At 50.0% G+C, this 61,533-nt stretch overlaps 2 protein-coding genes across 2 annotated transcripts; one reads left to right on the top strand and one right to left on the bottom strand.

The window, feature by feature from the left end:
• Positions 1–12,287: 12,287 nt before the first annotated feature.
• On the top strand, positions 12,288–50,708 carry LOC116969365 (zinc finger protein 615-like). The gene is made up of 5 exons (XM_033016227.1): positions 12,288–12,417; positions 31,167–31,236; positions 31,492–31,494; positions 48,783–50,185; positions 50,421–50,708. Exons 4-5 carry the CDS (start codon positions 48,908–48,910, stop codon positions 50,682–50,684), a joined length of 1,542 nt encoding a protein of 513 aa, XP_032872118.1. The 5' UTR covers positions 12,288–12,417; positions 31,167–31,236; positions 31,492–31,494; positions 48,783–48,907; the 3' UTR covers positions 50,685–50,708.
• An 8,500-nt stretch (positions 50,709–59,208) lies between these two features.
• LOC116969374 (zinc finger protein 436-like) lies at positions 59,209–60,067 on the bottom strand (the record flags this gene model as incomplete). Its single annotated transcript, XM_033016238.1, has 1 exon — positions 59,209–60,067. A coding segment is annotated over one exon (859 nt), but the record flags the coding sequence as incomplete, so codon positions are not given.
• Positions 60,068–61,533: the final 1,466 nt, after the last annotated feature.

Genomic DNA, 61,533 nt, shown 5'->3' on the forward strand with positions numbered 1-61,533 from the left:
GCATCAGCTCCGGGTTGCCCCACGTGGGCAGCGTTGTAGTAGGAATCATATAGTGAGGCAGGGACGACCACCTTGTGACCCTTGATGACGATGCCGTCCCGGAGCACAAGCTCATCGCGGAGCAGAAAGAAAGGGTGGGCGCCCGCAGGTAGCGAGGTGCGTCTGCTGGGCCACCCGCACTGGATGACAGCTGCAAGTTGTTGCAGGTCAGGGTCGTTGGCGGTGTGCTCAACCAGGCACTCCAGCTGATTAGAGGGAATGAATTTGACATTGAGTACCTGCAGATCCTCCTACTCGTAGGGGTGCCTGTCACTGGAGGTCCGGGTGGCCTGGGACAGCGCGTCGGCCACATGCATCTCGGTGCCCCTCTTGTACACAACCAGAAAGTCGAACCGCTGGAGCTGTAACATCATGCGCTGGAGTCTCGCACGAGCGACATGGATGGGCTTATTGAGGATGGTCACCAAGGGCTGATGATCTGTCTCGATGTTGAATCTGGTACCGAAAAGGAAGTCCTTGAATTTGGAGCAGGCGAAGACAACCGCAAGAAGCTCCTTCTCAATCTGTGCATAGTGCTGCTCAGTGTCTGTCATGGTACGCGAGGCATAAGAAACGGGCTGTAGCGAGCCGTCATCATGGAGTTGCAGGCAGGCAGCGCCGAGTCCGAAACGAGAGGCATCACATGTAACCACAATGGGACGTTGCAGATCGAAAAACTTGAGAGTGGGTGTGTTAATCAGCCTTGTCTTTAGAAGGTCGAAAGCCTGCTGGTGTTCAGGGAACCAGGACCAGGCAATGTCTTTTTTCGTCAGTTGCCTCAGGGGCGCGCTTAGTTCGCTGAGGTCATGGATGAACTTTCCCAGGTAGTTGACCATGCCCAGGAAACGCTACAGGCTGGGTATGTCGGTGGGGGCAGGCATTTCGGTGATAGCGTTAGTTTTCTGCGGATCAGGTTTCAGCCCGTGGGCTGTGAAGATGTGGGCAACATAGGGTACTTCAGCCACACGGAACTTGCACTTTGACGGGTTAAGTTTAAGGTTAATCTGGCGAGCGCGGTCTAGAATCCGTCGGAGGTTGCGGTCGTGCTCAGTAGCATTCTTACCGTAGACCAGGATGTCATCCACAATAATGGCACACGGCAGGCCGGCAAACAGTTGCTCCATGGAGCGTTGAAACACTTCACTGATGCCGAACGGCATCCGCAAACATTTGAAACTTCCGAAGGGGGTGTCAAAAGTGGTTAAATCTGACGAGTGTTTGTCTAGAGGTATTTGCCAGAATGAGCTCCTGGCATCGAGGACGGAGAACACCGTGGCCTGGCCGACCTGGGCAGCCACATCTTCTACAGTCCTCAAAGGGTAGTGAGGACGTCTTATTGTCAGATTTAAGTCTTTGGGGTTAATGCACACCCGTATCTCGCTCTTACCCTTCTTCATGGTTGCGCCCATTGTGGAAACCCACTCGGTGGGGTCGCTAACAGCTGCAAGCACTCCCATGTCAACCATTTTCTTTAGCATGGCTTCGACCTTGCCTTTCATGGCAAACGACACCCTGTGTCACTGGTGTGACCGACGGGTCAGTTGCGATCTCGTATACCAGGGGCAGCTTGCCCAGTTCATCGTTGAATAGGTCAGGGTACTCAGAGAGTGGATCTAGCATCGCCCGCACTTCATGGACAGTACGGTCAAAAGACACCAACCCGAGATCCTGACACGCCTGATTGCTCAGCAGGGTCACACAGTCACAGTCAAGGGTGAAGAAAGATAGGTCACGTGAAGATTTCTTCAGCACACAGTGGAAGGTAGCCCTCCCCACAGGTTTTAGCACTTCTCCCCCATAAGCACGTAACATGGAGGGATCAGCAGTTAACAGCTCATTATTTCTTATCTTCCTGAACAAGGATGTTGACATAACATTGACCTTGGCACCAGTATCTAGCTTGGCAGTAAAGGATTTGTTGTTGACAGTAACAAGCACAGAAGGATCGGTGAGGCGAGATTGGTTATGGAGGAGAGTGTAAACACTGGCATCTCCCATGGAGATGCTGGATTCAAAGTCAATGACAGTGTCGACAGAAGTCTGTGAAGCGAATTCGTTATCAGCTTGTTGAAGGTTGTTTAAAATTTGTCTCGGAGCTGGGGGAACGTTCCCACGGGAGCGACAAGCAGCTGAAAAATGGTTCATCTTTTTTGCAGAAGTTACAAGCTTTTCCAAATGCAGGGCATTGGGACTGCATAGAGTGGACATAATTGCAGTTGGGGCACTTCCTGACCAACGGAACCCGAGCGGCATAAGACAACCGCGGTTCAGGGCGAGCATTGTTTTGTTTGCGACGAGGCATAGCAACACCGGTCAGATTAACAGTCCAATTATCAGATCCCCTCTGCCCATGTGGCGGTTCCACCACCTCAGGTATACGACATGCTTGCATAGCCTCAGTTAGGTTGAGATCTGGTCTGCGCAGCAGCTCTGCGCGTAACATCTGGTCGAGCATGCCGGTGACCAAAATGTCTCTGGTGAGCTGATCTCGCATATTCTCAAAACGGCAGCGCTGAGCAAGATAGCGCAGGTCAGCGATAAAACATTCCACAGGTTCATCAGGTTGCTGTTTTCTTGTAAATAATCTAGCCCGCTCCAATATACGGTTGGAGGGCAAGTCACAAATCTCCGCAAACTTGCGTAAAAGACATACCGGGTCGTTGGCAGATTCTGCTGGTTCGACGACTTGGCCGTTGTCATCCAGGACCGCTGGATTGTAGGCGAAGCCCCACGTTTCATAGCATCAGGACCGGCAAGGTTCAGCAGGAGAGAGGCTTTGACCGCGTCAGGGTCATTCCGGTGAGCAATGTTGATAAAGTAGTTGTAAACCAACACGAAAGTAGCCCATCGCTCCGCGATGTCAGCATCGAAGACAAGGGGAGAGGTCTTGCGGCATGAGAATGCCATGTTAAACAGGGAGTAGTCACTGAGGAACTAGGGGCAAATAAAACCCGATAAACAGGAGGCGCGCGTTTTACTCACTGACACCATGTAAAGGTGACAGTCTGACATACCGTGATCTTCACTAACTCTTTATTACAAAGCATGTTAAACACGTTCCAGTACTGACTGCACATAGTCTTCAGGCATACTGGAACCAAGGGAGGAGCAAAGGGAAGACACCACAGTTATACTGAAATGACTGGGCGTGGTTAGTGGCATTGAGGTAGCTACGTTATACGTTGCATGCATAAACCATCTACAGTCAGGCTAGATGCAGGAAGATTATTTCCGATGTTTGGGAAGTCCTGAACTAGGGGTCACAGTTTAAGGATAAGAGGGAAGTCTTCTAGGACCGAGATGAGAAAATCATTTTTTACACTGAGAGTGGTGAATCTGTGGAATTCTCTACCACAAAGGTAGTTGAGGCCAGTTCATTGGCTATATTTAAGAGGGAGTTATATGTGGCCCTTGTGGCTAAAGGGATCAGGGGGTATGGAGAGAAGGCAGGGATGGGATACTGAGTTGGATAACCAGCCATGATCATATCGAATGGCGGTGCAGGCTCGAAGGGCCGAAAGGCCTCTACTCATGCACCTATTTTCTATGTTTCTATGTTTCTATGACAGTCTCGCCATCCCAGGGATCAATCTCGTGAACCTACGCTGCACTGCCTCAATCACAATTGTTGGTCCTTCCTCTAATTCGGAGACCAAAACTGTACACTATACTCCAGATGTGGTCTCTCCAGAGCCCTATACAACTGCAGAAGAAACTCTTTACTCCTATACTGAAATCCTCTTGTTATGAAGGCCAAGATTCCATCAGCTTTCTTCACTGCCTGCTGTACCTGCACGCCAACTTCCAGTGACTGGTGTACAAGGACACCCAGGTCTCGCTGCACCTCCCCCTTACCTAACCTAACCCCATTGAGATAATAATCTGCCCCCTTGTTTTTTGCCGCCAAAGTGGATAACCTCACATTTATCTACATTAAACTGCATCTGCCACGCACCTGCCCACTCACTCAACCTGTCCAGGTCACCCTTTTATTGTCATATGTCCCGGATGGGACAATTAAATTATTGCTTAGTGCAGCACAAACAGAACATGTGAACATGTAAATATAGTACATAAACACTACAACCCCATAAGCTCTGAACTACAATAGACTATTGTTATTATTATTGCACTGTTATCGTTTGTTCTTTTTTCTCTAAGTTTCTGTTATATTATTTATTATGTTTACAGATTCTGTTGTGCTGCAGCAAGTAAGAATTTCATTGTTCTGTCTGGGACAAATTACAGTAAACTCTCTTGACTCTTCTCGCCTCCTCGCTCCGCTCTCTCCCCCTCCTCTCACTCTCTCTCCACACCCTCCACACCCTCTTTCTCTGTCCCTCTCCCCTTATTCATGTCCCTCCCTCAGCTCTCTGCCTCCCCGTTCCACACTCTCCCTCTCTCCTTCTCCCCCTCTCTCCCCTGTGTGTGCGTGTGTATCTCTCTCTCTCCACTTCTGTGTGTGTGTGCGTCTCTCTCTCTCTCTCTCTCTCTCTCTCTCTCTCTCTCTCTCTCTCTCTCTCTCTCTCTCTCTCTCTCTCTCTCTCTCTCTCTCTCTCTCTCTCTCTCTCTCTCTCTCTCTCTCTCTCTCTCTCTCTCTCTCTCTCTCTCTCTGTCTCTCTCCCTTTTCCTCTCTCTGCCTCTGTCTCTCTTATCTCTCTCCCCTCTCCCTCTGCTTCTCTCGGTCTCCCTCTCTCTGCCTCTCTGTGTGTGTCTCTCTCTGTGTATCTCTCTCTCCCTCTGTCTCTCTCTCCCTCTCTCTGTCCCGCTCTCTGTCTCCCTCTCTCTCTATCTCTCACTCACTCCTTCCCTCTGTGTGTGTGTCTCTCTCTGTGTGTCTCTCTCTCCCTCTCTCTGTCCCGCTCTCTGTCTCCCTCTCTCTCTATCTCTCACTCACTCATTCCCTCTGTGTGTGTGTGTCTCTTTCTCTCCCTGTCTCTCTCCCCGCTCCCTCTCTGTATCTGTCTCTCTCTCCCTCCCTCTCTCTCCGTGTCTCTCTCTCTGTCTCTCTCTCCCTCTCTCTCCTCCCTCCCTCCCTCTCCCTGTCTCTCTCCCTGTCTCTCTCTCTCTCTCCCTCTCTGTCTCGTTCTCTCTATCCCTCTCTTTTTCGGTCTCCCTCTCTCTCGCCTTCTCTCCCTGTCTGTGTGTGTGTGTGTGTCTCTCTCTCTCTCTCATTATCTCTCTCTCTCCCTCCCTCTCTCTCTCTCTGCCTCTCTCTCCCTCCGTCCCTCTCTCCCCTTTTTTCTCCCTCTCTGTCTCTCCCTCTGTTTGTGTGTGTATCTCTCTCTCTCCCCTCTCTCTCTATGCCTCTCTCTCTCTCTCTGCCTCCCTCTTCCTCTCTCTCCCCTTCGCTCTGTCTCTTTGTGTGTCTGTCTCTCTCCCCTTGTCTCCCTCTCCTTCCCTCCCTCTCCCCTTTGCTCTCTGACTCTCTCTCCCTGTCAGTGTGTGTGTGTGTGTCTCTCTCTCCTTATCTCTCTCTCTCCCTCCCTCTGTGTGTGTCTCTCTCTCTATCCCTGACTCTCTTTTTCTGCCTCCCTCTCTCCCCTTCTCCCTGTCTCTTCGTGTGTCTGTGTGTGTGTCTCTCTCTCTCCCCCCTCTCTCTGTGTCTCTCTGTCTGTGTGTGTGTCTCTCTCTCCCTCCCTCTCTGTCTTTTTCTGTCTCCCTCTCCCTCCCTCTCTGTCCATTTCTCTCTCTGTCTCTTTGTGTCCTGTCTCTCTCTCTACCCCCTTCTCTCTCTCTCTCTGTCCATCAATTCAATTTCAATTCAATTCAATTTAAACACGTTATTGGCATGATAAAAAAACATTGTTATATTGTCCGCGTCACCGAACCCCGCCCCCAGCCACCGAACCCCCGCCCCCCGTAGACGTCACCGAACCCCGCCCCCCGACGCGTCACCGACCTCCGCCCCCCGTATGCGTCACCGTACCCCGCCCCCCGATCGCGTCACCGAACTCCGTCCCCCGCTCGCGTCACAGAACCCCGCCCCCGCCAGACCGCAAAGGGCCTGTCCCAAAGATCCTCTCGCGGAGCTAGATAGCTTACTCCTGCGAAATGCAATGGACTGACGCTACGGAGGGGGGAGGGATCCTGGGCATTTTACCCCGCCCATTTTAGTAACCGGAGCCGACCTGACCCTACCCGACTCGCAGTGTAATCAGCGTTGCGGGGCAACAGTTAATGTGTGTGATAGAGGGTTAGATTCTGTCAGTTCATACTTCTGTTAATTTTTGTCAAGAATAAAATTTGACTGGTAATTTTTTAATGTTTTTTAAATCATTTCTTTTTAAATGGCTCACAAGCAGTGTTTGAGTTGATTTTGTAGAGGAGAGGGGTTGAGGGGACATGTGGGGGGTACGGAGGATAGTGAGGGGACAGGTGGGGTGAAGGAGGAGAGGGGTTGAGGGGACAGGTGGGGGGAAAGGAGGATAGTGAGGGGACAGGTGGGGTGAAGGAGGAGAGGATTGAGGGGACATGTGGGGGGAACGGAGGATAGCGAGGGGACAGGTGGGGTGAAGGAGAGGGGTTGAGGGGACAGGTGGGGGGGGAGGAGGAGAGGGATTGAGGGGACAGGTGGGGGAAGGAGGAGAGAGTGAGGGGACAGGTGGGGGGGAAGGATGAGAGGGTTTGGGGGGACTGGTGGGGGGAAGGAGGAGAGGAATTGAGGGGACAGGTGGGGGGGAAGGAGGAGAGAGTGAGGGGACAGGTGGTGGGAGCAGGAGGAGAGAGTGGGGGAACAGGTGGGGGAGGAGGAGAGGGATTCAGGGGACAGGTGGGGTGGAGGAGAGAGTGAGGGGACAGGTGGGGGGGGGGAGGATGACAGGGATTGAGGGGACAGGTGGGTGGAGGAGAGAGTGAGGGGACAGGTGGGGGGGATTGCGGGGAGAGGTGGGGGGGGGGAGGGATTGAGGGGACGTGTGATGGGGGGAGGAGGGGGATTGAGGGGACAGGTGGGGGGAGGAGGAGAGGGATTGAGGGGACAGGTGGGGGGTGGAGGAGAGGGATTGAGGGGACAGGTGGGGGAAAGAAGGAGAGGGATTGAGGGGACAGGTGGGGGTGAAGGAGGAGAGGAATTGAGGGGACAGGTGGGGGGGGGGAGAGGGATGGAGGGGACAGTTGGGGGGAGGAGGAGAGTGAGGGGACAGGTTGGGGGGAGGAGAGGGATTGAGGGGGCAGGTGGGGGGACAGGAGGAGCGAGTGAGGGGACAGGTGGGGGGGGGGGGGGTTGAGGGGACAGGTGGGATGGGGGAGGTTGAGGGATTGAGGGAACAGGTGCGGGGGTGGAGGAGAGGGATTGAGGGGACAGGTGGGGGGAGGGGGATTGAGGGGACAGGTGGGGGGCTGGAGGAGAGGGATTGAGGGGACAGGTGGGGGGGGGTTGAGGGGACAGGTGGGGGGCTGGAGGAGAGGGATTGAGGGGACACGTGGGGGGGAGGGATTGAGGGGACACGTGGGGGGGGGGAGGAGAGTAATTGAGGGGACAGTTGAGGGGAGGATTGAGGGGACAGGTGGGGGGGAGGAGGAGGGGGATTGAGGGGACAGGTGGGGGGGAGGAGGAGAGGGATTGAGGGGACAGGTGGTGGGTGGAGGAGAGGAATTGAGGGGATAGGTGGGGGGAGGGATTGAGGGGACAGGTGGGGGGGGGGAGGAGAGGGATGAGGGGACAGGTGGGGGGAGGAGGAGAGAGTGAGGGGACAGGTGTGGGGGAGGAGGAGAGGGATTGAGGGGACAGGTTGGGGTGGGTGGAGGAGGGATTGATTGGACAGGTGGGGGATTGAGGGGACAGGTGGGGGGAAGGAAGAGGGTGATTGAGGGGACAGGTGGGGGGGTTGAGGGGACAGGTGGGGGGGCTGGAGGAGAGGGATTGTGGGGACAGGTGGGGGGGAGGGATTGAGGGGACAGGTGGGGGGGAGGAGAGGGATTGAGGGGACAGGTGTGGGGGAGGGATTGAGGGGACAGGTGGGGGGGGAGGAGAGGGATTGAGGGGACAGGTGGGGGGGAGGGATTGAGGGGACAGGTGGGGGGGAGGTGGAGGGGGATTGAGGGGACAGGTGGGGGGGAAGAGGAGAGGGATTGAGGGTACGGGTGGGGGTGAAGGAGAGGGATTGAGGGGACTGGTGGGGGGAGGGATTGAGGGGACAGGTGGGGGGGAGGAGGAGAGGGATGAGAGGACAGGTGGGGGGGGGGGAGGAGGAGAGAGTGAGGGGACAGGTGTGGGGAAGGAGGAGAGGGATTGAGGGGACACGTTGGGGTGGGTGGAGGAGGGATTGAGGTGACAGGTGGGGGATTGAGGGGACAGGTGGGGGGAAGGAGGAGGGTGATTGAGGGGACAGGTGGGGGGGGATTGAGGGGACAGGTGGGGGGGCTGGAGGAAAGGGATTGAGGGGACAGGTGGGGGGGGGGAGGGATGAGAGGGATTGGGGGGAATGGTGGGGGGAAGGGAGAGAGAGTGAGGGGACAGGTGGAGGAGGATGAGAGGGTTTGAGGGGACAGGTGGGAGGAAGGAGAGGGATTGAGGGGACAGGTTAGGGATGGAGAGAGGGAAGGAGAGAGTGAGGGAGATTTGAGAGAGAGAGAGAGAGAGAACAGAGCTGAGGGGAGGGGGGGGGGAGGAGGGGGAGGAGGGGGTGGGGGAGGGAGGGAGAATGAAGGAGGGGGGACCAAAGATGCAGAGTGATGTCACTCCGTGATGGGAGGCAGCGGTCCTCCAGGCGGGCGAGCGGATCACAGACGGTCCTCCAGGCCAGGCGGGGAGAGCCGAGCGGCGGCGGGTCGATGGCAGCTTGGGCCGGAGGCGGGGCCGAGATGGTGACGGGGCGGGGTCGAGAGGGTGACGGGGGCGGGGCCAAGTGGGTGACGGGGCGGGGCCGAGAAGGTGACGGGGGCGGGGCCGAGAGGGTGACGGGGGTACACAAAAATGCTGGAGAAATTCAGCGGGTGCAGCAGCATCTTTGGAGCGACGGAAATAGGTAACGTTTCGGGCCGAAACCCTTCTTCAGACTGATAGGGGGTGGCGGGGAGAAGGAAGGAAAAAGGGAGGAGGAGGAGCCCAACGGCTGGGGGATGGGAGGAGACAGCTCGAGGGCTAAGGAAGGGGAGGAGACATCAAGGGCTAACAAAATTGGGAGAATTCAATGTTCATGCCCATCGGATGCAGGTTCCCCAAGCAGAATATGAGGTGCTGTTCTTCCAATTTCCGATGTTGCTCACTCTGGCAATGGAGGAGACCCAGGACAGAGAGGTCGGATTGGGAATGGGAGGGGGAGTTGAAGTGCTGAGCCACCGGGAGGTCAGGTAGGTTCTTGCGGACCGAGCGTAGGTGATCGGCGAAACGATCGCCCAACCTCCGCTTAGTCTCACTGATGTAGATCAGCTGACATCTAGAGCAGCGGATGCAGTGGATGAGGTTGGAGGAGATACAGGTGAACCCCTGTCGCACCTGGAACGACTGCTTGGGTCCTTGAATGGAGTCGAGGGGGGAGGTAAAGGGACAGGTGTTGCATTTCTTGCGGTTGCAACTGAAAGTGCCCGGGGAGGGGTTGGTACGGGAGGGAAGGGAAGAATTGACAAGGGAGTTGCGGAGGGAGAGGTGTTTGCGGAAGACAGACATTGGGGGAGATGTGGCGAGTGGTGGGGTCACGTTGGAGGTGGCGAAAATGACGTGGGGTTTTCTGTTGTATGTGACGGCTGGTGGGGTGAAAGGTGAGGACTAGGGGGACGGGGTCGTGTCCAAAGATCTTATAGCGGAGCAAGATAGGCTACTCCTGCTAAATACAATGGGCTGACGTGTAGTACGCTACGGAAGGGATCCTGGGCATTTTTCGCCGCCCATTTTAGTAACCGGAGCCTACCTGACCCGACCCGACTCGCAGTGTAATCAATGAACAGTTTGTGTGTGTGATATAGGGTTAGATTCATCATTCTGTCAGTTCATACTTCTTGTGAAGAATAAAATTTGACTCTGGTAATTGTCTTTTTTAATATATTTTAAATCATTTCTTTTTAAATGGCTCGCAAGCAGTGTTTGAGTTGATTTTGTAGTAACCGGAACCAACCCGACTCGCAGGGTAATTGACATTGCGGAGGAAGTTTTTGTGTGTGATATATGGTTAGATTCATAATTCTGTTAGTTCATAATTCTGTTAATTCTTGTTAAAGATTAAAATGTTTATAAACACACATACATGAATGTGATATAAATGTATAGAATCATATAACACACACAATTATATTTCTTCTGATCCAATGATGAACTTTATTTCAGACTAGACAAGGGACATTAAATAAGAAACATTGTAAACCTCCCCGCAACTTCACACACACTAGGCCCTATCCCCGGGCCCCACACTCCCTCTCCATCTCCCCGGGCCGCGCAGTCCCTCTCTAGGTATGTTGCAAAGCCTACCTGAAACGTCGCTGAAAATCTGTCCCAGCCTGTGTGCGCGATTTTGGCGCCGTTTAGAGGGGGCGGGTTTAAAACGCGATTTTCTCTAGGCTGTTCAAATCGAGGATGTTCAGCCTAGTTAATTATTAACGAAAAATCGCTGAAAGACCCCGTCGCAAAAGCTATTATTAGTTTTAAAGGCCTCGTAAAATAGTTATAGTAGTTTAAAAATCAACCTCTAAACCCGCGACCGCCAGCAACCGCAGGGTCTCATAAAGCAGTCAACTGAAGGAAGGCTGTATATTTTTACATTAAAAAGGGCTTCTAAAGAACCCTTTATACAAAGTTTAATATTGCGAGTAGCTCATTTTGGGCCCATTATATCGCGCAGTATTTTTCTGGGCATTTGAGGCACAAATCTACCGCAATGTGAACGTTCTAAACCAGCGCGTTCCACAGGGACCCACTGGAAAGCTGATTTAAATGGGCATTTATTTACAGCAATTGAACACTAAATTCCTTCCATTTGGTCTATAAATTAATGTAAATGAGATTTAAAAATCATGTTTTATTGTGAATTATTTGTGAATATTATTTGGACATTTAGGCTATTTAAAAATGTTAATCATTTATTAAGAAATGGATAGATGTTTAGATCTAGTAATTGAAGTCTGAAATTAGCTACAATTAGGTAACTAACTAATTATATGCTTTAATTTCAGGTCATCTAAGTAAGATTATTTTATATTTGTTTCAGAATGCTTCAATCTATGATAACTGAAAATTTCATTCAGTTCTCTTAATTTTTAAGAAAGTTATGGGCTTTTGACTGTTCACGATCACAGCTTTTTTGTTATATCCATAGAAAATCAATAGGGAACAAGATGCTCATTTCCCAGTATGAAAATGGCCATAACTTTTTAAATACTTGAGATATGAAAGTGAATTAGGTGTCAAATTAAACTTATGTTTATGCTTTATCTGATGGGATAAATTGCAGACTTTTTATTAAAATCTCAAAATTTTGTAACATTGTTACCCTCTCCCCTGGCCCTACACTCCCTCTCCCGCAGCCCCGGGCCCCACACTCCCTCTCCCGCTGCCCCGGGCCCCACACTCCCGCTGCCCCGGGCCCCACACTCCCTCTCCCCGGGCCGCTCACTCCCCGCTGCCCCGGGCCCCACACTCCCTCGCCCCGCTGCGGAAACAAAGATCCGAACTTTGACCGGAAGCAAGATGGCGGAACAAGATTGCGGAGCAAGATGGCGGGGGCTGGTTGCTAAAATGGCCGCTATAATCGCCCATGAATCCGCCCATGAGCGGACTACACGTTTGCGTGAGAGTAACCCATCTTTGGTCGTGTCTGGGGTTCGGCGACGGGGGCGGGACGAGCGCGGGTGACGGAGGCGGGGCCGAGATAGTGACGCGGCCGGCAGGTTGACGGGGGCGGGGCCGAGCGAGGGTGACGGGGGCGGGGCCGAGATAGTGACGCGGCCGGCAGGTTGACGGGGGCGGGGCCGAGCGAGGGTGACGGGGGCGGGGCCGAGATAGTGACGCGGCCGGCAGGTTGACGGGGGCGGGGCCGAGCGAGGGTGACGGGGGCGGGGCCGAGCGCTGTTGATGGGGGCGGGTGACGGGGCCGGGTTTGTCCCACTTGGACGTCATTTTCCACATCCCGAAATCCTGGGCGACTGGCTACGTCACCACGCACCTTGTGCGCTCGTCGTGACGCGTAAATGATGTGGCGTAAATGTCGCCCAAGTGGGACAGGCCCTCTGCTGTCTGTCGGTGACGCGACCGGGGGCGGGGTTCAGTGACGTCGTCAGGGTCGGAGTTCGGGGACGTCGGCGGGGGCGGGGTTCGGTGACGTAGGCGGGGGCGGGGTTCGGTGACGCGGGCTGGAGCGACGGGAGCGACGGGGCCGGAAACCAGGTCCTGGGACACAAGATGGAGCCGAGACTGAGACAGAGACAGAGACTGGGCCGCACTGGACGGTGAGCGGGCGGGGAGAGGAGGAGGTGGAGGAGGAGGAGGAGGAGGCCCCCCCAGTGGAAACAGGGGAACAGCATCTGCAGCACCTTCTTAAACAAAATAGAGAGAGTACAGAGGAGATTTACTAGAATGTTGCCTGGGTTTCAACAACTAAGTTACAGAGATAGGTTGAATAAGTTAGGTCTTTATTCTCTGGAGCGCAGAAGGTTAAGGGGGGACTTGATAGAGGTCTTTAAAATGATGAGAGGGATAGACAGAGTTGATGTGATCAAGCTTTTCCCTTTGAGAATAGGGAAGATTCAAACAAGGGGACATGACTTCAGAATTAAGGGACAGAAGTTTAGGGGTAACATGAGGGGGAACTTCTTTACTCAGAGTGGTTGCGGTGTGGAATGAGCTTCCAGTGGAAGTGGTGGAGGCAGGTTCGTTGGTATCATTTAAGAATAAATTGGATAGGCATATGGATGAGAAGGGAATGGAGGGTTATGGTATGAGTGCAGGCAGGTGGGACTAAGGGAAAAACATTGTTCGGCACGGACTTGTAGGGCCGAGATGGCCTGTTTCCGTGCTGTAATTGTTATATGGTTATATGGTTAAAAGGGGTCCAGGGGTGGAGAGAGTAGCAATGTTACAAAATTTTGAGATTTTAAAAATCAAGTCTGCAATTTATCCCATCAGATAAATCATAAAAATAAGTTTAATTTGACACCTAATTCACTTTCATATCTCAAGTATTTAAAAAGTTATGGCCATTTTCATACTCGGAAATTAGCATCTTGTTCCCTATTGATTTTCTATGGACACAGCAAAAAAGCTGTGATCGTGAACAGTCAAAAGCCCATAACTTTTTTAAAAATTAAGAGAACTGAATGAAATTTTCAGTTATCATAGTTTGAAGCATTCTGAAACAAATATAAAACAATCTTACTTGGATAACCTGCAATTAAAGCATATAATTAGTTAGTTACCCAATTGTAGCTAATTTCAAACTTCAATTACTAGATCTAAACATCTATCCATTTCTTAATGAATGATTAACATTTTTAAATAGCCTAAGTGTCCAAATAATATTCACAAATAATTCACAATAAAACATGATTTTTAAATCTCATTTACATTAATTTATAGGCCAAATGGAAGGAATTTAGTGTTCAATTGCTGTAAATTAAAGTCCATTTAAATCAGCTTTCTAGTGGGATCCTGTGAACGCGCTGGTTTAGAACGTTCACATTGCGGTGGATTTGTGCCCTCAAATGCCCAGAAAAATACTGCAGGATATAATAGGGCCAAAATTAGCTACTCGCAACATTAAACTTTGTATAAAGGGATCTTAAGAAGCCCTTTTTAATGTAAAAATAAACAGCCTACCTTCTGTTGTCCCCTCTATGAGATCCGGCCGTTGCCGGCGGCCGGGGGTTTAAAGGTTAATTTTTAAACTACTATAACAACTGGATAAAGCCCTTAAAAGTAATAACAGCTAAAGCGACGGAATCTTACAGCGATTTTTCGTTAATAATTAACTAGGCTGAACATCCTCGATTTGAACAGCCTAGGGGAAATCGCGTTTTAAACCCGCCCCCCTCTAAACGGCGCCAAAATCGCGCACACGGGCTGGGACAGATTTTTAGCGACGCTTCAGGTAGACTTTGCAACATACCTAGAGAGAGGGAGAGAGAGACACACAGAGAGAGAAGGGGAGAGAAATGGACAGGGAGGGATAGAGAGAGAGAGACGGAGAGATATGTAAGGGGAGAGAGAGAGAGACAGAGAGAGACACACACACACACACACACACACACACACACACACACAGAAAGTGAGAGAGAGAGGCAGAAAAAAAGGGAGTGAGAGAGCGAGGGAGAGAGAGAGACACACGCACAGAGACACAGTGAGAGGGGGAGGCAGAGAGAGAGATAATGGGAGCGAGAGAGACACACACACACACACAGACAGGGGTAGAGAGAGAGAGGGAGAGACACACAGACAGAGAGAGAGAGGGGAGGAGAGAGAGTGAGACAAGGGAGGGGGGAGAGAGACACACACAGACAAAGAGACAGAGAAGGGGAGAAAGAGAGAGAGGGATAGAGAGAAATGGAAAGGGAGGGAGGGAGAGGGAGACAGATAAAGACAGAGAGGGATTGAGAGGGAGATAGAGAGGTAGAAAAGGGGAGAGAGAGACACACACACACAGTTGGGGGGAGGGGAGAGGGAGAGGGAGAGATACAGAGAGAGAGAAGGGGAGAAAGAGAAACACACACAAAGAGACGGAGAGAAGGGGAGGGAGAGAGAGGCACATAGAGAGAGAGAGAGAGAGAGAGAGAGAGAGAGAAGGGGGGGAGAGAGAGGAACAGAGACAGACAGAGAGAGAGGGGGAGGCAGAGACAGGGAGAGAGAAAGGGGAGACAGAGCCACACACACAGACACACAAAGAGAGAGAGAGAGAAGGGGAGAGAGGGAGGCAGAAAAAGAGACAGGGATAGACACAGAGAGGGAGTGAGAGAGGGAGGGAGAGTGAGAGAGGGGGAAGGGAAGAGAGAGAGATACGAATGACAGAGAGAGACAGAGAGAGAGAGGGAGGGAGAGAGATAGAAACATAGAAAATAGGTGCAGGAGTAGGCCATTCGGCCCTTCGTGCCTGCACCGCCATTCAATATGATCATGGCTGATCATCCAACTCAGTATCCTGTACCTGCCTTCTCTCCAAATCCCCTGATCCCTTTAGCCACAAGGGCCACATCTAACTCCCTCTTAAATATAGCCAATGAACTAGTCTCAACTACCTTCTGCGGCAGAGAATTCCAGAGATTCACCACTCTCTGTGTGAAAAAGGTTTTCCTCATCTCGGTCCTAAAAGATTTCCCCCTTATCCTTAAACTGTGACCCCTTGTTCTGGACTTCCCCAACATCGGGAACAATCTTCCTGCATCTAGCCTGTCCAACCCCTTAAGAATTTTGTAAGTTTCTATAAGATCCCCCCTCAATCTTCTAAATTCTAGCGAGTACAAACCGAGTCTATCCAGTCTTTCTTCATATGAAAATCCTGACATCCCAGGAATCAGTCTGGTGAACCTTCTCTGTACTCCCTCTATGGCAAGAATGTCTTTCCTCAGATTAGGAGACCAAAACTGTACGCAATACTGCAGGTGTGGTCTCACCAAGACCCTGTACAACTGCAGTAGAACCTCCCTTCTCCTATACTCAAATCCTTTTGCTATGAATGCTAACATACCATTCGCCTTCTTCACTGCCTGCTGCACCTGCATGCCTACTTTTAATGACTGGTGTACCATGACACCCAGGTCTCGTTGCATCTCCCCCTTTCCTAATCGGCCACCATTCAGATAATAATCTACTTTCCTGTTTTTGCCACCAAAGTGGATAACCTCACATTTATCCACATTATACTGCATCTGCCATGCATTTGCCCACTCACCCAGCCTATCCAAGTCACCTTGCAGCCTCCTAGCATTCTCCTCACAGCTAACACTGCCCCCCAGCTTCGTGTCATCCGCAAACTTGGAGATGTTGCATTCAATTCCCTCGTCCGAATCATTAATATATATCGTAAATAGCTGCGTTTCCCAGAACTGAGCCTTGCGGCACCCCACTAGTCACTGCCTGCCATTGTGAAAAGGACCCGTTTACTCCTACTCTTTGCTTCCTGTCTGCCAGACAGTTCTCTATTCACATCAATACTGAACCCCCAATACCGTGTGCTTTAAGTTTGTATACTAATCTCTTATGTGGGACCTTGTCGAAAGCCTTCTGAAAGTCCAGATATAACACATCCACTGGTTCTCCCTTATCCACTCTACTAGTTACATCCTCGAAAAATTCTATAAGATTCGTCAGACATGATTTACCCTTCATAAATCCATGCTGACTTTGTCCAATGATTTCACCACTTTCCAAATGTGCTGCTATCCCATCTTTAATAACTGATTCTAGCAGTTTCCCCACTACCGACGTTAGACTAACTGGTCTGTAATTCCCCGTTTTCTCCTTCCCTCCCTTTTTAAAAAGTGGTGTTACATTAGCTACCCTCCAATCCTCAGGAACTACTCCAGAATCTAAAGAGTTTTGAAAAATTATCACTAATGCATCCACTATTTCTGGGGCTACTTCCTTAAGTACTCTGGGATGCAGCCTATCTGGCCCTGGGGATTTATCGGCCTTTAATCCATTCAATTCACCTAACACCACTTCCCGACTAACCTGGATTTCACTCAGTCCCTCCATCTCATTTGACCCCCGGTCCCCTGCTATTTCCGGCAGATTTTTTATGTCTTCCTTAGTGAAGACAGAACCAAAGTAGTTATTCAATTGGTCTGCCATGTCATTGTTCCCCATGATCAATTCACCCGTTTCTGACTGCAAGGGACCTACATTTGTTTTAACTAATCTTTTTCTCTTCACAAATCTATAAAAACTTTTGCAGTCAGTTTTTATGTTCCCTGCCAGTTTTCTTTCATAATCTATTTTCCCTTTCCTAATTAAGCCCTTTGTCGTCCTCTGCTCGTCTGAATTTCTCCCAGTCCTCTGGTAGGCTGCTTTTTCTGGCTAATTTGTACGCTTCATCTTTTGTTTTGATACTATCCCTGATTTCCCTTGTTATCCACGGATGCACTACCTTCCCTGATTTATTTTTTTACCAAACTGGGATGAACAATTGTTGTAGTTCATCCATGCAGTCTTTAAATGCCTTCCATTGCATATCCACCGTCAACCCATTAAGAATCAATCGCCAGTTTGATCGCCACCTTGACCAATTCACGTCTCATACCCTCAAAGTTACCTTTCTTTAAGCTCAGGACCCTTGTTTCTGAATTAACGATGTCACTCTCCATCCTAATGAAGAACTCAACCATATTATGGTCATTCTTGCCCAAGGGGCCACGCACAACAAGACTGCTAACTAACCCTTCCTCATTACTCAATACCCAGTTTAGAATAGCCTCCTTTCTCGTTGGTTCCTCTACACGTTGGTTTAGAAAACTATCCCGCATACATTCCAATAAATCCTCTTCCTCAGTACCCCTGCCAATTTGATTCACCCAATCTATATGTAGATTGAAGTCACCCATTATAACTGTTTTACCTTTGTTGCACGCATTTCTAATTTCCTGTTTGATGCCATCCCCAACTCCACTACTACTGTTAGGTGGCCTGTACACAACCCACTAGCGTTTTCTGCCCCTTAGTGTTTCGCAGCTCTACCCATACCGATTCCACATCCTCAAAGCTAATGTCCTTCCTTTCTATTGCGTTAATCTGCTCTCTAACCAGCAATGCTACCCCACCTCCTTTCCCTTTCTGTCTATCCCTCCTGAATATTGAATATACCTGGATGTTCAGCTCCCAGCCTTGGTCACCCTGGAGCCATGTCTCCGTGATCCCGTGATATCATTGTCATTAATACCTATCTGCACATTCAACTCATGATTATGACTATAGGAAGGATATATCATGACTATGATATAGTTGGGATCACGGAGACATGGCTCCAGGGTGACCAAGGCTGGGAGCTGAACATCCGGGGATATTCAATATTCAGGAGGGATAGAGAGAAAGGAAAAGGAGGTGGGGTAGCGTTGCTGATTAGAGAGGAGATTAACGCAATGGAAAAGAAGGACATTAGTTTGGAGGATTGGAATCGGTATGGGTAGAGCTGCGAAACACTAAGGGGCAGAAAACGCTGGTGGGTGTTGTGTACAGGCCACCTAACAGTAGTAGTGAAGTTGGAGATGGTATCAAACAGGAAATTAGAAATGCGTGCGACAAAGGCAAAACAGTTATAATGGGTGAATTATCTCCCTGCTACCTTCAGGTAGAAGGTACAGGAGCCTGAAGACTGCAACAACCAGGTTCAGGAATAGTTACTTCCCCTCAGCCATCAGGCTATTAAACCTGGCTCGGACAAAACTCTGATTATTACCAACCACTTTCTGTTATTTGCACTATCAGTTTATTTATTCATGTGTGTATATATTTATATCATGGTATATGGACACATTTATCTGTTTTGTAGTAAATGCCTACTATTTTCTGTGTGCTTAAGCAAAGCAAGAATTTCATTGTCCTATACAGGGACACATGACAATAAACTCACTTGAACTTGAACTTGACTTCAATCTACATATAGATTGGGTGAATCAAATTGGAAGAGGATTTCTTGGAATGTATGCGGGATAGTTATCTAAATCAACATGTAGAGGGACCAACGAGAGAGCAGGCTATTTTAGACTGGGTGTTCAAAAGGGAACTGCAGATGCTGGAATATCGAAGGTACACAAAATTGCTGGGGAAACTCAGCGGGTGCAGCAGCATCTATGGAGCGAAGGAAATAGGCGACGTTTCGGGCCGAAACCCTTCTTCAGACTTTTAGACTGGGTATTGAGTAATGAGGAAGGGTTAGTTAGCAGTCTTGTTGTACATGCCCCCTTGGGCAAGAGTGACCATAATATGGTTGAGTTCTTCATTAGGATGGAGAGTGACATTGCTAATTCAGAAACAATGGTTCTGAACTTAAAGAAAGGTAACTTTGAGGGTATGAGACGTGAATTGGCCAAGATTGACTGGCAATTAATTCTAAAAGGGTTGACAGTGGATATGCAATGGAAGACATTTAAAGACTGCATGGATGAACTACAAAAATTGTTCATCCCAGTTTGGCAAAAGAATAAATCAGGGAAGGTAGTGCATCCGTGGATAACAAGGGAAATCAGGGATAGTATTAAAGCGAAGGATGATGCGTACAAATTAGCCAGAAAAAGCAGCATACCGGAGGACTAGGAGAAATTCAGAGACCAGCAGAGGAGTACAAAGGGCTTAATTAGGAAAGGAAAAATAGATTATGAAAGAAAACTGACAGGGAACATAAAACTGACTGCAAAAGTTTTTATAGATATGTGAAAAGAAGAGATTAGTTAAAACAAATGTAGGTCCCTTGCAGTCAGAAACAGGTGAGTTGATCATGGGGAACAAGGATATGGCGGTCCAATTGAATAACTACTTTGGTTCCGTCTTCACTAAGGAAGACATAAATAATCTGCCGGAAATAGCAGGGGACTGCAGGTCAAAGGAGTTGGAGGAATTGAGTGAAATCCAGGTTAGCCGGGAAGTGGTGTTGGGTAAATTGAATGGATTAAACGCCGATAAATCCCCAGGGCCAGATAGGCTGCATCCCAGAGTACTTAAGGAAGTAGCTCCAGAAATAGTGGATGCATTAGTAATAATCTTTCAAAACTCTGTAGATTCTGGAGTAGTTCCTGAGGATTGGCGGGTAGCAAACGTAACCCCACTTTTTAAGAAGGGAGGGAGAGAGAAAACGGGGAATTACAGACCAGTTAGTCTAATATCGGTAGTGGGAAAACTGCTAGAGTCAGTTATTAAAGATGGGATAGCAGCACATTTGGAAAGTGGTGAAATTATTGGACAAAGTCAGCATGGATTTACAAAAGGTAAATCATGTCTGACGAATCTTATAGAATTTTTCGAGGATGTAACTAGTAGCGTGGATATAGAAACATAGAAACATAGAAAGTAGGTGCGAGAGTAGACCACCAGGTCCGTCGAGCCCACACCGCCATTCGCTCATGGCTGAACACTAAACAGACACACTTACCCACAAACAGTAGACACAAGACACAGAACACAAGACACTACCCTCCCCTTTATACCGCTATCACCCCTCTCCACCCCAAGAACCGCGTGATCTCCTGGGGGAGGCAAAAAAACGGATAAAAACCCAGGTCCAATTCGGGAAAAAAATCCGGGAAATTCCTCTCCGACCCCAATCCAGGCGATCGACACTTGTCCAGGAGATCACTCAGGTCTTACTATACTAACCATACCTAGGTCCATATCCCTGCCCTCTCCCCGTAGCCCCTTATCCCCTTGGCAGCTAAAAAACCATCTATTTTAGACTTAAATATATTTAACGTTTCTGCTTCCACTGCTCCCTGGGGCAGTGAATTCCATAAATTAACCACCCTCTGGGTGAAGAAGTTCTTCCTCATCTCAGTTTTAAAAGAGCCCCCCCTTATTCTGCGCCTATGTCCCCTAGTTCTAGTTTCCCCGATCATTGGGAACATCCTCGGTGCATCCACCCGATCAAGGCCCCTCACGATCTTATATGTTTCAATGAGATCGCCTCTCATTCTTCTAAACTCCAAAGAGTAGAGTTCAGCCTACTTAACCTTTCCTCATATGTCAATCCCCTCATTGCAGGAATTAATCTTGTAAACCTTCGCTGCACTGCCTCCAGGGCTAGTACATCCTTTCTTAAGTATGGACCCCAGAACTGTACACAGTATTCCAAATGTGGTCTCACTAATACTGTGTACAGCTGCAGCAAGACCTCCGTGTTTTTATACTCAATCCCCCTAGCAATAAAGGCCAAAACTCCATTGGCCTTCCTGATTGCTTGCTGCACCTGCATACTAACTTTTAGTGATTCATGTACTAATACCCCTAGATCCCTTTGCGTTGCATTACAACGCAGCTCCTCCTCATTTAGAAAATAACTTGCCCTATCATTTTTTTTCCCCAAAGTGAATGACTTCACATTTATTAGTATTAAATTTCATCTGCCAAGTTGTTGCCCACTCACCTAGCTTATCTATATCCTTTTGCAGACTCTTCCTATCCTCCTCATCCCCTACTTTTCCTCCCATTTTTGTATCGTCCGCAAATTTTGATATATTACACTTGGTTCCCTCCTCCAAATCATTTATATAAATTGTGAACAACTGGGGTCCCAGCACCGACCCTTGCGGAACCCCGCTAGTTACCGGTTGCCATCCCGAGTATGAACCATTTATCCCCACTCTCTGCTTCCTATTTGTTAGCCAATCCTCTACCCATGCTAATATATTACCCCCAATCCCATAATTTTTTATTTTTAGCAATAGTCTCTTATGTGGCACCTTGTCAAAAGCCTTTTGGAAGTCCAAGTATACCACATCCACCGGTTCCCCTTTATCCACCCGGGTTGTTACTTCCTCAAAGAATTCGAGCAGATTCGTTAAACAGGACTTCCCCTTCACAAAACCATGCTGGTTCTGTCCGATGAAGTCATGTTTATCCAAGTGCCCCGTTAGTGTTTCTTTAATAATTGTCTCTAACATTTTACCCACCACCGATGTTAGACTAACCGGTCTATAGTTACCCGCCTTCTGTTTACTTCCTTTTTTAAATATAGGTGTTACATTGGCCATTTTCCAATCCACTGGGACCGTTCCTGCCTCCAGGGAGTTTTGGAAAATTATCACCAATGCATCCACAATCCCCACCGCTATCTCCCTCAAGACCCTTGGATGTAATCCATCAGGCCCAGGGGATTTATCCTCCTTCAGTCTCATTAATTTCCCTAATACCACCTCCTTGGTGATCTTAATAGTATTTAGCTCCTCCATTCCTACCGCCCCCTGTTTATCCAGCGTTGGAATATTTTTTGTGTCTTCTATGGTGAAGACTGATACAAAATACTCGTTTAATGCCTTTGCCATTTCCATGTTCCCCACCAACAACTCTCCAGTCTCACCCTCCAATGGACCAACGTTCACCTTAGCCACCCTTTTTCTTTTTATATAGCTATAAAAACTCTTACTATTAGTTTTTATGTTATTCGCTAAATTCCTTTCATAGTCTATTTTCCCCGTCTTAATTAATCTCTTAGTTATTTTTAGCTGACCTTTAAATGCTTCCCAATCCTCTGCCCTCCCACTATCTCTGGCTACCTTATATGCCCTCGCCTTCAGCCGAATACTATCCTTTATAGTTTTACTGAGCCATGGCTGACTGTTCTTACCCTTACCCCTTTTTTTTCTTCATAGGAATAAATTTTTCTTGAAGGTTATACAGTAGATCCTTAAACGTACACCACTGCTCATGTACCGTCTTATTCTTGAGTCTGCTATCCCAATCAACTTTGATCAGCTCAGTCCTCATACCTTCATAATCCCCCTTATTTAGACTAAGCACCCTAGCCTGAGTTTCAACCTGCTCCCCTTCTATTTGAATATGGAATTCGACCATATTGTGGTCACTTGTTCCCAACGGGTCCCTAACTATGACATTTTTAATTAATCCTGCTTCATTACACAGGACCAGATCCAAGATTGCCTCCCCCCTTGTCGGTTCTGCGACATACTGTTCTAGGAACCCGTCTCTAGTACATTCTATAAACTCTTCCTCTAGTCTACCCTGCCCAGTTTGGTTTGCCCAATTAATATGAAAATTGAAGTCCCCCATGATTACAGCAGTTCCCTTTTTACATGCGTCAACTATTTGCAGATTTATGTTCTGACTAACAGCGTCACAGCTATTTGGAGGTCTATAAATTACACCCACTAGTGTTTTTTTCCCCTTGTTATTCTCTATCTGTACCCAAGCTGTTTCACTATCCTGATCCTTCAACGCAATATCCTTCCTCTCTATTGCCGTTATTCCCTCCCTTATTAAAAGGGCCACCCCTCCTCCCTTTCTTTCCTGTCTATCTTTTCTAATTGTCGAGTACCCCTCTATATTTAACTCCCAGTCCTGATCCCCTTGCAGCCATGTCTCCGTAATGGCCACGATATCATAACTATATATACTTAATTGCACCGTTAATTCATTTATCTTATTTCGAATACTCCGTGCATTTAGATAAAGCACTTTCAGATGATTTTTACTACCCTTCCTTTCCGTTTTTGCCCCTTTTACATCTAGAGCTTTATCTTCACACATTCTGGATCCTCCTGTCACATTTTGATTTTCCGCTTCCCCACTGATACCCTGCTCTATTTCCTCTACCCCTGCCGTTATTACCCCCCTTGATACCTCCCCCCCGCTACTTAGTTTAAAGACCTCTCTACTGCCCTAGTTATATGATTTGCCAGGACCCCAGTCCCAGCACCGTTCAGGTGAAGTCCGTCCTTACAGAACAGATCCCCCCTGTCCCAGTACTGGTGCCAGTGGCCCAAGAAACCAAACCCATTTTTCCCACACCAGTCTTTGAGCCACGCATTCAGCTTTTTAATTTTACGTACCCTCGCCGATTTGGCCCGTGGCTCAGGTAGCAATCCGGAAATTAGTACCCTCGAGGTTCTGCTTTTTAATTTATTCCCTAACTGCTCAAACTCCTTCAGCAGATCCTCCTTCCTCGTCCTTCCTATGTCATTGGTCCCCACATGGACCACGACCACTGGATCCTCCCCCTCCCTCTGCAAATTTCTCTCCAGCACCGCAGAGATATCCTTAACCCTAGCACCGGGTAGGCAACACAGCCTTCGGGACATGTTCTGCTGGCCGCAGAGAACCTTATCTACCCCCCGAATAATACTATCCCCTATCACAACGGCATTTCTTCTAACTCCCCCCTCTTGAATGACCCCCTGATCCACGGTGCTGCAGCCAGGTTGCTCATCCCTCCCACAGCCCCTGATCCCGTCCTCACATTGAGTAAGAGCCTCGGTCATGCTCGTCAGGGACAAGGGCTGTGGCTCCTGCCGCATCTCCTCCTGGTTCCCCCTACCTGCCTCGCTTATGGCCACACCTTCCATTCCTTGCTCACTAACTACTGAATTAGTTAAACTGGTCGGTGTGACCATCCCCTGGCACAAAACATCCAGGTAATACTCCCCCTCCCTGATGTTCCGCAACGTATGAAGTTGGGTCTCCAGCTCATCAATGCGGAGCTCGAGTTCCGCTAGCCTCAAACACTTACTGCAGCTGTAGGGATCATCTACATCAATGGTATCGACAAATTCCCACATCTCACAGTATTGGCACATCTCCTGGCCGCCCATCTTGTTAATTGCATTCAGACGGGTTCTTTCTGATCAAGGAAAGACTCATCAGTCTAGGGTTTCTCGGCTGCTCAGACAGCTTGCAGAAGAATCAATACCTTGCACTTGTTGTGTGCAACCAACCGTCTACTATTTGGAGTCGCACCCTGACCTCTCCCTAGGGGAGAACCAGTGGATGTGGATGTGGTGTATCTGGACTTCCAGAAGGCTTTCGACAAGGTCCCACATAAGAGATTAGTATACAAACTTAAAGCACACGGCATTGGGGGTTCAGTATTGATGTGGATAGAGAACTGGCTGGCAAACAGGAAGCAAAGAGTAGGAGTAAACGGGTCCTTTTCACAATGGCAGGCAGTGACTAGTGGGGTACCGCAAGGCTCAGTGCTGGGACCCCAGCTATTTACAATATATATTATTGAATTGAATACTATTATTGTCATTCAGACCTTACGGTCTGAACGAAATTTCGTGCCTGCAGTCATACATACAATCATACAATAATAAACAACAATAAACACAAATTAACATCCACCACAGTGAGTCCTCCAAGCACCTCCTCACTGTCGTGGAGGCAAAAATCTTAGGGTTACTGTCTCTTCCCTCCTCTTCTCCCTCTGCGCTGAGGCGATTCCCCACCGGGCGATGGGGAGGGATGATCTGGATGAGGGAATTGAAGGCAATATCTCCAAGTTTGCAGATGACACTAAGCTGGGGGGCAGTGTTAGCTGTGAGGAGGATGCTAGGAGACTGCAAGGTGACTTGGATAGGCTGGGTGAGTGGTCAAATGTTTGGCAGATGCAGTATAATGTGGATAAATGTGAGGTTATCCATTTTGGTGGCAAAAACAGGAAAGCAGACTATTATCTAAATGGTGGCCGACTAGGAAAAGGGGAGATGCAGCGAGACCTGGGTGTCATGGTACACCAGTCATTGAAAGTAGGCATGCAGGTGCAGCAGGCAGTGAAGAAAGCGAATGGTATGTTAGCTTTCATAACAAAAGGATTTGAGTATAGGAGCAGGGAGGTTCTACTGCAGTTGTACAGGGTCTTGGTGAGACCACACCTGGAGTATTGCGTACAGTTTTGGTCTCCAAATCTGAGGAAGGACATTATTGCCATAGAGGGAGTGCAGAGAAGGTTCACCAGACTGATTCCTGGGATGTCAGGACTGTCTTATGAAAGACTGGATAGACTTGGTTTATACTCTCTAGAATTTAGGAGATTGAGAGGGGATCTTATAGAAACTTACAAAATTCTTAATGGGTTGGACAGGCTAGATGCAGGAAGATTGCTCCCGATGTTGGGGAAGTCCAGGACAAGTGGTCACAGCTTAAGGATAAGGGGGAAATCCTTTAAAACCGAGATGAGAAGAACTTTTTTCACACAGAGAGTGGTGAATTCTGGAACTCTCTGCCACAGAGGGTAGTCGAGGCCAGTTCATTGGCTATATTTAAGAGGGAGTTAGATGTGGCCCTTGTGGCTAAGGGGATCAGAGGGTATGGAGAGAAGGCAGGTACGGGATACTGAGTTGGATGATCAGCCATGATCTTATTGAATATCAGGCTCGAAGGGCCGAATGGCCAACTCCTGCACCTAATTTCTATGTTTCTATGTTTCTATCCACCTTATTACGAATGCTCCTTGCATTGAGACACAAAGCCTTCAGGCTTGTTTTTACAACACTCTTACCCCTTATACTATTATGCTGAAAAGTGGTCCTTTTTGATTTTTGCCCTGGATTTGCCGGCCTGCCACTTTTACTTTTCACCTTGCTACCTATTGCTTCTACCCTCATTTTACACCCCTCTGTCTCTACGCTCACACATTTAAGAAACCCTTTCCCTTTAACTCCATCCTCCACTATCCCATTCGACACCCTTATTCAGTTTAAAAGCACCCGTGTAGCAGTGGCAAACCTGCCTGCCAGAATGCTGGTCCCACACCTATTAAGATGCAATCCGTCCCTTTTGTACAGTTCCCCCTTACCCCAAAACAGATCCCAGTGATCTACGAATCTAAATCCCTGCCCCGTGCACCAGTTCCTCAGCCACACGTTCAGGTCCCGTATCTCCCTGTTCCTGCTCTCGCCAGCACGAGGAACTGGAAGCAAACCGGAGATAACAACCCTGGAGGTCCTGCTTTTCAGCATTTTTCCGAGCTCTCTAAAGTCACGCTGCAGAATATTCATCCCTTTCTTTCCGACATCGTTTGTGCCGACATGCACTACAACTTCCGGATGTTCACCTTCGCCCTTGAGAATTTTCTGCACTCAGTCCGTGACATCCTGGATCCTGGCCCCAGGAAGGCAGCACACCATCCTCGCATCCCGTCGATTGCCGCAGAAACCCCTGTCCGTACCTCTCACAATGGAGTCTCCCACTACAATGGCGTTGCCTGCCTTAGGCAGAGAGAGAGGGAGAGGGAGGCAGAGAGAGAGGGGAGAGATAGAGAGACACACACACAAACAGGGAGAGAGACAGGGAGCAAAGGGAAGAGGAGACATACACACACACAGACACACAAAGAGACAGGGAGAAGGTGACAGAGAGGGAGAGACAGAGAGAGGGATAGAGAGAGAGAGAGACAGAGACAGAGAGAGAGAGACACACACATGCAGACAGAGGGAGGGAGAGAGAGGCAGAGAGAGAGAGATAAGGGGAGAGAGAGAGACACACACACATACAGAGGGAGAGAGAGACAGAGAGAGGGGGAGAGAGAGAGGGAGAGAGAGAGGGAGGGAGGCAGAGAGGGAGAGAGAGACACAGGCAGAGAGGGGGAGGCAGAGAGAGAGATAATGGGAGACACACACACAGACACACAAACAGACAGAGAGAGAAGGTGACAGAGAGGGAGACAGAAAAGCGAGAGGGATAGAGAGAGAGAGACAGAGACACAGAGAGAGAGAGACACACACACACACACACACACACACAGGGAGGGAGAGAGAGGCAGAGAGAGAGATAAGGGGAGAGAGACATACACACACTGACAGGGAGAGAGAGGCAGAGAGCGAAAGGGAGAGAGGGAGGAAGGGAGGGAGATAAGGGGAGAGAGACACAGACACACAGAGACAGAGTGCGAAGGGGAGAGAGAGAGAAGGAGAGGGAGGCAGAGGGAGAGGAAGGCAGAGAGAGAGGGGAGAGATAGAGAGACACACACACAAACAGAGGGAGAGAGACAGGCAGCAAAGGGAAGAGAGAGGGAGAGGGACAGAGCGAGAGAGAGGTAGAGAGAGAGACAGACAGACAGAGGGAGACAGAAAAAGAGAGGGAGAGAGAGGGAGAGAGACAAAGAGAAAGAGATAGAGAGAGAGAAACAAAAGACGCGAGAAAGGGAAGGACAGAGACAAAGAGAGGCACATAAAGAGAGAGAGACACAGAGAGAGAGACACACACATGGAGATAGAGAGAGGGAGGGAGGGAGTGAGAGGCAGAGAGGGAGAGAATGAGATAAGGGGAGAGAGACACACAAAGAGACAGAGCGAAGGGGAGAGGGAGAGGGGGGCAGTGAGAGATAGAGAGGCAGAGAAAGGGAGAGGGGAGAGAGACACAAACGGAGAGAGAGACAGGGAGCAAAGGGGGGAGAGAGAGGGAGAGGGACGGAGGGAGAAAGATAAGGGGAGAGATAAGGGTAGAGAGAGAGACACACACAGAGACAGAGAAGGCGAGAGAGAGAGAGAGAAAGGGTCGGAGAGAGGCAGAGAGTGACAGAGGGAGAGAGAGGGGGAGAGGGGAGAGATTAGAGAGAGAGAGGCAGAAAGAGAGAGGGGAGAGAGGGAGACAGAGAAACATAGAAAATAGGTGCAGGAGTAGGCCATTCGACCGTTCGAGCCTGCACCGCCATTCAATATGATCATGGCTGATCATCCAACTCGGTATCCTGTACCTGCCTTCTCTCCATACCCCCTGATCCCTTTAGCCACAAGGGCCACATCTAACTCCCTCTTAAATATAGCCAATGAACTGGCCTCAACTACCTTCTATGGCAGAGAATTCCACAGATTCACCACTCTCTGTGTGTGAAAAAAAAAGTTTTTCTCATCTCGGTCCTAAAAGATTTCCCCCTTATCCTTAAACTGTGACCCCTTGTTCTGGACTTCCCCAACATCGGGAACAATCTTCCTGCATCTAGCCTGTCCAACCCCTTAAGAATTTTGTAAATTTCTATAAGAACCCCCCTCAATCTTCTAAATTCTAGCGAGTACAAGCCGAGTCTATCCAGTCTTTCTTCATATGAAAGTCCTGCCATCCCAGGAATCAGTCTGGTGAACCTTCTCTGTACTCCCTCTATGGCAAGAATGTCTTTCCTCAGATTAGGAGACCAAAACTGTACGCAATACTCCAGGTGTGGTCTCACCAAGACCCTGTACAACTGCAGTAGAACCTCCCTATATTTACATGTTCACATGTTGTGTTGTGTTGCACCAAGTAAGAATTTAATTGTCCCATCCGGGACATTGGACAATAAAAGGGTGACCTGGACAGGTTGAGTGAGTGGGCAGATGCGTGGCAGATGCAGTTTAATGTAGATAAATGTGACGTTATCCACTTTGGCGGCAAAAACAAGGGGGCAGATTATTATCTCAATGGGGTTAGGTTAGGTAAGGGGGAGGTGCAGCGAGACCTGGGTGTCCTTGTACACCGGTCACTGAAAGTTGGCGTGCAGGTACAGCAGGCAGTGAAGAAAGCTAATGGAATGTTGGCCTTCATAACAAGAGGATTTCAGTATAGGAGTAAAGAGGTTCTTCTGCAGTTGTATAGGGCTCTGGTGAGACCACAACTGTAGTATAGTGTACAGTTTTGGTCTCCTAATTTGAGGAAGGACATCCTTGTGATTGAGGCAGTGTAGGTTCACGAGATTGATCCCTGGGATGGCGGAACTGTCATAGAAACATAGAAACATCAAATAGGTGCAGGAGTAGGCTTCGAGCCTGCACCGCCATTCGATATGATCATGGCTCATCATCCAACTCAGTATCCCATCCCTGCCTTTTCTCCATACCCCCTGATCCCTTTAGCCACAAAGGCCACATCGAACTCCCTCTTAAATATAGCCAATGGACTGGCCTCAACTCCCTTCTGTGGCAGAGAATTCCAGAGATTCATCACTCTCTGTGTAAAAAATTATTTTCTCATCTCGGTCCTAAAATACTTCCCTCTTATCCTTAAACTGTGACCCTTAGTTCTGGACTTCCCCAACATCGGGAATAATCTTCCTGCATCTAGCCTGTCCAACCCCTTAAGAATTTTGTAAGTTTCTATAAGACCCCCCCTCAATCTTCTAAATTCTAGCATGTACAAGCCGAGTGTATCCAGTCTTTCTTCATATGAAAGTCCTGCCATCCCAGGAATCAGTCTGGTGAACCTTCTCTGTACTCCCTCTATGGCAAGAATGTCTTTCCATGTCATATGAGGAAAGATTGAAAAGACTAGGCTTGTATTCACTGGAGTTTAGTAGGATGAGGGGCTATCTTATAGAAACATATAAAATTACAAAACGACTGGACAAGCTAGATGCAGGAAAAATGTTCCCAATGTTCGGCGAGTCCAGAACCAGGGGCCACACAGTCTTAGAATAAAGGGGAGGTCATTTAAGACTGAGGTGAGAAAAAACGTTTTCACCCAGAGAGTTGTGAATTTGTGGAATTCCCTGCCACAGAGGGCAGTGGAGGCCAAATCACTGGAGGGAATGAAGAGAGAGTTAGATAGAGCTCTAGGGGCTAGTGGAGTCAAGGGATATGGGGAGAAGGCAGGCACGGGTTATTGATAGGGGACGCTCAGCCATGATCACAATGAATGGCGGTGCTGGCTCAAAGGGCCGAATGGCCTCCTGCACCTATTTTCTATGTTTCTAATAAGGGGAGATGGTCAGAGAGAGAGAGAGGGAGTGGGGAGGGGTGCAGCGTGAAAGAGTCAGGAGGGATGAGAGAGAGATGAGTGATACTGCTGAGAGGGGCAGGAATAAGGGGAGAGTCAGAGACAGGAGAGAGTTGGGAGGGAGGGAGGGGGCGAGAGTCTGGGGATTGGAAAAAGGGTGAAGTGAGTAGCGGGGGGAAGCAGGGAGCAAAGGGAGGGGGGAGGGATTCAAGGGGAAGTGGGTTTGTTGCCGAGGGGGATGATTGGGGGGGGCAGGGAACGGGGGGGGAGAGAGGGGTCAAGTCAGTCAAGGGGTAGGGAGCCTGGTGGGGGTTCACATTGTTTGGGGGTGGGGAGGAGGGGGGAGGGAGCAAAGTAAGGAGCAGTAGGCGGCAGGGGTAAGGGGCAGGGAGCCACAGGGAGGAGGTCACATTGTTTGGGGGTGGGGAGCATGTTGCAGTTTAGGAAGTCAAACCAGGGCAGGATCTTCACTGTGAATGGCCGGGTGCTGGGGGAATGTGTGGAGCCGAGGGATCTAGGAGTGCAGATACGAGTTGGGCCGAAGGACCTCTTTCCACGCTGTATCACTCTATGACTCTTATGACAAAGTGCTGGAGTAACTCAGTGGGTCAGGGAGCATCTGTGGAGAGAAGGAATGGGTGGCATTTTGGGTCGACACCCTTCTTTGGTTTAGTTTAGTTTAGAGATGCAGCGCGGAAACAACAGGTTTTTCGGCCCGCGGAGTCCGCGCTGACCAGCGATCACCCCGTACACTAGCACTATCCCATGCACATTAGGGACAATTTAGCTATTTTGCGGAGGCCGATTAATCGACAACCCTTAACGTCTTTGAAATGTTGGAGGAATCCGGAACACCCGGAGTAAAAATTCACGCAGGGCAAGGGGAGAACGTACAACCTCCGCACAGACAGCACCCGTAGTCAGGATCGACCCCGGGTCTCTGGCGGTGATGCAGCAACTGTACCGGTGCGCCAGTGTGCCGCGCAGAATTATATAACGGTTTCCTCCATCGTAAACATACTCAATATGTGCTAGTAATGTCCTGTTTGCCAGCTTGTTGACCCTCTGTGTTCCCCTCCTGCAGGGTTTAGGAGCCGTTGATGTGGACGGAGAGACAGGGACGTGAGCGGCCATTGAGGGCAGCCAGGGTGCCGGTGAGCCCCACATCTGCACGAAGTGCGGGCTGAGCTTCGAGGGGCTGAGCTTCGATGGAGGACCACATGACGGGGCACAACGAGGAGAAGCGAAACATGGGAGTACGGCCCTTCGTCTGCTCGGAGTGCAAAAAGAGTTTCAAGACGGGCAATGGCCTGGAGGACCACCGACGGATTCACACGGGCGAGAGGCCCTATGGCTGCTCCACATGTGGCAAGAGCTTTACCCGGTTTTCGGGGCTGTGGGAGCACCAGCACGTGCACAGCAGTGAGCGGCCCTTCACCTGCTCCTACTGCGGCAAAGGCTTCAAGTCGCCCAAGGACCTGAAGGTGCACAGGCGCCTGCACACCGGGGAGCGGGCCTACACCTGCAGCGACTGCGGCAAGTGCTTCACCAAGTCCAGCACCCTGCTGAAGCACCAGCGCACCCACACCGGCGAGCGCCCCTACACCTGTGCCCAGTGCGGCAAGAGCTTCACCCTTTCCAACAACCTTCTGGACCACCAACGCACCCACACCGGCGAGCGTCCCTACACCTGTGCCCAGTGCGGCAAGAGCTTCACCCTTTCCAACAACCTTCTGGACCACCAACGCACCCACACCGGCAAGCGCCCCTACACCTGCGCCCAGTGTGGCAAGGGCTTCACCTGCTCCTCCAAACTGCTGTCCCACCAGCGGGTGCACGCCGGCGACAGTCCCGCCCCCAGCCCGGCGTGTGGAGAGCGCTTTGCAATGGCCTCCCACGCCCTGTCTCACCAGCACGTGCAAACTAGTGGCCCGCCCTACGACTGCCCGTACTGTGGTGAGTCGTTTGACAGCTCGCGGGGGTTGCGGCAGCACCGGCGGGCCCACGCCGGCGAGCAGCTGCTCCCACTGCGGGACGAGAGCATGGGGGTGGCGTGAGCAACAGCGGAGAGAGACCCTTTGTGTGCGCTGAGTGTGGCAAGAGTTTCACCCGCATGTCCAGCCTGTGGCAGCACCGGCGTACCCACAGCAGTGAGCGTCCCTTCCCCTGCCCGTCCTGTGGAAAGGGCATCACACACCTTGACCACCTGCTGGAGCCGGTGCGAGTCCACACCGGCCAGCGCCCCTTCCCCTACCCGCTCTGTGGCAAGGCCTTTGCCCGCTCCTCCAGCCTGCTGGGCACACCGCCACGTGGATAGGCGCTGTTTAGGTGAACACAAAATGCTGGAAAGAATGGGTAACGTTTCTGGTCGAGACCCTCCTCAGTCTCGACCCGAAATGTCATCCAGTCCTTCTCTGCAGAGATGCTGCCTGTCCCTCTGAGTTACTCCAGCATTTTGTGTGTTTTTTTGTAAACCAGCATCTGCAGTTCCTTGTTTTTAAACCATTCTGGTTAACCATCTCTGCACCTTCCCCAAAGCCTCCACATCAGCCCTGTATTGGAGTGACCAGAACTGTATGCAATATTCCAAATGCTACCTGACCAATGTCCCTTAAAGCTGCACATATACATTCCTCTCTCCTTATCTCACATCCTTTTATCTCATTATTTTCCCTCGCCTCTGTCACTTACTTCACTCAACTGCCGATCAACCCCTCAGCTGTTAACATAGTGTCAGTCTGAAGAAGGGTCCCGACCCGAAATGTCACCGATCCATGTTCTCCACAAATGCTGCCTGACCTGCTGAGTTACTCCAGCACTTTGTGTTATAAACATAGAGTGATACAGTGTGGAAACAGGACTTTCGGCCCAACTTGCCCACTCCGACCAACATGTCCCGGCTGCACTAGTCCCACCTGCCTGCATTTGGTCCATATCCCTCCAAGCTTGGCCTATCTATGTACCTCACTATAACTGTTTCTTAAACGTTGGGATAGTCCCAGCCTCAACTACCTCCTCCGGCAGCTTCTGCAGTTTCTTGTGTCTCCCTCACCCATATCCACCTATCACTTCTGAAGAAGGGTCTTAACCTGAAACATCACCCATTCCTTCTCTCTAGAGATGCTGCCTGTCCCGCTGAGTTACTCCAGCATTTTGTATCCACCTATGACTTGCCAGGCTTTGTCCAGCCCCCATCTCTCTTTTCCAGCTTCCTCCCCCCACCCTCTCCAATCAGTCTGAAGAAGGGTCCTGACTCAAAACGTCGTCTGTCCATTCATAGAAACATAGACAATACGTGCAGGAGTAGGCCATTCGGCCCTTCGAGCCTGCACCGCCATTCAATATGATCATGGCTGATCATCCAACTCAGTATCCTGTACCTGCCTTCTCTCCACACCCCCTGATCCCTTTAGCCACAAGGGCCACATCTAACTCCCCTCTTAAATATAGCCAATGAACTGGTCTCAACTACCTTCTGTGGCAGAGAATTTCAGAGATGTGAAAAATGTTTTCCTCATCTCGGTCCTAAAAGATTTCCCCTTATCCCGCAGCTGACATATTCATTTCACTTGCACTTATGTGCAATGTGACAAATAAACCGTATTGTATTGTATATTATTATCCTTAAACTGTGACCCCTTGTTCTGGACTTCCCCAACATCGGGAATAATCTTCCTGCATCTAGCCTGTTCTAGCCTGCATCCAGCCAGTTCATGGCTATATTTAAGAAGGAGTTAGATGTGGCCCTTGTGGCTAATGGGATCAGGGGGTATGGAGAGAAGGCAGGTACAGGATACTGAGTTGGATGATTAGCCATGATCATATTGAATGGCGGTGCTGGCTCGAAGGGCCGAATGACCTACTCCTGCACCTATTTTCTATGTTTCTAACCCCTTAAGAATTTTGTAAGTTTCTAAAGCGGTGGAGGAACTCAGTGGGTCAGGCTGCATCTGTAGAGGGAATGGAATATAAGGCGACCACTCCAACCTCTCCTTTCCAACTTTCTCCACCCCCCACACCAAGCAGTGTGAAGAAGGGTCCTGACCTAGAATGTTGCCTGTCCATGCTCTCCAGAGGTGCAAGTTACTCCAGGAGATTGTGTCTCTTTTTGTAAACCAGCATCTGCTGTTCCTTGTATCTAGACTAGGCGTGCATTTCACCCTACACTTGCGCTCGGTCCGCCAAGGCCTGCTGGATCTCCCGGTTGCCAACCATTTTAACTCCCCTTCCCATTTCCACACTGGTCTTCCTTTCCTGGGCCTCCTCCATTGCCAGAGTGAGGTGACACGCAAACTGGAGGGACAGCACCTCATAGCTCACAGCCCAATGACATGAACATTGAATTCTCCAAATTAAATGGACATCCCCCCTCTCCCTCGTGGGCCATCTCTTCGTCATTCCTCGGTCTTTTTCTCGCTGGTGAAAGGTGTCAGGATTAATCCGGAGTCACCGCTTCCCTATTTTAAGCATGTTTTAAAAGTATGTTTTAGTGTTTCAAGGTTTTTTTTACATTGGGGGGGGGGGGGGGGGGAGGGATTGGGGGAAACCTTTTTTCAGTCACTTATCTCGACGGAGATGCGATTTTTCTCCTTTGCCGAGTATCGCCCGTGAGGAGCTCCAACCTCGGGGCCTGTGGACTTTAACACCATGAAGCCCGCGCTCTCCGGTAAGAGGCCGACTCGGGAGCTCCATGCTGCGGAATGTTCCAATCCTTCCCGACGCCGGAGTTTCCATCATCCCAACGCGAGAGCTTCGGACAACGGACCGTCGGCAGCGGCGACTGCGGAGGGTTCAACAGCCCCGACCACGGGTGAACAAACGAGGAAGATGATTGAACTTTATTACCTTCCAGCACAGTGAGGAATGTGGATACCGCTGTGGTGGTTGTTTCTGTTACATTTTTATTTTATGTGACTGTGTGTCTGGTTGCTTTTTACTTAGTATGGCTGTATGGGAACTGAAATATCACTGTACCTCAATTGGTGCATGTGAATGTGAATGTGAACTGAACTAACTCTGTGTTGAAAACATCCAGTGAATTGGTCTCCACTGCCTTCTGTGGCAGGGAATTCCACAGAATCATAACTCTCTGGGTGAAAACGTTTTTCCTCATCTCAGTCCTAAATGTCCTACCCCTTATTCTTAAACTGTGGCACCTGGTTCTGATAATATCCTAGTTATATAATATTAATTATAACGTCGGGTATTTTATTAAGTAAAGATTAATTTGACTTCTTTTGGTTTTGGGCTCTGAAGCTTTGTAATTCTGTGCTGTAGATGAGCTGGGTGATCAGGAAATTGGAGGCCAGCATTCAAACTGCATCCAAGCTGCTTCCTGTTGTGCCCAAGCAAAAGATATTGACAATGGTGGGGGAGGATGTGTTTCCTGAGAAGGTGCTGGCTTCTGTCAACGGAAGCCTTGAGAGAGGATGCATTTCCTTTGGAGTTGGGTCTCTGTAAATAGGAACTTCTGTGGGTAATTGATACAGATCCTTACATTGTTTAAGAAGGTACTGCAGATGAGACTTTTGACTAAGTTCCTGTTGTTTGTGGGTTTGTAACTAAAGTTTGTGATCGATATAACCATAGCATGAGAAGTATTGTGTTAGTGACAAAAATGCTTTGAATGGGTATACTCTGTGATTGATGTGTTAGACGTCATTGCTCCAACTCTGTATAAACATGTGACTACGTTTCCAAAATACTTTAAAAAGATGCTGTATGTCTTTGTCCATTAGGGTGATGGCCCAGGAGGGTTAAGTATGTGTTGCATACTTGACTTTGTATCCCCTGGCACTCTCGCCGGCTAAATGATCAGTAAAGCTTGTGTTGGTTGATCTAACTTATTGTGAGTTTACTGTTTTAAGAAATGAACCGTAACAATTCTGGACTCCCCAACATGGGGAACATGTTTCCTGCATCTGCCCTGTCCAATCCCTCACTAATGTTATAAGATTCTATAAGATTCCCGCACATCCTTCTGAATTCCAATGAATACAAACCCAGTCGACCCATTCTTGCAACATATGTCAGTCCCGCCATCATCATCATTTCCTGAGAAGGTTGGCATTTTTTTTTTCATTATTGATAACCCAACATGAATTCTGAAGAATTCCCAAGAACACAGAAAGGTCAGGAAAAAACGTGCTTTATTTGTTAGGCAAGGCACAAATGCATCAAGACTTTCTTTAAAAAAACACACTTAAAAATGCTTTTAAGTGTTTGGGCCAGTGGCAGCCAGCTGGTACTGTGAGCCGTCGGCTGTGTGCAGCTTGGCTCACTTTTGCATTTTCACTTGGGTACAGTATGAATGAGAAGATATCAATGGTTCAATGGTTATTTTATTGTCACATACACCTAGGTGTAGTGAAATGCTTCTTGCCATGCAGCACATAAAGAAAGAATACAGACATAACAGTAATAAAGACATTTAAACATAAAAACATCCCCCCACAATGGTTCCCATTATGAGGGAAGGCACAGGTTCCAGTCCCATCCCATCCAAGATGCTGGTACTGTTGACTGCCTGCTCCTCGACAGGGCCAAGGAGGGCTTATATTAGGAACACTTCTCCATCCGTTCCCCACCACGGATGGCTGACCTGCTGAGTTCTACCGGCACTTTGGAGGGGAATGGCCAGGCGACATGTCGGGTCTGGACCTTTCTACGGACTACTGGAGCCGGGGGGGGGAAGCTGGAAGCTGGAAAAAAGAGTTGGGATCGGGACAGACTCAAGGATTTTATTTGGAGGAGTGGAGAGTCTCCTCAAAGTGGAGAATTCTGTGTTCATGTCATTGGGCTGTAAGCTATGAGGTGCTGTTCCTCCAATTTGTGTGTCACCTCACTCTGGCAATGGAGGAGGCCCAGGACAGAAAGATGAGTGGGAAGTGGAGTTAAAGTAGTTGCCAAACGGGAGATCCAACAGGCCTTGGCAGACCGAGCGCAAGTGTAGGGTGCAATGCACGCCAAGTCTAGATACTAGTCCAGATACAAAGATTTCACAGAGTGCTGGAGAAACTCAGCGGGTCAGGCAGCATCTGTGGAGAACATGGACATTTCGGGTCGGGACCTTTCTTCAGACTGACACCATGTTAACAGATGAGGGGGTGATCGGCAGATGAGTGAAGTAAATGACAGAGGCGAGGGAAAATAAGGAGATAAAAGGATGTGAGATAAGGAGAGAGGAATGTATATGTGCAGCTTTAAGGGACATTGTTCAGGTAACATTTGGAGTATTGCATACAGTTCTGGTCACTCCTTTACAGGACTGATGTGGAGGCTTTGGGGAAGGTGCAGAGATGGTTAACCAGAATGGTTTAAAAACAAGGAACTGCAGATGCTGGTTTACAAAAAAGGACACAAAACGCTGGAGTAACTCAGCGGGACAGACAGCATCTCTGGAGAGAAGGACTGGGTGACATTTCGGGTCGAGACTGAGGAGGGTATTGACCAGAAACGTTACCCATTCCTTCCAGCATTTTGTGTTTACCTTAACAGCGCCTATCTATCCACGTGGCGGTGTGCCAGCAGGCTGGAGGAGCGGGCAAAGGCCTTGCCACAGAGCGGGCAGGTGAAGGGGTGCTGGCTGGTGTGGACTCGCCGGTGCTCCAGCATGTATGTGGACGACTTGAAGCCTTTGCCGCAGTCGGGGCAGGTGAGCCGCTCACTGCTGTGCACCCGCTGATGCCCCCGCAGCCCCGACAACAAGGTAAAGCTCTTGCCGCAGGTGGAGCAGCCATAGGGCTTCTCGCCCGTGTGCAACAGCCGGTGGGTCTCCAGCTCGCTCGGGCTCTGGCAGGCCTTGCCACACACGTCGCACTCATAACGCTTCTCCTGGTTGTGCCCCGTCATGTGGTCCTCCATCGAAGCTCAGCCCCTCGAAGCTCAGCCCGCACATCGAGCAGATGGGGGCTCACTGGCACCCTGTCTGCCCTCAATGGCCGCACACGTCCCCATCTCTCCGTCCACAGCAGTGGATCCTAAACCCTGCAGGAGGGGAACACAGAGCGTCAACAAGCTGACAAACAGGACATTACTAGCACATATTGAGTGTGTTTATGGCGGAGGAAACCGTTATATAATTCTGCGCGGCACACTGGCGCAGCGGTACAGTTGCTGCCACAACGCCAGAGACCCGGGCTCGATCCTGACTACCGGTGCTGTCTGTGCATAGTTTGTACGTTCTCCCTTTGACCTGCGTGGGTTTTTACTCCGGGTGTTCCGGTTTCCTCCAACATTTCAAAGACGTTCAGGGTTGTAGATTAATCGGCCTCCGCAAAATTGCTGAATTGTCCCTAACGTGCGTGGGATAGTGCTAGTGTACGGGGTGATCGCTGGTCGGCGCGGACTCCGTGGGCCGAAAGACCTGTTGTTTCCGCGCTGCATCTCTAAACTAAACTAAACCAAAGAAGGGTGTCGACCCAAAATGCCACCCATTCCTACTCTCCACAGATGCTGCCTGACCCGCTGAGTTACTCCAGCACTTTGTCATAGAGTGATACCGCGTTGGAAAGAGGCCCTTCAGCCCAACTCGTACCCGCACTCGTACCCGCGCTCCGGCTCCACACATTCCGCCAGGCTCAGAGTTGTACAGAGTCCTAGTGAGACCACACCTGGAATACTGTGTGCTGTTTTGGTCCCCTAATTTGAGGAAGGTCATTCTTGCTCTTGAGGGAGAGCAGCGTAGGTTTACAAGGTTCATTCCCGGGATGGCGGGACTGTCATATGCTGAGAGAATGGAGCGGCTGGGCTTGTACGCTGGAGTTTAGAAAGATGAGAGGGGATCTTATTGAAACATATAAGATTGTTAAGGGATTGGACACGCTAGAGGCAGGAAACATGTTCACGATGTTGGGGGAGACCAGAACCAGGGGCCAACGTTTAAGAATAAGGGGTAAGCCATTTCGAATGGAGACGAGGAAACACTTTTTCTCACGGAGAGTTGTGCGGCTGTGGAATTCTCTGCCTCAGAGGGCGGTGGAGGCCAGTTTTCTGGATACATTCAAGAGAGAGCTAGATAAGGCTCGTAAAGAGAGCAGTCAGGGGATGTGGGGAGAAGGCAGGAACGGGGTACTGATTCGGGATCATCAGCCATGATCAGGCTACATACAGGAAGATTGTTCCCGATGTTGGGCAAGTCCAGAACAAGGGGTCACAGTTTAAGGATAAGGAGGAAATCTTTTAGGACCGAGATGAGGAAAACATTTTTCACACAGAGAGTGGTGAATCTTTGGAATTCTCTGCCACAGAAGGTAGTTGAGGCTAGTTCATTGGCTATATTTAAGATGGAGTTAGATGTGGCCCTTGTGGCTAAAGGGATCAGGAGGTATGGAGAGAAGGCAGGTACAGGATACTGAGTTGGATGATCAGTCATGGTCATATTGAATGGCGGTGCAGGCTCGAAGGGCCGAATGGCCTCTACTCCTGCACCTATGTTTCTATCACATTGAATGGGGGTGCTGGCTCAAAGGGCCGAATGGCCTACTCCTGCACCTATTGTCTATTCCCCCAGCGCGCCCATCCATTCACAGTGAAGATCCTGCCCTGGTTTGACTTCCTAAACTGCAACACCCTCCCCTCCCCCAAACAATATGACCTCCTCCCTGTGGCTCCCAGCCCCTTATCTCTGCCACCTCCTGCCCATTACCCCCCTTTGCTCCCTCCCCCTCCTCCCCACCAGGCTGCCTGCCCCCTTCCATGACTCACTTGACCCCTCTCTCTACCCCCCAGTTCCCTGCCCGCCCCCCATTCATCCCTCTCGGCACCAAACCCACTCCCCCTTGAATCCCTCCCCCCTCCCTTTGCTCCCTGCTTCCCCCCGTTACTCACTTCACCCCTTTTCCCAACCCCAGCCTCTCACCCCCTCCATCCCTCCCCCGGACTATCCTCTCTCTCTCTGACCCTCTCCCCTTATTCCTGCGCCTCTCAGCCCCCCACCGCTCAGATATCTCTCTGTCCCTTCCAAAATTTTCTCATCTCAACTCTTCCCCTCTCTGTCTCTCTCTCCCTTCTCTCTCCACCCCTCTATCTCTCTCACTCTGCCCCTCTCCCTCTCTCTCTCCACCCCTCTTCACTCAATCCATCTCTCTCCCTCCCCACACACTCTCTCTCCACCCCTCCTACCTCCCTCCCCACACTCTCTATCTCTCTCTCTCTGTCTGTCTCTCTCTCTCCCTCTACCTTCCACCCCCTCTCTCTCCCTCTCCTTTTCTCCCCTTCTCTCTCTGTCTCTCCCTCCCCACCCTCTCTCTCTTGATCCCCTTCTCTCTCTCCATCTCTCCCTCCCCACCCTCTCTATCCCCTTCTCTCCATCTCTCCCTCCCCACCCCCTCCCTCCCCCTCGATCCCCTTCTCTCTCCATCTCTCCCTCCCCACCGTCTTTCCCACTATTCCCTTCTCTCTCTCCCTCTCCCATCCCGCCCTCTATCTCTCTCTCTCTTTCCCCTTCTCTCCCTCCCCACCCCCTTTCCTTCTCTCTCTATCCCATTATCTCTCTCCCCACCCTCTCCCCCTCTCTCTCTCCCTCCCCACCCTCTCCCCCTCTCTCTCTCCCCACCCTCTCCCCCTCTCTCTCTCCACCCTCTTTCCCTCTCTATCTCTCCCTCCCCACCCTCTCTCTCTATCCCCTTCTCTCTCTCCATCTCTCCCTATCCCCTTCTCTCTCTCCATCTCTCCCTCCCCACCCTCACTCTCTCTCTCTATCCCCTTCTCTCTCTCCATCTCTCCCACCCCACCCTCTCTCTCTCCCCCCTTCTCTCTCCATCTTTCCCTCCCCACCATCTCTCTCTATCCCCTTCCCTCTCTCCACCTCTCCCTCCCCACCCTCTCTCACTCTCTCTCTATCCCCTTCTCTCTCTTCATCTCTCCCTCCCCACCCTTTCCCTCTCTCTCTATCCCCTTCTCTCTCTCCTCTCCTCTCCCTCCCCACCCTCTCTCTCTCCATCCCCACCTTCTCTCTCTCTATCTCCTTCTCTCTCTTCATCTCTCCCTCCCCACCCTCTCTCTTGAGCCCCTTCTCTCTCTCCATCTCTCCCTCCCTACCCTCTCTCTCTATCCCCTTCTCTCCCTCCCCACCCTCTCTCTCTCTCGATCCCCTTCTCTCTCTCCATCTCTCCCTCCCCATCCTCTCTCTTTCCATCTCTCCCTCCCCACCCTCTCTCTCTATCCTCTCTCTCCATCTCTCCCTCCCCACCCTCTCTCGTTCTCTATCCCTTTCTCTCTCTCTCCATCTCTCCCTCCCCACCCTCTCTCTCTCTCTATCCCCTTCTCTCTCCATCTCTCCCTCCCCACCCTCTCTCTCTCTCTATCCCCTTCTCTCTCTCCATCTCTCCCTCCCCACCCTCTCTCTCTCTCTCTCTCTCTATCCCGTTCTCTCTCTCCATCCCTCCCCACCCCCCTCTCTCTCTCTCTCTGTCCCCTTCTCTCCCTCTCTCTCTCCCCACCCTCTCTCTATTCCCTTCTCTCTCTCCATCTCTCCCTCCCCACCCTCTCTCATTCTCTCCATCCTCACAATCTCTCTCCCTCTTTCCCCTCACTCCTTTCCTCTCTCACCCTCTCCCCCCTCTTTTTCTCCCCCTCCCCTATCGTTCTCTCTCTTTCTCCCCCTCTCTTTCTCTCCCTCTCTTTCTCTCCCTCTCTCCCCCCCTCTCTCCCCACTCCCTCTCTCTCTCTTGTTCTCTCTTGTTTCCCTCTCTCTCTCGCCCTCTATCTCACTCTCGCTCACTCTCTCCCCTCTCCCTCTTTTTCTCTCCCTCTATCTTTCTCTCTTTATCTCTCTCTCTCTTTCTATCTCCCCTATCTCTCTCTCTCTCTCCCTCCATCACTCCCTCCATCTCTCTCTCTCCCTCCCTCTATCTCCCTTTCTCCCTCCAACTCTCTCTCTCTCTCTCCCTCTCTCTCACTCCATCTCTCTCCCTCTCCCCCTCTATTTCTCTCTCTCCCTCCCTCTATTTCTATCTCTCCCTCCCTCTATTTCTATCTCTCCCTCCCTCCCTCTATCCCTCCCTATCTCTCTCTCCCTCCCTGCATCTCTTTCTCTCTCCCTCCTCCTCTCTCTCCCCCTCTCTTTCTCTCTCTCCCTCCCTCTATCTCTCTCTCCCTCCATATCTCTCTTTCTCCTCCTCTCTCTCCCTCTTTCCCTCCATCTCTCTCTCTCTCCCTCCCTTTCACTCTCCCTCCCTCTTTCCCTCTCCCTCCCTCTTTCCCTCTCCCTCTCTCTCTCCCCCCCTCTCGTTCTCTCTCTCCCTCCCTCTATCTCTGTTGTTCCTCTCTCTCTCCCACCATCTCTCTCTCCCTCCCTCCATCTCTCTTTCTCTCTCCCTCCCTCCTCTCTCTCTCTCCCCATCTCTTTCTCTCTCTCGCTCCCTCTATCTCTCTCTCCCTGCATATCTCTCTCTCTCTCTCCATCTTTCTCTCTCTCTCTCTCCCTCCATCTCTCTCTCTCTCCATCTCTTTCTCTCTCTCGCTCCCTCTATCTCTCTCTCTCCCTCCATTTCTCTCTCTCCCTCTCTCTGACCGTCCAGTGCGGGTTTGCTCCATCTTGGGCCGCAGCCTGCGGGGCAACGGGGCGGGGCCGAGGGCTGTCCGCGACGTCATTTCCGTCTTCAGTCTGAAGAAGGGTTTCGGCCGGAAACGTCGCCTATTCCCTTCGCTCCATAGATGCCGCTGCACCCGCTGCTCCCGCTGCGTTTCTCCAGCCTTTTGTGCAAAGATCCTATAGCGGAGCGCTCCGCTATAGGATCTTTGCTTTTGTGGACCTTCCAGCATCTGCAGTTCCTTCTTGAAAACGTCATTTCCGGGCTGATGCCCCTCTCTCCCCCCTCCCTCTATAATCTTTCAGCGGGGCGGCCTCAGCCCGGAAATGACGCATCTGTCGCGGCCCCAAGATGGAGCCGACCCGCACTGGACGGTGAGAGAGAGGGGAGAGAGAGAGAGAGATAGAGGGAGAGAGAGGGAGAGAGAGAGAAAGGGAGGAGGAGAAAAAGAGAGATATGGAGGGAGAGAGGGAGGGAGAGAGAAAGAAGGGGGGAAGAGGGGGAGAGTGAGAGAGATAGAGGGAGAGAGAGAGAGAAAGAGAGGGAGAGAAAGTGAGAACGATGGAGAGAGGGGAGAGTGAGGGAGAGAGATTTTAAAATGTTAAATCTTTTCTTAAATGGATAGATGTTTAGATGTAGTAATTGAATTATGTAATTAGCTACAGTTGGGTAACTAACTAATTATATGCTTTAATTTCATGTCATCCAAGTAAGATTGTTTCATATTTGTTTCAGAATGCTTCAATCTACAGGGAGGTTTCACGGCAGTGGGGTCACGACCCATGACCCGTACTGTTGCTACGCTACTCCAAATGGATTACACGCGATGAACTGCAGGTAGGCACTTACCATTGTTTCCAGCGTAGCGGGCCCGTTAAAACCCCACCGCTGAAATTGTCCATTTCTGCGCTGTAAATAATTATGGAAATCGGGATAAGCGTGTGAGACATTTAGCATACTTCGGAAAATCCAAAAGTGAGGAGAAATGACGGTAGATAGAAGCGAGAGCTGAAGGGACAACAACAGCCAGAGTGCTTGGCGAACATTGGCCGTTTGCTCACTGCATTTCATCAAGTAAGGCACATATTGTGTTTTTTCTTGATTCATTTGGCATCTAAAAAGTTTCAGAAGTGATAAATCTGGCTGTAATTTTTTTTAAATCGCCACAGTGGTAGCTGTGTGGAATGAGCTTCCAGTGAAGGTGGTGGAGGCAGGTTCGTTTTTATCATTTAAAAATAAATTGGATAGTTATATGGATGGGAAAGGAATGGAGGGTTATGGTCTGAGCGCAGGTATATGGGACTAGGGGAGATTATGTGTTCGGCACGGACTAGAAGGGTCGAGATGGCCTGTTTCCGTGCTGTAGTTGTTATATGGTTCTCGTGGGTTTTCACATACAAAATGAAAACGCATCCGAAGAAAAATTTACAGCCACATTTATCACTTCTGAGAATTTTTTGATACCAAAGGAATCAAGAAAAAACACAAATAATGCCTTACTTGTTGAAATGCAGTGAGCAAACGCGATAATTCCCAATATTTTCAATGTTTACCAAGCACTTTAGCTGCTGTAGTCCCTTCAGTTCTCGCATCTCTTTACCTTCATTTGGCTTCACGTTTGGAATTCTAAAGTTGGTTAAATGTCCCTCACACTTACCCCGACTCCCACAATTTTTTTTAGCGCAAAAATTCAACATTTTGGCGCCTTTGAACAGGTAGGAAAGTACGCGTTTCTCACATTAATAACATATACCGGAAGTGACGGATGTCTTCCAGTTGGATTAGCGGCTCCGTACGTCGAGCCCTATGAACTAGTGACCTTCCATGCAACCTCTCCCTCTCCCTCTCTCCCCACCCTCTCTCTTTCCCTCCCCACCCTCTCTCTCTCTCTCTCCCCTTCTCTCTCTCCATCTTTCCCTCCCCACCCTCTCTCTCTCTCTATCACCTTCTCTCTCTCCATCTCCCTCCCCACCCTTTCCCTCTCTCTATCCCCTTCTCTCTCTCCTCTCCCTCCCCACCCTCTCTCTCTCTCTCTCTCTCTCTCTTGCATTCTCTCTCTCCATCTCTCCCTCCCCATCCTCTCCCCCCTCTCTCTATCCCCTTCTCCCTCTGCATCTCTCCCTCCCCACCCTCTCTCTCTTTCCATCTCTCCCTCCCCACCCTCCCTCTCTCTATCCTCTCTCTCCATCTCTCCCTCCCCACCCTCTCTCTCTCTCTCTCTATCCTTCTCTCTCTCTATCCCCTTTCTCTCCATCCCCACCCTCTCTCTATCCCATTCTCTCTCCATCTCTCCCTCCCCACCCTCTCTCTATCCCGTTATCTCTCTCTCCATCCCTCCCCACCCCCCTCTCTCTCTCTCTCTCTCTCTCTCTGTCCCCTTCTCTCCCTCTCTCTCTCTCCGCACCCTCTCTCTCTATTCCCTTCTCTCTCTCCATCTCTCCCTCCCCACCCTCTCTCTCGTTCTCTCCCTCCTCACAATCTCTCTCCCTCTCCCCCTCTCTTCCCCCTCTTTCTCTCTCTCTCTTTCCCCTCACTCCTTTCCTCTCTCACTCTCTCCCTCTCCCCCTCTCTTCCCTTCCCCTATCATTCTCTCTCTTTCTCCCCCTTTCTCTCTCTCTCCCTCTATCTTTCGCTCTTTCTGTTCTCTCTCTCTCTCCCCCCCTCTCCCTCTCCCTCTCCCTCTCCCTCTCTCTCTCCCTCTCTATAAATATATCCATATCTCTCCAGCTCTATCTGTCTCTATATATTTCAATTCAATTAAAAAACTTTATTGGCATGATAAAAAATAAATTGTTATATTGCCAAAGTATAAAACATGACATACATATTTAAAATGCATAAGTATAAATACAAGTATACAGTGCATGGATAGATATGTCCCTGTACATAAACTCCCTATAGCCCTATAGCCCTTTATTGATTGCTACACGTTCTTGCAGGTGTAAGCAGTACAACACAATAGCAAGTTTAGCAATTCAATATTAATTTCTTAGTGTCAGTTAATGTCAATTAGTGTGTGCGTACATATGTGCATGTTGGTCATTCACCGTCTCTCAGGTTATGGCATGCTGTTACGTATTGTGCACCAAGATGTGCCGTATTTCCTTCCTATCTCTCTATCTCCCTCTCTCTCTCTATATCTATCTATATTACTAAAAGTCTGATCTTGACCACTTCCTGTTCTGTATATTAATTTTAGAAAAAACGCTGCCACTTACTGCTGTGATTTTTGGCTATCTAACTCAGAGTCCCCCTCCGCTGCGCAGGACAAGAGGATTTTTCCCATTGATGACACATAAAAGAGTTATTAGTGTTTTAAAATTGAGATTCTCTCTCCTGAAGGCCATGCCCCTTTCGGAGGGACTATAAAACATGGAAGTGTTGAGTGCCTCAGTCAGTGTCTGCAAGATGGGGGAGCGAGAGGGTCACGTCTCTCAGTCTGAGCTGTGAGTGACACTGAACACATGTCTACTAAACTGTGAGTGGTTTTACTGACCTGTCAGTGCCCTTAATGTGGTTTGGAAATGCTAAAGCTGTGTTGCCTTTGGTTTGGAAATGCTAAAGCTGTGTTGCCTTTGGTTTGGAAATGCTAAAGCTGTGTTGCCTAATTAAAGTTGCCTTGCCTAATTAAAGTTGCCTTGCCTTCGATATAATTAAAAGTTTAACCTTGACCACTTCCTGTTTGCCCTTTATATTGATTATAGAAAAAAATGTTGGCCATCTTACTCAGAGTCCCCCTCCGCTCATTAGGTGCCGAGGATTATTCCCATCGATGAAAAATATAACAGTTATTAGTGTTTAAAAAATGTTGAGATTCTCTTTCCTATCAATCACACCATGAAGGCCACGCGCCCTTCTTGTGGGAGGAGTGAGGAACTATAAAACCCAGAAGTGTGCGAGTGGCTCGGTCTCTGCAAGAGGGAGGAGGGAGAGGTCATGACTCGCTGTCTTTAGTGGTCTTGCACCCTGCTTGAAATTGTATGAAACTGCACTTGAATTTGGTGGCCTTGCACCCTGCTTGAAGTGGTAAGAAACTGCACTTGAATTTGGTGGCCTTGCACCCTGCTTGAAATGGAATTCCAAGGAATAGCCGTGAGTCAACTGCCAGCCCACCAGCCGTGAGTGAGTGAGCTACCAGCACAACAGGCTTGAGTGACTGAGCCGCCAGTCGAAGAATCTATTCAGCCCCCAATGTCTATACTAGCCCTCTGGAAACCAGTTCAGCCCACAGCACCCATACTAGCGCTCCAGAAAGCCCCCCCACTGGCCAACAATACTGGAATTGGCGGAGAGGTGGAATATTGCATTGGGGGACCAGCCCTCCCATGTGATGCTGGGACCCAACGGTATATCTCTATTTATCACCCCTTCTCTATATATATCTCTCTATCTCCCTCTCTCTATATCTATCTCTCTATCTCTACTGTTTTACTGTCTCTCTATCTCTCTATCTCTCTCTATCTCAATTGCTCTCTCTATCTCTCTATCTCCCTCTCTATATCTCTATCTCCCTCTCTCTATATCTCTCTATCTCCCTCTCTCTCTATATCTCTCTATCTCTCTCTCTCTCTATCTCTCTCTCTATCTCCCTCTCTCTCTCTCAATTCAATTTCAATTTCAATTTAAAAACGTTATTGGCATGATAAAATACATCTCTCTCTCTATCTCTCTGTTTCTCTCTATCAAATTTTCAATTTTTCAATTAAAAAAAATGTTATTGGCATTATAAATTATATGGTTATATCGCCAAAGTATAAAACATAATATCCATATTTAAAATGCTTCAATATAAATACAAGTCTACAGTGCATGGATAGATATGTCCCTGTACATAAACTCACAATACGCCTATAGCCCTTTATTAATTGCCTTTTGTTGATTTTTTCTCTCTCTCCCTCTGTCTCTCTCTCTGTCTCTCTCTCTCTCTCTCTATCTCTGTTTCTCTCTATCAAATTTTCAATTTTTCAATTAAAAAAAATGTTATTGGCATTATAAATTATATGGTTATATCGCCAAAGTATAAAACATGACATACATATTTAAAATGCATCACTATAAATACAAGTCTACAGTGCATGGATAGATATGTCCCTGTACATAAACTCGCAATAGGCCTATAGCCCTTTATTGATTGCTATCTATCTCTATCTCTGTCTCTCTCTGTCTGTCTCTATCTATCCCTCTCCATCTAGCCCTCTCTCCATCTCTCTATCTCCATCTCTCTCTCTCTCTCTCTCTCTCTCTCTCTCTCTCTCTCTCTATCTCTGTCTCTGCCTCTCTATCTCTCTCTCTATATCTCTCTATCTCCCTCTCTACGCGGCCTTTCCCGGAGACGTGCCCGGGGCTTCAGCGGCGGGTGCAGCGTAGACTCTCGTCGTGGAGCGGGTTAGCCCTCGTTGGGGCTCGCTGGAGGGGAGCGCTCCGTTTCGCTGGCCCGGGGCAGCCGGAAGCCTGAAGTCGCAGCCTGAAGCCGCGGTCTGCAGAGCTCCAGCTGGTGCGGCGTCTACAGCCCGGGATCCCTCGCGGGGGACCCGGGGGAAGAAGAAGCCATCACTGCCGGCCCGCGGCCAACTTCTACCGCGGGCCCGGCATGGACTTACCATCACCCCGGGAGGGGAGCTTCGACCGCCGGCCCTGCAGTTTACGGTGCTTCTGGCTGCGGCGGGGACTTTAAATCTCGACCGCCGGCCTGCGGCCTACACCATCTTAAAGCCGCGGTCTCCGGTGAGGAAGAGCCGATCCTGGACTGACTCTGGACTCTGGTCCTGTACACGGGGGGGAAATGGAGGAGGACTGGCCAAATTTTTGTGCCTTCCACCACAGTGATGAATGCTGTGGTGGATGTTTGTGTTACAGTTTTATTGTGTATTCTTTATTATTGTACTGCTGCTGACAACCCAAATTTCCACCGACCCTGGTTGTGTGGCAATAAATTATATGTATCTATCTCTCTGTCTCTGTCTCTCTCTCTGCCTTTCTATCTCTCTCTCTCCCCCTCTCTCTCTGTCTCTCTCACTCTCTCTCTCTCTGTCTGTCTCTCGGATGCTCAGCACCCCCCAGGTCTCCACCCCCCCCCCCCCTTCCACCCCCTCAAGCACTTGTAATGTTCACGAGTTAGTAATGTCCTGTTTGCCAGCTTGTTGACCGTCTGTGTCCCCCTACTGCAGGGTTTAGGAGCCGTTGCTGTGGACGGAGAGACGGGGATGTGAGCAGTCATTGACGGCGGCCAGGGTGCAGGCGAGCCCCCCCATCTGCCCGGTGTGCGGGCTGAGCTTCGAGGGGCTGAGCTTCGATGGAGGACCACATGGCGGGGCACAACAAGGAGAAGCGTTATGAGTGCGACGTGTGTGGCAAGGTCTGCCAGAGCCCGAGCAAGCTGGAGGCCCACCGGCGGGTGCACACGGGAGAACGCCCCTTCAACTGCTCGGACTGCGGCAAGAGCTTCATGACGGTGATGGTCCTGAAGGCCCACTGGCGGGTGCACACGGGCGAGAAGCCCTATGACTGCTCCACCTGCGGGAAGAGCTTTACCCAGTTGTCAGGGCTGCGGCAGCACCGGCGGGTGCACAGCAGTGTGCGGCCCTTCACCTGCCCCGACTGCGGCAAAGACTTCAAGACGTCCACGTACCTGAAGGTGCACAGGCGCATGCACACCGGGGAACGGCCCTACACCTGCGGCGACTGTGGCAAGGGCTTCACCAGGTCCAGCAAACTGCTGAAGCACAAGCGCACCCACACCGGCGAGCTCCCCTACACCTGCGCCCAGTGCGGCAAGGGCTTCACCGAGTCCAACCACCTGCTGATGCACCAGCGCACCCACACCGGCGAGCGCCCCTACATCTGCGCCCAGTGCGGCAAGGGCTTCACCCGCTCCGACATCCTGCTGAAGCACCAGCGCACCCACACAGGCGAGCGCCCCTACACCTGTGCCCAGTGCGGCAAGGGCTTCACCCAATACAGCACGCTGTTGCAGCACCAACATACCCACACCGGCGAGCGCCCCTACACCTGTGCCCAGTGTGGCAAGGGCTTCACCACCTCCACCAGACTGCTGATACACCAGCGCACCCACACCGGCGAGCGTCCCTACACCTGTGCCCAGTGCGGCAAGGGCTTCACCACCTCCACCAACCTGCTGATGCACCAGCGCACCCACACTGGAGAGTGCCTCTACACCTGTGCCCAGTGCGGCAAGGGCTTCACCTACTCCAGCAACCTGTTGAAGCACCAGCGCACCCACACCGGCGAGCGCCCCTACACCTGCGCCCAGTGTGGCAAGGGCTTCACGCACTCCAGCAGCCTGCTGGTGCACCAGCGCACCCACACCGGCGAGCGCCCCTACACCTGTTCCCAGTGTGGTAAGGGCTTCACCCAGTCCAACAACCTGCTGAGGCACCAGCGCACCCACACCGGCGAGCGCCCCTACACCTGCGCCCAGTGCGGCAAGGGCTTCAACGACTCCAGCAGCCTGCTGGAACACCAGCGCACCCACACCCGCGTGCGCCCCTACACCTGCGCCCAGTGCGGCAAGGGCTTCACCCGCTCCACCTTTCTGCTGTCCCACCAGCGGGTGCACGCCGGCGACCGTCCCGTCCCCAGACCGGTGTGTGGAGAGCGCTTTGCCATGGCCTCCCACGCGCTGTCTCACCAGCGCTTGCACACCAGTGGCCCGCCCTACGACTGCCCGTACTGTGGTGAGTCTTTTGACAGCTCGCGGGGGTTGTGGCAGCACTGGCGGGCCCACGTCGGCGAGCAGCTGCTCCCACTGTGACAAGAGAGCATGGGGGCTGCTGGAGCACCAGCAGATACACACCGGAGAGAGACCCTTTGTGTGCGCTGAGTGTGGCAAGAATTTCACCCGCATGTCCAGCCTGTGGCAGCACCGGCGTACCCACAGCGGTGAGCGCCCCTTCCCCTGCCCGTCCTGTGGTAAGGGCTTCACCCGCCTTGACCAACTGCTGGAGCACTGGCGAGTCAACACCGGCCAGCGCCCCTTCACCTGCCCGCTCTGTGGCAAGGCCTTTGCCCGCTCCTCCAGTCTACTGGCACACCGCCACGTGGATAGATAGGCGCTGTTTAGGTAGACACAAAATGCTGGAAGGAATGGGTAACGTTTCTGGTCGAGACCCTCCTCAGTCTCGACCCGAAATGTCACTCAGTCCTTCTGTCCAGAGATGCTGCCTGTCCCGCTGAGTTACTCAAGCATTTTGTGTCCTTTTTTGTAAACCAGCATCTGCAATTCCTTGTTTTTAAACCATTCTGGTTTACCATCTCCGCACCTTCCCCAAAGCCTCCACATCAGTCCTGTAATGGACTGACCAGAACTGTGTGCAATACTCCAAATGCTACCTGACCAATGTCCCTTAAAGCTGCACAAATACATTCCTCTCTCCTAATCTCACATCCTTTTATCTCCTTATTTTCCCTCACCTCTGTCACTTACTTCACTCATCTGCCGATCACCCCCTCATCTGTCAACACAGTGTCAGTCTGAAGAAGTGTCCTGACCCGAAATGTCACCTATCCATGTTCTCCACACATGCTGCCTAACCCGCTGAGTTACTCCAGCACTCTGAAATGTCACCTATCTGTTCCATACAGCCCAATGACATGAACACAAAATTCTCCAATTTGAGGAGACTCTCCCCTCATCCAAATGAAATCCTGGAGTCTGTCTCGACCCCAACTCTTTTTTCCAGCTTCCCCCCACCCCCCGACTCCATGAGTCCATAGAAAGGTCCAGACCCGACACGTCGCCTGGCCATTCCCCTCCAAAGTGCCGGTAGAACTCAGCAGGTCTGCCATCCGTGGTGGGAAACGGATGGAGAAGTGTTCCTAATATAAGCCCTCCTAGGCCCTGTCGAGGAGCAGACAAACAACAGCACCAGCATCTTCTCATTCATAATGTACCCAAGTGAAAATGCAAAAGTGAGCCAAGCTGCACACAGCTGACTGCTCATAGTACCATTTGGCTTCCACTGGCTCAAACACTTAAAAGCATTTGAAAGTGGCTTTTTTAAAAGAAAGTTTTTTTTTTTTGCTTTTTTAAAAAATTTTATTAGAAGTAAGTACAGTCATATGGCACCAAAGTGCCTAATATATATTTTCATAATACATTTTATGTACAACTTCTTTTTTTTTTTTTGTTACATTGAAAAAAGATTAGAATAAGAAAAAGAAGTTAGATAGTAAAGGATAGAAAGATGTGAAATATATAGTGTGTGAAGAAAGAAAACGAGTAAATGAAGAAAGTTGAGAAAGAGAAAATAGAAAAAATAAAATAAAATTAAAAAAAGGAGATCATTATTTATAATCTTGACCAACCCTCGTCCAGTCCTGAAAGTTATTTTTTACAATTGTGTTGCACCATATGATTCCAAAAAAAACGACGAATGGAGACCAACTCGTTATGAATTGGTCTGATTTATCCATTAGGAGGAATCGCATTTCCTCAAGATGAGCGGTGTCCAACATACTTGCAATCCACATTTTAAGCGTTGGTATTGATGTACCCTTCCAAAATTTAAGTATTAATTTTTTTGCTATTATTAAACCATAGTTAAAGAATAGCTTTTGAGATGTGTTCAATTTATTCCCATCTTCCATTACGCCAAATATAATCATTTCAGTATTAGGTTCCATTCTTGTCTTGAATAATTTTGTAAATATTTCAAAAATATCATTCCAAAATCTATAAAGTTTTATGCAGGAAACTAAGGAGTGTGTTATAGTTGCATTTTGGGCTAGACATTTATCACAAGTGGCGGATATATTTGGATAAAATTTGTTCAATCTTGTTTTTGAATAATATAATCTATGTACAATTTTAAACATTTGAACACTAGGATCGGGGATATGTAAAAGAAAGTTTGACGCATTTGTGCCTTGCCTAACAAAGAAAGCACATTTTTCCTGACCTGACTGTGTTCTTCGGAATTCTTCAGAATTCATGTTGTGTTATCAATAATGAAAGAAAATGCCAACCTTCTCAGGAAATGATGATGATGGCGGGACTGACATATGTTGAAAGAATGGGTCGACTGGGTTTGTATTCACTGGAATTCAGAAGGATGAGCGGGTATCTTATAGAATCGTATAAAATTAGTGAGGGATTGGACAGGGTAGATGCAGGAAACATGTTGGGGGAGTCCAGAACTGTTGAGGTCCATTTCTTAAAACAGTCAACTCACAATAAGTTAGATCAACCAACACAAGCTTTACTGATCATTTAGCCGGCGAGAGTGCCAGGTGATACAAAGTCAAGTATGCAACACATACTTAACCCTCCTGGGCCATCACTCTAATGAACAAAGACATACAGCATCTTTTTATAGCATTTTGGAAACGTAGTCACATGTTTATACATAGTTGGACCAATGATGTCTAACACATCAATCACAGAGTATACCCATTCAAAGCATTCTTGACACTGACATAATACTCCTCATGCTATGGTTATATCGATCACAAACTTTAGTTACAAACCCCCAAACAACAGGAACTTAGTCAAAGGTCTATCATCTGCAGTACCTTCTTAAACAATGTTTAAGGATCTGTATCAATTACCCACAGAAGTTCCTGTTTACAGAGACCCAACTCCAAAGGAAACACATCCTCTCTCAAGGCTGCTGTCAATATCTTTTGATTGGGCACAACAGGAAGCAGCTTGGATGCAGTTTGAATGCTGGCCTCCAATTTCACCCAGCTCATCTACAGCACAGAATTACAAAGTTTCAGAACCCAAAACCCAAAGAAGTCAAATTAATCTTTACTTAATAAAACAACTTACGTTACAATTAATTATATAACTAGGATATTATCAGAAACTGGGGCCACCATTTAAGAATAACGGGAAGGTTGTATAGGACTGAGATGAGGAAAAACTTTTTCACCCAGAGAGTTGTGAATCTGTGGAATTCCCTGCCACAGAAGGCAGTGGAGGCCAATTCACTGGATGTTTTCAAGAGAGTTAGTTCAGTCCATATTTACTGTCACATGCACCAATTAAGGTACAGTGATATTTGAGTTACCATACAGCCATATTAATTAAGAAGGAACAAGATTATCTGAATGGTGGCCGATTAGGAAAAGGGGAGATGCAACGAGACCTGGGTGTCATGGTACACCAGTCATTGAAAGTAGGCATGCAGGTGCAGCAGGCAGTGAAGAAAGCGAATGGTATGTTAACATTCATAGCAAAAGGATTTGAGTATAGGAGCAGGGAGGTTCTCCTGCAGATGTATAGGGTCTTAGTGAGACCACACCTGGAGTATTGCGTACAGTTTTGGTCTCCTAATCTGAGGAAAGACATTCTTGCCATAGAGGGAGTACAGAGAAGGTTCACCAGACTGATTCCTGGGATGTCAGGACTTTCATATGAAGAAAGACTGGATAGACTCGGCTTGTACTCGCTAGAATTTAGAAGATTGAGGGGGGATCTTATGGAAACTCACAAAATTCTTAAGGGGTTGGATAGGCTAGATGCAGGAAGATTGTTCCCGATGTTGGGGAAGTCCAAAACAAGGGGTCACAGTTTAAGGATAAGGGGGAAATCTTTTAGGACCAAGATGAGAAAAACATTTTTTCCCCACACACAGAGAGTGGTGAATCTGTGGAATTCTCTGCCATAAAAGGTAGTTGAGGCCACATTTCATTGGCTATATTTAAGGGAGAGTTAGATGTGGCCCTTGTGGCTAAAGGGATCAGGGGGTATGGAGAGAAGGCAGGTACAGGATACCGAGTTGGATGATCAGCCATGATCATATTGAATGGCGGTTCAGGCTCGAAGGGCCGAATGGCCTCTACTCCTGCACCTATTGTCTATGTTTCTATAATTAGTTAGTCAAGTCAAGTCACATCTATTTATATAGCACATTTAAAAAACAACTCTCGTTGGCCAAAATGCTTTACATTTGTTATAAGAATAGTATAAACCAGTGGTTCCCAACCTTTTTTAGCTCATGGCCCCCTTGGGCTCTTTAAATGTTTCTGTGCCCTCCCCCCCTGACATTATTAGCGGAAAAAATGTGGCCCCCTTCATTGAACCTAAATCCCCACATTTTTCTGTGGCCCCCCTGAGATTGGGAATCACTGGTATAAACAAACAAACACCATACATATATGCATATAGCCCTCGCTCAGAGGACGCCAAGGAAGGCTTGGGAGCATAGATAAGTTTTTCCAAGTTAGTTACCCAATTGTAGTTAATTACAAAATTCAATTACTAGATCTAAACGTCTATTTGGACAACGCCGTTGCAGCATAGGACCCATACACGAATAAAAACATTTCTTCCATCGAACGTGTCCAAACACAGGCAGCTCGATTTGTTACTAACACCTATGGGAGAGAAGCGAATGCCACCAAACTTCTGAATACTCTGGGGTGGAACCCTCTCCAACACACATACACGTGAAGCTCACCGTTTGACATGTTTTTACAAAATGTTCAATGGTCAGCTCGACATAGATCACAAGACCTACACCAAACCCAAACCAATTAGGAGCAGACGAGGGCATTCGATCCAATTTGTGATCCCAGCTACAAAGACAGATGTGTACAGCAATTCGTTCTTCCCCCGCACAATTAAAGCATGGAATAATCTCCACCCTACTATAGTTACCCAACCAGATGCAACTTAATTTAAAGTAGCTCTTTCTTACTAAGAACCCTTTCTGGCTTAAGTCTTACCCGGCTCCACCACCTCCAGTTTAAATTCCATTTGGAATATTTTGGAGGACCAAGAAACCAAGAAGAACCCAGAATCTATGCATTTCTTAAGAAAAGATTTAACATTTTTAAATAGCCTAAGTGTCCAAATAACATTCTCACAAGAATTCACAATATAGCATGATTTTTAAATCTCATTGTCGTGGATTTATGGGCCAAATGGAAGGAATTTCGTGTTTAATTCCTGTAAATTTATTTGGTCACTAATGGCTCCTTCACCTCCAGTTGCCTTTATCTAAGCAGGTTCATTGCACGACACTGAACAACCAGACTTGCCTTCTCCCTGGTCAGCTCCTGTACAAGCTGCTCTGGGAATCCATGAGGGAGGGAAGGAGGGAGACAGACAGACAGACACTCCACAAACTCCTCGTCCACTTGGCCTTGCTCTCCTGTCCCACTTGGCCTTGCTCTCCTCGCCGCCGTTAACCGCTCCGAAGCTATAACAGCTGTGAAGCGACGGTATAGAGGTAAAAAGCATAAATTTACTGCATTGACACCGCGTGGCCGCCTCCACCCGGGATCTGAGCGCGTGCGTGCGGGGCCAGAGCGCGGGGCCAGCGCCGCTTCAAACGGCCGCGGGCAACGGTGCGAGACCCAGTGACGTCAACACGCCCCCCCCCCCCGACCAACTGTCAACGCTCCCGCGCTCCCTCAGCCGTTGACGCCCGTTATTTCCCGCGTTTCCAGAACGTTTTTCCCCAACGGCCGTTCATTGGGACTTCGCTTTTTCCACAACGATCATTATTTAGATTTAAACCATTTAAAAAAAGGGTCAACGCTTTTCTTTTCTTTTTTCCCCCCAAACCCCGCCCGCGGACCCGACTCAACCGCCCGCGGACCCCGACTCCCCACATCGGGTCCGCCCGCCGCCCCCTCGCCCCTCCACCTCCCTCCCTCCCTCCCTCCCTCCAGCAGCCACAGCCGTCGCCTCACCTGGAGCCTGGACTCTGCTTCACTGGGCCTGAAGCCTCCACGCTGCTCACTCCCACTCTCCTGGGTTTCACTGCGCTGGGTCCCAGTGACAGTCTGCCCAGCCTTGTTAACCCCAGTGGCTGATCCACTGAGTCTTCCCCATCTAACTATGTCACCCCCACCCCCTGACCACCCACACTGCAGCCCTCTCACCCCCTACCCCCTGACCCACCCACAGCACAGCCCTCTCACCCCATCATCCCTGACCACCCACACTACAGCCCTCTCACCCCCTGACCCACCCACACTACAGCCTCGCACCCCCCCACCCCCTGACCACACCCACACTGCAGCCCTCTCACCCCCCCATCCCCTGACCACCAACACTACGGCCCTCTCACCCCCCCCACCCCGACCACCCACACTACAGCCCTCTCACCCCCCCACCCCCTGACCACCCACACTACAGCCCTCTCTCACCCCCCCTGACCCACCCACACTACAGCCCTCTCACCCCCACCCTCCACACACCCCACCACCCCCTCCGACTGCCGTTCTCTGCACTTATTTTTAAACTAAGTTGGATAATTTAAGTGTTATAGTAAATAAAAAAACATCTTCTAAAGCCGTGAACGCCGACAACGGGACGGATCTCACGTAGGGGACAAGGCAAGGTAGGCTGTTTATTTTAACATTAAAAAGTGCTGGAGTAACTCAGTGGGTCAGGCAGCATCTGTGGAGAACATGGATAGGTGACGTTTCACAGAGTGCTGGAGTAACTCAGCGGGTCAGGCAGCATCACTGGAGAACATGGATAGGTGACGTTTCACAGAGTGCTGGTGTAATTCGGGTCAGGCAGCATCTGTGGTCAATGTGGATAGATGATGTTTCAGGTCTGAAGAAGGGTCGTGACCGAAAAAAAACCAGCCCCTATCCATGTTCTCTATGGACAGACACAAAATGCTGGAGTAACTCAGCGGGACAGGCAGCATCACTGGAGTGAAGGAACCTTCTTCAGACTGAGTCACAGGAGAGTGAGACACAGAGATAAGGAAGTGTAAGGTATTACTCCAGCACTCTGTATTAAATGAATAGTGTCAGGTTAGGAAAATGGGAAGTACAACGAGATCTGTGTGTCCTGGTACATCAGTCACTGAAAGTAAGCATGCAGGTACAGCACGCAGTGAAGAAAGCTAATGGCATGTTGGCCTTCATAGGGCGAGGGTTGAGTTTAGGAGCAAGGAGGACCCACTGCAGTTGTACAGGGCCCTGGTGACACCACACCTGGAGAATTGTGTGCAGTTTTGGTCTCCAAATTTGAGGAAGGACATTCTTGCTATTGAGGGAGCCCAGCGTAGGTTCACAAGGTTTATTCCATAGATGATGGCGGGACTGACATATGTTGAAAGAATGGGTCGACTGGGTTTGTATTCACTGGAATTCAGAAGGATGAGCGGGTGTCTTATAGAATCGTATAAAATTAGTGAGAGATTGGACAGGGTAGATGCAGGAAACATGTTCCCCATGTTGGGGGAGTCCAGAACTGTTAAGGTACATTTCTTAAAACAGGCAACTCACAATAAGTTAGATCAACCAACACCGGCTTTACTGATCATTTAGCCGGCGAGAGTGGCAGGGGATACAAAGTCAAGTATGCAACACACACTTAACCCTCCTGGGCCATCACTCTAATGAACAAAGGCACAGCATCTTTTGTTACTATTTTGGAAAGGTAGTCACATGTTAATACACAGTTGGAGCAATGACGTCTAACACATCAATCACATACCGATTCAAAGCATTCTTGGCACTAACACAATATTTCTCATGCTATGGTTATATCGATCATATGTGGGGAACATGGATAGGTGACGTTTCAGAGTGCTGGACTAACTCAGTGGGTCAGGCAGCATCTGTGGGGAACATGGATAGGTGACATTTCACAGAGTGCTGGACTAACTCAGCGGGTCAGGCAGCATCTTTGGGGAACATGGATAGGTGACATTTCGGGTCGGGACCCTTCTTCAGACTGACACTATGTTGACAGGTGAGGGGGTGATCGACAGATGAGTGAAGTAAGTGACAGAGGCGAGGGAAAATAAGGAGATAAAAGGATGTGAGATGAGAGAGGAATGTATATGTGCAGCTTTAAGGGACATTGGTCAGGTAGCATTTGGAGTATTGCATACAGTTCTGGTCACTCCATTACAGGACTGATGTGGAGGCTTTGGGAATGCAGAGATGGTTAACCAGAATGGTTTAAAAACAAGGAACTGCAGATGCTGGTTTACAAAAAAAGGACACAAAACGCTGGAGTAACTCAGCGGGACAGGCAGCATCTCTGGAGAGAAGAACTGGGTGACATTTCGGGTCAAGACTGAGGAGGGTCTCGACCAGAAACGTTACCCATTCCTTCCAGCATTTTGTGTTTACCTAAACAGCGTCTATCTATCCACGTGGCGGTGTGCCAGCAGGCTGGAGGAGCGGGCAAAGGCCTTGCCACAGAGCGGGCAGGTGAAGGGGCGCTGGCCGGTGTGGAATCGCCGGCGCTCCAGCAGGTGGTCAACGCGGGTGAAGCCCTTACCACAGGACGGGCAGGGGAAGGGGCGCTCACCGCTGTGGGTACGCCGGTGCTGCCACAGGCTGGACATGCGGGAGAAACCCTTGCCACACTCAGCACACACAAAGGGTCTCTCTCCAGTGTGTATCCGCTGGTGCTCCCGCAGCCCCCATGCTCTCGTCACAGTGGGAGCAGCTGCTCGCCGACGTGGGCCCACCGGTGCTGCCGCAACACCCGCGAGCTGTCAAACTGGTGTGCACGTACTGGTGAGACAGGGCGTGGGAGGCCATGGCAAAGGGCTCTCCACACACCGGGCTGGGGACGGGACTGTCGCCGGCGTGCACCCACTGGTGGGACAGCAGCCGGGTCAAGCGGGTGAAGCCCTTGGCAAACTAGGCACAGGTGTAGGGGCGCTCGCCGGTGTGGGTGCGCTGGTGAACCAGGAGGCTGCTGGAGCTGATGAAGCCCTTGCCGCACTGGGCGCAGCTGTAGGGGCGCTCGCCGGTGTGGGTGCGCTGGTGCGTCTGCAGATTGCCGTATTGGCTGAAACGCTTGCCGCACGGGGCGCAGGTGTAGGGGCGCTCGCCAGTGTGGGTGCGCTGGTGCTTCAGCAGCCTGCTGGAGCTGGTGAAGCCCTTGCCACATTGGGCGCAGGTGTAGGGGCGCTCGCCGGTGTGGGTGCGCTGGTGCTCTAGCAGGCTGCTGAAGTGGGTGTAGCCCTTGCCGCACTGGGCACAGGTGTAGGGGCGCTCGCCAGTGTGGGTGCGCTGGTGCTGCAGCAGGTGGCTGGACTGGGTGAAGCCCTTGCCGCACTGGGCACAGGTGTAGGGGCGCTCGCCGGTGTGGGTGCGCTGGTGCCTCAGCAGGCTGGTGGAGCTGGTGAAGCCCTTGCCGCACTGGGCGCAGGTGTAGGGCCGCTCCCCGGTGTGGGTGCGCTGGTGCCTCAGCAGGTTGCTGGACTTGGTGAAGCTTCTGCCGCAGTCGCTGCAGGTGAAGGGCCGCTCACTGCTGTGCACCCGCTGGTGCTCCCACAGCCCCGACAACTGGATAAAGCTCTTGCCGCAGGTGGAGCAGCCATAGCGCCTCTCGCCCGTGTGCAACCGCCGGTGTCTCTTCAGGACCATCGCCGTCTTGAAGCTCTTGCCGCAGTCCGAGCAGTCAAAGGGGCGTTCTCCTGTGTGCACCCGCCGGTGGGTCTCCAGCTTGCTCGGGCTCCGCCAGGCCTTGCCACACACGTCGCACTCGTAACGCTTCTCCTTGTTGTGCCCTGTCATGTGGTCCTCCATCGAAGCTCAGCCCCTCGAAGCTCAGCCCGCACTCCGAGCAGATGGGGGGGGCTCACCGGCACCCTGGCCGCCCACAATGGCCGCTCACGTCCCCGTCTCTCCGTCCACAGCAACGGCTCCTAAACCCTGCAGGAGGGGAACACAGAGGGTCAACAAGCTGGCAAACAGGACATTTCTAGCACATATTGAGTATGTTTACGGTGGAGGAAACCGTTATATAATTCTGCGCGGCACACTGGCGCAGCGGTACAGTTGCTGCCTCACCGCCAGAGACCCGGGCCCGACCCTGACTACGGGAGCTGTCTGTGCGGAGTTTGTACGTTCTCCCTTTGACCTGCGTGGGATTTTACTCCGGGTGTTCCGGTTTCCTCCAACATTTCAAAGACGTTCAGGGTTGTAGATTAATCGGCCTCCGCAAAATTGCTGAATTGTCCCTAATGTGCGTGGGATAGTGCTAGTGTACGGGGTGATCGCTGGTCGGCACGGACTCCGTGGGCCGAAAGACCTGTTGTTTCCGCGCTGCATCTCTAAACTAAACTAAACCAAAGAAGGGTGTCGACCCAAAACGCCACCCATTCCTTCTCTCCACAGATGCTGCCTGACCCACTGAGTTACTCCAGCACTTTGTGTCTATTTTCTCCACAGATGCTGTCTGACCCACTGAGATACTCCAGCACTTTGTCATAGAGTGATACAGCGTTGGAAAGAGGTCCTTCGGCCCAACTCGTACCCGCACTCCTAGATCCCTCGGCTCCACACATTCCGCAAGGCTCAGAGTTGTGCAGAGTCCTAGTGAGACCACACCTGGAGTATTGTGTGCAGTTTTGACCCCCTAATTTGAGGACGGACATTCTTGCTATTGAGGGAGAGCAGCGTAGGTTCACCAGGTTAATTCCCAGGATGGCGGGACTGTCATATGCTGAGAGAATGGAGCAGCTGGGCTTGTACTCTAGAGTTTAGAAGAATGAGAGGCCTTCTTATTGAAACATATAAGATTGTTAAGGGTTTGGACATGCCAGAGGCAGGAAACATGTTCCCGATGTTGGGGGAGTCCAGAACCAGGGGCCACAATTTAAGAATTAGGGGTAAGCCATTTAGAACGGAGACGAGGAAACACTTTTCACAACAGAGTGTGGAATTCTCTGCCTCAGAGGGCTGTGGAGGCCGGTTCTCTGGATACTTTCAAGAGAGAGCTGGATAGGGCTCAAAGATCGCGGAGTCAAGGGATATGGGGAGTAGGCAGGTACGGGGTACTGATTTGGGATGATCAGCCGTGACCACATTAAATGGCGGTGCTGGCTCAAAGGGCCGAATGGCCTACTCCTGCACCTATTGTCTATTGCTCCAGCACCCCGCCATTCACAGTTAAGATCCTGCCCTGTTTTGACTTCCTAAACTGCAACACCCTCCCTACCCCCAAACAATGTGACC

This window comes from Amblyraja radiata, unplaced genomic scaffold, assembly GCF_010909765.2.
Source record: "Amblyraja radiata isolate CabotCenter1 unplaced genomic scaffold, sAmbRad1.1.pri S31, whole genome shotgun sequence".
Taxonomy (NCBI): Eukaryota; Metazoa; Chordata; class Chondrichthyes; order Rajiformes; family Rajidae; genus Amblyraja; species Amblyraja radiata.

What these genes read in the sequence shown, in the direction of transcription:
- LOC116969365 (XM_033016227.1), top strand. Translation starts at nt 48,908, where the DNA reads ATGGAGGACCACATGGCGGGGCACAACAAGGAGAAGCGTTATGAGTGC. An exon ending in TTCTGCTGTCCCACCAGCGG is followed by an intron (nt 50,186 to 50,420) that starts GTGCACGCCGGC and finishes GAGCACCAGCAG; the next exon opens with ATACACACCGGAGAGAGACC.